This window comes from Salmo salar, chromosome 27 (genome assembly GCF_965601325.2).
Source record: "Salmo salar chromosome 27, fSalSal1, whole genome shotgun sequence".
Lineage (NCBI taxonomy): Eukaryota > Metazoa > Chordata > Actinopteri > Salmoniformes > Salmonidae > Salmo > Salmo salar.
The window spans coordinates 48,312,292-48,384,380 of record NC_138317.1 but is presented as its reverse complement, the minus strand read 5'-3'; the positions used below and the strand labels follow the sequence as shown (position 1 = coordinate 48,384,380).

Sequence of the window (72,089 nt, the reverse complement as noted above, 5' to 3'; positions counted from 1 at the left end):
GCCGGTGACGTCGACCTCCGAACGCCGCCCGAACAAGGAGACGGACCGACTTCGGCGGAAGTCGTGACAACTGTAACAGGATTCTAATTAACCCATGTCCAGTTGAAGTGGGAAGTTTACATACACCTTAGCCAAATACATTTAAACTCCGTTTTTCACAATTCCTGTCATTTAATCCAAGTGAAAATATCCTGTTTTAGGTCAGTTAGGATCACCACTTCATTTTAAGAATGTGAAATGTCAGAATAATAGTAGAGAATGATTTATTTCAGGGTTTATTTCTTTCATCACATTCCCAGTGTCAGAAGTTTACATACACTTAATTCATATTTGGTAGCATTGACTTTAAGATGTTTAACTTGGGTCAAACGTTTTGGGTAGCCTTACACAAGCTTCCCACAATAAGTTGCGTGAATCTTGGCCCATTCCTCCTGACAGAGCGGGTGTAACTGAGACAGGTTTGTAGGCCTCCTTGCTCGCAAACACTTTTTCAGTTCTGCCCACAAATTGTCTATAGGATTGAGGTCAGGGCTTTGTGCTGGCCACTCCAATACCTTGACTTTGTTGTCCTTAAGCCATTTTGCCACAACTTTGGAAGTATGCTTGGGTCATTGTCCAATTGGAAGACCCATTTAACTTCCTGACTGAGGTCTTGAGATGTTGCTTCAATATATCCACATAATTTTCCTGCCTCATGATGCCATCTATTTTGTGAAGTTCACCAGTCCCTCCTGCAGCAAAGCACCCCCACGACATGATGCTGCCACCACCGTGCTTCACGTTTGGGATGGTGTTCTTTGGATTGCATGCCTCCCCCTTTTTCCTCCAAACATAACAATAGTCATTATGGCCAAACAGTTCTATTTTTGTTTCATCAGACAAGAGGACATTTCCAAAAAGTACTATCTTTGTCCCCATGTGCAGTTGCAAACCGTTGTCTGGCTTTTTTATGGTGTTTTGGAGCAGTGGTTTCTTCCTTGCTGAGCGGCCTTTCAGGTTATATCGATATAGGACTCGTTTTTACTGTGGATATAGATACTTTTGTACCTGTTTCCTCCAGCATCTTCACAAGGTCTTCACAAGGTCCTTTGTTGTTGTTCTGGGATTGATTTTCACTTTTCACACCTAAGTACATTCATCTCTAGGAGACAGAACGCATCTCCTTCCTGAGCGGTATAACGGTATAACGGCTGGGTGGTCCCATGGTGTTAATACTTGTGTGGTATTGTTTGTACAGATGAATGTGGTACCTTCAGGCGTTTGGAAATTACTCCCAAAGATGAACCAAACTTGTGGAGGTCTATAATTTTTTGTACCAACTGATAACCCGTACTGCCCTAACAGAGGTACTCAGCCCTGAACACAGAGGCAGCACAGGTTATAAAGGAGGCAGAAGGGGGGTGAACCGCAATGAAAGAGAGACAGTAGTTTAAGGGATGCTCCAATCACAGGAAGAGGGTGGTTAAAGTGAATACAGCTAATAAAGGCGATTCACCAAGTCACATCACACACATGCAATCAATAAAGGGCAATCAGCAATCAATTAATAGGTCTCTCTGTATGTTTATTTTATTTTAAGCTAAAGCAAAGCAGTGCGACAAAAACAACAACAGAGTTACACATGGGATAAACAAATGTACAGTCAATAACACAATAGAAAAATCTGTATGCAGTGTGTGCAAATGAAGTAAGGAGGTAAGGCAATAAATAGGCCATAGTGGCGAAGTAATTACAATTTAGCAATTTACACTGGAGTGATAGATGTGCAGATGAGGATGTGCAAGTAGAAAAACTGGTGTGCAAAAGAACAGAAAAACAAAAACTAATTTGGGGATGAGATAGGTAGTTGGATGGGCTATTTACAGATGGGCTGTGTACAGCTGCAGCGATCGGTAAGCCGCTCTGACAGCTGACGCTTAAAGTTAGTGAGGGAGATATGAGTCTCCAACTTCAGTGATTTTTGCAATTCGTTCCAGTCATTGGCAGCAGAGAACTGGAAGGAAATGTGGCCAAAGCAGGTGGGTGGGTGTTGTGACCAGTGAACTGAGATAAGGCAGACCTTTACCTAACAAAGACCTATAGATGACCTGGAGCCAGTGGGTTTGGCGACGAATATCTAGCGAGGACCAGCCAACGAGATAATACAGATCGCAGTGGTGGGTAGTATATGGGGCTTTGGTGACAAAACGGAATGCACTGTGATAGACTGCATCCAATTTCCTGAGCAGAGTGTTTGAGTCTATTTTGTAAATGACATCGCCGAAGTCAAGGATTGGTATGATAGTCAGTTTTACGAGGGTATGTTTGGCAGCACGAGTGAAGGAGACTTTGTTGCAAAATCGGAAGCCAATTCTAGATTTAATTTTGGATTGGAGATGTTTAACGTGAGTCTGGAAGGAGAGCACTTCGCAGTGTTTTTGTCACAGCACACACATTAATAGGTCTCTCTTGTCGAGATGTGTGTTTTGTCGTAAATTTTTATAACATTTATTTATATTTTTTAATCCCAGCCCCCCGTCCCCGTAGGAGGCCTTTTGCCTTTTTGTAGGCCGCCATTGTAAATAAGAATTTGTTCTTAACTGACTTTCCTAGTTAAATAAAGGTTAAATAAAAATGAATGTCAATCATTGGTGAAAGCATGCATAGTTCAGTGAAAATTCAGTTAAATCTATAGTCCACCCTACGACATATGCTACCTCCTGACCTTAGGCCTTATAGTCCACCCTACCTCATATCTCCTGACCTTAGGCCTTATAGTCCACCCTACGTCTTATCTCCTAACCTTAGACCTTATAGTCCACCCTACGTCATATCTCCTGACCTTAGGCCTTATAGTCCACCCTACCTCATATCTCCTGACCTTAGGCCTTATAGTCCACCCTACGTCATATCTCCTGACCTTAGGCCTTATAGTCCACCCTACGTCATATCTCCTAACGTTAGACCGTATAGTCCACCCTACGTCATATCTCCTAACCTTAGACCGTATAGTCCACCCTACCTCATATCTCCTAACCTTAGGCCTTTTAGTCCACCCTACGACGTATCTCCTGACCTTAGACCTTATAGTCCACCCTACGTCATATCTCCTGACCTTAGACCTTATAGTACACCCTACGTCATATCTCCTGACCTTAGGCCTTATAGTCCACCCTACCTCATATCTCCTGACCTTAGGCCTTATAGTCCACCCTACCTCATATTTCCTGACCTTAGGCCTTATAGTCCACCCTACGTCATAGCTCCTGACCTTAGGCCTTATAGTCCACCCTACCTCATATCTCCTGACCTTAGGCCTTATAGTCCACCCTACGTCATATCTCCTGAACCTTGGCCTTATAGTCCACCCTACCTCATAACTCCTGACCTTAGACCTTATAGTCCACCCTACGTCATATCTCCTGACCTTAGACCTTATAGTCCACCCTACGTCATATCTCCTGATCTTAGGCCTTATAGTCCACCCTACCTCATATCTCCTGACCTTAGGCCTTATAGTCCACCCTATGTCATATCTCCTGACCTTAGACCTTATAGTCCACCCTACGTCATATCTCCTGACCTTAGACCTTATAGTCCACCCTACGTCATATCTCCTGACCTTAGGCCTTATAGTCCACCCTACGTCATATCTCCTGACCTTAGACCTTATAGTCCACCCTACCTCATATCTCCTGACCTTAGGCCTTATAGTCCACCCTACGTCATATCTCCTGACCTTAGACCTTATAGTCCACCCTACCTCATATCTCCTGACCTTAGGCCTTATAGTCCACCCTACGTCATATCTCCTGACCTTAGACCTTATAGTCCACCCTACGACATATCTCCTGACCTTAGACCTTATAGTCCACCCTACCTCATATCTCCTGACCTTAGGCCTTATAGTCCACCCTACGTCATATCTCCTGACCTTAGACCTTATAGTCCACCCTACGTCATATCTCCTGACCTTAGACCTTATAGTCCACCCTACGTCATATCTCCTGACCTTAGGCCTTATAGTCCACCCTACGTCATATCTCCTGACCTTAGACCTTATAGTCCACCCTACGTCATATCTCCTGACCTTAGGCCTTATAGTCCACCCTACGTCATATCTCCTGACCTTAGACCTTATAGTCCACCCTACGTCATATCTCCTGACCTTAGACCTTATAGTCCACCCTACCTCATATGCTATCTCCTGACCTTAGACCTTATAGTCCACCCTACGTCATATCTCCTGACCTTAGACCTTATAGTCCACCCTACGTCATATCTCCTGACCTTAGACCTTATAGTCCACCCTACGTCATATCTCCTGACCTTAGGCCTTATAGTCCACCCTACGTCATATCTCCTGACCTTAGACCTTATAGTCCACCCTACCTCATATGCTATCTCCTGACCTTAGACCTTATAGTCCACCCTACGTCATATCTCCTGACCTTAGACCTTATAGTCCACCCTACGTCATATCTCCTGACCTTAGACCTTATAGTCCACCCTACCTCATATCTCCTGACCTTAGGCCTTATAGTCCACCCTACGTCATATCTCCTGACCTTAGACCTTATAGTCCACCCTACCTCATATCTCCTGACCTTAGGCCTTATAGTCCACCCTACGTCATATCTCCTGACCTTAGACCGTATAGTCCACCCTACGTCATATCTCCTGACCTTAGACCGTATAGTCCACCCTACGTCATATCTCCTGACCTTAGACCTTATAGTCCACCCTACGTCATATCTCCTGACCTTAGGCCTTATAGTCCACCCTACGTCATATCTCCTGACCTTAGGCCTTATAGTCCACCCTACGTCATATCTCCTGACCTTAGGCCTTATAGTCCACCCTACCTCATATCTCCTGACCTTAGACCGTATAGTCCACCCTACGTCATATCTCCTGACCTTAGATGGCCAAACTCTCCTCCCACTCCTGTTTCCTTTTCCCATTCCAGCTTGACCACGTCACATGACCTATTATTTCTTCTTCTCTGATGGCGCCTCCTCCGTCTTGACATTACAGAGGTTCTGAATGGAGGCTGTGTTGGTGGGGTCCTCCCTGACAGACGACTTGGATCTCGACCTCCGCGCCGTCATCTCATGACTCTCTACCACCTTCTTCCTGATGGTCTTCTGGATCCTCTTGCAGATGAGGTAGACCATCTCACAGATACACATGAAGATGCAGATGGATGAGGAGACCACCATGAAGATGGTGAAAATCTTCTTCTCGGTGGGACGGGAGATGTAGCAGTCGACGGTGTTGGGGCAGGGCTCCAGGGAGCACTTGGAGAGACGAGGCATGTCATAACCCTCGTAGACGTAGTAGAGGATGTAGAGGAAGCCGGCGTCGAAGCCCGCCTTGAAGATCAGACTCACCTACAAGGAGGAGAGAAGATGGAGGATTAGAGATAACATCATAAAAACATATTTAAAGAGACCACGCAGGAAATATGGGTGTCCAGTTGACTATTTCAAATGGTTTCATTCAGATCTAATAATTGAGAGGCGTTACGTTCCATTCCATTCATGTTGTAATAACCAGAGGTAGAGATTGAGTAGAATTAGATAGAGATTACAATATAGAAGAGACCAGAAAGGAAATACAGGTTACAGCAAAAAAAAATGTTTCATTTAGTTGTATTCACAAGCATTTCGCTACACCCAAAATAACATCTGCTAAATATGTTTATGTGACCAATACAATTTGATTTGAGTTGCCATTTGACTCCTAAAATACTGTAGGCAGTGAAATGGCCTAGGATTTTTTTTTTGCCTGTCATTTTGATCATTTGTGCTCTATTTAAAAAGATTGTGCTAAAGTCTCCAGTCATGTAAAATATGTGCTTGTCCTCTCCTTGTTCCCTCTTTACTACATGTGAGGCCTGACAGTGCACTGGTCATAGGCTACCATTGAGCTTTAAATGGAACCTATACATTGACTCATATTGTAGTTACATAATCTCTGTCCCTCTTTCTCTTTCATTCTCATTCTCTGCCTCTCTTTCTGTCTCTTTCTCTTTTTCCTCTCTCTCTCTTTCGATCTCTGCCTCTCTCTTTCTCTTTCTCTTTTTCCTCTCTCTCTCTCTCTCTTTCTCTTTCATTCTCTGCCTCACTCTTTCTCTGTCTCTCTTTCTCTCTCTCTTTTACCTCTCTCTCTTTCTCTCTCTCTCTCTTACTCTCTCTCTCTCTCTTTCATTCTCTGTCTCTGTCTCTTTCTCTCTTTTTTTAAAAAGGACATTCTACTCCTAAATTAATGGAAATTAAATTATGTTGACACCTTCTGAAATATAATTTTCCCTTTTAAAAGCATTATAACCTATAGCTCAACTCATGCAGCATTGCGGCTTTAAATAAATAGGCTGAAGCATAGGGTTTCTCATCTGCGTTTACCTCATAGAAAACATGTCAGTTTTAAAGCTAATTACCGACAAATCTACACATTTTGCCATGGCTTATGCTGTGTTCTTATGCTATCTGAGTGACTCTAACATCATAACAAACTCAAAAGGCTATGACATTTATGGAATTTTAAAGCTCAGACACACCGGTCGGACTGTCAAAGGTTTGCCTGCCGGCAGTCAATATCTTTAGTGTTCACACAGCAAAGACCTTGAAGTAGTCAGCCACTCAGCATTGCTAAAATACTCATAGCCAAATATTTAGCTAGCTAACATTAGCAATTTCACTAGCTAGTACATCATAGCTAGCTAACTAAGGACATGGCACAGACTCGGCAGCCAACTCACAGGTAGCTGTTTCATGGAAAAGTATCTAATCCATTGTGATTTAATTATATATATAGATTACTAGCTACTATATACTATATATATATACTATATAAAATACTAGTGGTTAGCTAGAATAGAGGAAGTATTTAGTGTTGTATGCATTGCGTCTGTGCACTCAGCTAGCTACCATCCCATAGCCTACATTACATATGAAGTGTGACTGTTTCATTTAGTTGTATTCACAAGCATTACGCTACACCCACAATAACATCTGCTAAATATGTGTATGTGACCAATACAATTTGATTTGATTTGGCAGGAGTTGCTATTTGACTCCTGAAATACTGTAGGCAGTGAAACGCCCTAGGATTTTTATTCTCAGTGTCAAAGTAGCCTGTAATTTTGATCATTTGTGCTTTATTAACCTCTTACATCTAGACGTTCCGCTAGCGGAACACTGCTCCAATATCCAATGATAGGCGTGGCGCGAATTACAAACTCCTCAAAAATCCCAAAACTTCAATTTTTCAAACATATGACTATTTTACACCATTTTAAAGACAAGACTCTAATTTATCTAACCACATTGTCCGATTTCAAAAATGCTTTACAACGAAAGCAAAACATTAGATTATGTCAGCAGAGTACCCAGCCAGAAATAATCACACACCCATTTTTCAAGCTAGCATATAATGTCACAAAAAACAAAACCACAGCTAAATGCAGCACTAACCTTTGATGATCTTCATCAGATGACACTCCTAGGACATTATGTTATACACTACATGCATGTTTTGTTCAATCAAGTTCATATTTATATCAAAAACCAGCTTTTTACATTAGCATGTGACGTTTTTTATCCGGTAGTGAAAATACTGCCCCCTATCCTAAACAGTTTAACCTGTTTAGGATAGGGGGCAGTATTTTCATGGCCAGATAAAAAACGTACCCGATTTAATCTGGTTATTACTCCTGCCCAGTAACTAGAATATGCATATAATTGTTTGATTTGGATAGAAAACACCCTAAAGTTTCTAAAACTGTTTGAATGGTGTCTGTGAGTATAACAGAACTCATATGGCAGGCCAAAATCTGAGAAGATTCTATACAGGAAGTGCCCTCTCTGACCATTTCTTGGCCTTCTATAGCCTCTTTATCGAAAACAGAGGATCTCTGCTGTAACGTGACATTTTCTAAGGCTCCCATAGGCTCTCAGAAGGCGCCAGAATGGGGAATGATGACTCTGCAGTCCCTGGGTGAAAAACAGTAGCGCATTTGGATAGTGGTCGATCTCAGAACAATGAAACGGGCGTGCGCATGCACGTGAAGAGTCCATTTTACATTTTCAGTCTTTGAACGAAAACAACATCTCCTGGTCAGAATATTATTGCTATTTTACGAGAAAAATCGCATAAAAATTTATTTTAAACAGCGTTTGACATGCTTCGAAGTACGGTAATGGAATATTTTGAATTTTTTTGTCACGATATGCGCCAGCGCGTCACCCTTCGGATAGTATCTTGAACGCAAGAACAAAACGCCGCTATTTGGATATTACTATGGATTATTTGGAACCAAAACAACATTGGGTGTAAAGTACAAGACCTGGGAGTGCATTCTGATGAAGAACAGCAAAGGTAATCCAATTTTTCTTATAGTAAATCTGAGTTTGGTGAGTGCCAAACTTGGTGGGTGTCAAAATAGCTAGCCATGATGGCCGGGCTATCTACTCAGAATATTGCAAAATGTGCTTTCACCGAAAAGCTATTTTAAAATCTGACATAGCGATTGCATAGAGGAGTTCTGTATCTATAATTCTTAAAATAATTGTTACTAAAATGTTATGTTTTTTGTGAACATTTATCGTGAGTAATTTAGTAAATTCACCGGAAGTTTCGGTGGGTATGCTAGTTCTGAACGTCACATGCTAATGTAAAAAGCTGGTTTTTGATATAAATATGAACTTGATTGAACAAAACATGCATGTATTGTATAACATAATGTCTTAGGAGTGTCATCTGATGAAGATCATCAAAGGGTAGTGCTGCATTTAGCTGTGGTTTTGGTTTTTGTGACATTATATGCTAGCTTGAAAAATGGGTGTGATTATTTCTGGCTGGGTACTCTCCTGACATAATCTAATGTTTTGCTTTCATTGTAAAGCCTTTTTGAAATCGGACAATGTGGTTAGATAAAGGAGAGTCTTGTCTTTAAAATGGTGTAAAATAGTCATATGTTTGAAAAATTGAAGTTTTGGGATTTTTGAGGACTTTGTAATTCGCGCCACGCCTTATCATTGGATATTGGAGCGTTGTTCCGCTAGCGGAACATCTAGATGTAAGAGGCTAAAAAAGATTGTGCTAAAGTCTCCAGTCATGTAAAATATGTGCTTGTCCTCTCCTTGTTCCCTCTTTACTACATGTGAGGCCTGACAGTGCACTGGTCATAGGCTACCATTGAGCTTTAAATGGAACCTATACATTGACTCATATTGAAGTTACATAATCTCTGTCCCTCTTTCTCTTTCTCTGTCTCTCTTTCTCTCCCTTTCTCTTTTTCTCTCTTTCTTTTCCTTTCTCTTTCTTTCTTTCTGTCTCTGTCACGCCCTGACCATAGAGAGCCTTTCTATTTCTCTATTTGGTCAGGTCAGGGTGTGATTTGGGTGGGCAATCTAGTTTTCTTATTTCGTTGTTTTGCCGGGTATGGTCCAATCAGAGGCAGCTGTCTATCGTTGTCTCTGATTGGGGATCATACTTAGGCAGCCCTTTTCCCACCTGTGATTGTGGGATCTTGTTTTGTGTAGCTGCCTGTGAGCGGCCCAGAACGTCACGTTTCCCTTCTGTTTTGTTTTTTGTTTTCACTTCATTAAAGGATGTGGAATTCCATGCACGCTGCGCCTAGGCTTATTTACGATAGGGAGTTTGAAGACAGTGATCGTGACAGTCTCTCTCTCTCTTTCTTTCTATATTTTTTTTTAGAAAGGACATTCTACTCCAAAATAAATTGAAATTAAATTATGTTGACACCTGAAATAGAATTGTACCTTTTAAAAGAATTATAACCTATAGCCCAATGCATGCAGCATTGCGGCTTTAAATAAATAGGCTGAAGCATGGGGTTTCTCATCTGTGTTTACCTCATAGAAAACATGTCAGTTTTAAAGCTAATTACCGACAATTCTACACATTTTGCCATGGCTTATGCTGTGTTCTTATGCTGTCTGAGTGACTCTAACATGATAACAAACTCAAAAGGCTATGACATTTATGGAATTTTAAAGCTCAGACACACCGGTCGGACTGCCAAAGGTTTGCCTGCCGGCAGTCAATATCTTTAGTGGCCACTCAGCATTGCTAAAATACTCCAAACCAGAAGATGGCAGTAGCGTTGTTTGGCAATACATATCCATGCCTATTGCTTATGGTCTAGATTCCAATGTTAGCTAGCTAGATAGTTAGCTGCACTAATGTTGCTATTATGTAGAATGTCCTTGTTGTTACTAGCCAGATGACCACAGTTAGATGAAGAAATATTTGATTCACTCTCCACAATCCCATACTGCCTGTGCCAGCCCATAGCCAACTATTTAGCTAGCTAACATTAGCAATTTCACTAGCTAGTACATCAAAGCTAGCTAACTAAGGACATGGCACAGACTCGTCAGCCAACTCACAGGTAGCTGTTTCATGGAAAACTAGCTAATCCATTGTGATTTAATTATAATATAAAATACTAGCTGCAGTGGTTAGCTAGAATATAGGAAGTATTTGGTGTTGTATGCATTGAGTCTGTGCACTCAGATAGCTACCATTCCATAGCCTACATTACATATGAAGTGTGACTGGCACATCTGTGGATGTACGGAGAAAATGCCCTATTGTTTTCCCTTTTTGTTGTTGATGTTGTGGGGGTTCGTGCTCTCTGATAGGTTCGTCGCTACCAGATAAGGCATGCAGCGAGTCCCGCTTTTGCTTTAGCATGAGAAGGAACGGCCTCCTACTGCGATAAGTACCTATCAGCGGTCTATTGGCAGTGAGATTCTCGGTGAGTTTCATGCTTAAGAATCTCCCTGACTGTCTAGTTTTTACTTTGGTCATTGTTAGTTTTCAAAGATGATCTTATTTAAAAAGATATATACAGGTCCATTATATTTTCTACATACTTTATATATGGCTTAAGTTGTTTAAGTTTACACTGAAAACATTTTACCTTAATTTTTTGCATGGCGACCCACCGCTCCTTAGTGAATATAGGGGAAACACTGGTAGGTGGGATTTGAAGAATATTAACTAGACTGGAGCATCAACAAATAGGTAAAACATGAGTCATTTTTATAATGTAATGTATCATTCCCAATATAGCGTAGACAGACATTGTTGTGGTGTTGTGTACAGTATGTTAGTGTTGTCTGGTGTTGTGGTGTTCTGTACAGTACATGTTAGTATCTCACCAGATAGGTCCACCACAGGCCTCCTCTCTTCTTCCCTGGATGAGCATACAAATGCGACCCTTCATGCATTGCGGTGTACTTGGAATCCTTCCCCTCACGCAACTTGACGTGCGCCACAACCATCAGAGATGGACAGGTGACGAAGATGAGCTGTAGGGCCCACAGGCGGATGTGTGAGATGGGGAAGATGTGGTCGTAACAGACGTTGACGCAGCCTGGCTGGGCCGTGTTACAGACAAAGTCCCTACTATCGTCTCCCCAGACGCGCTGAGCGGCCACCACAAACACCAAGATGCGGAACACGAAGACCATGGAGAGCCAGACGCGACCGAACACCGTGGAGTATTTATTCACCCCGCTGAGGAGGGACTGCAACCCACCCCAGTTCATCTTGGAAGAGGAGGAGGAGGAGGTGGAGGAGGTGGAGGGATGGGGGTCGACAACCAGTCACTGAAAAACAGAAAACAGAATGGACAGGGTTTCATGGTTTATTGTCAAGCTGCAAAGTATTTTCTTCTTCTTTAAAACCTGTTGGGGCTAGGGGGCAGTATTTGCACGGCCGGATAAAAAACGTACCCGATTTAATGTGGTTACTACTCCTGCCCAGTAACTAGAATATGCATATAATTAGTAGATTTGGATAGAAAACACTCTAAAGTTTCTGAAACTGTTTGAATGGTGTCTGTGAGTATAACAAAACTCATATGGCAGGTCAAAACCTGAGAAGATTCCATGCAGGAAGTGGAAATCTGATTTGTGGAATCACCTTTAACACTTTGCCTATGAAACACACCGTGAGTTAGGATTCATTGAGCACTTCCTAAGGCTTCCACTAGATGTCAACAGTCTTTACAAAGTAGTTTGAGTCTTCTCCGGTAAAAACTGACCGAATGAGACGCCTGGAAAGTTGGTCATAGGGGGATGGCCATGTCTACTATGACGCGGGCGCCCGTGGGTACCCTTTCGTTACGAAACGTTTAGTAAGACAATGCGTCAGCCTTGAATATTATTGAAGCTCTGATTGAAAAAGGCCCTAAAGATTTACGTTATACAACGTTTGACATGTTTGAACGAACGTAAATATATATTTTTTGCACATTCGTGATGACAAGCCTCGTACATTATGAGTAGCCTTTGGAACGTGCTAACAAGAAGGAGCTATTGGGACATAAATTATAAACTTTTTCGAGCAGAACTACATTTGTTGTGGACCTGGGATTCCTGGAAGTGCCTTCTGATGAAGATAATCAAAGGTAAGGGAATATTTACAATAGTATATTTGATTTTAGATGGTTCCAAGATGGCGCTAACCTGTATCGCCTAGCTTATTTTTCTGAGCATAGCACCTCGTTTATTGCAAAGTGTGATTTCCCAGTAAAGTTATTTTTATATCTGCCAATGTGGTTGCATTCACGAGATGTTAATCTACAATTCTTTGAATGACATTTTAACAATGTTTTCGAATAGTAATTTGTAAATTGTAGCGCTGATTCACCAGAAGCATTTGAGGGAAAATATTTTCTGAACGTCACGCGTCGATGTAAAATTCAGTTTTTATATATAAATATGAACTTTATCGAACAAAAAATGCATGTATTGTGTAACATGATGTCCTAGGAGTGTCATCTGATGAAGATTGTCAAAGGTTAGTGCTGCATTTAGCTGTGTGTTGGGTATTTGTGATGCATGCTAGTTGCTTAGAAAATGGCAGTGTGATTATTTTTGGCAGGGTACTCTCCTAACATAATCTAATGTTTTGCTTTTGCTGTAAAGCCTTTTTGAAATCGGACAACGTGGTTCGATTCAGGAGAGGTGTATCTATAAAATGGTGTAAAATAGTCATATGTTTGAGAAATTGAAGTTATAGCATTTATGAGGTATTTGTATTTCGCGCGACGCGATTCCACGGGCTGTTGACTAGGGTGGGACGCAAGCGTCCCACGTTGCCCAGAAAGGTTAAATCTCACAGAAATAACAGTAAACACTCAGCGGACTAGAGTGTCTGATGCAAGACCCTCACTAACACTGTCTCTGATGTCATCATTAGGCGCACACAGCACAGCCCGCCAAACAGCATGGGAGCATCATTTAACCCCAACCCAGTCAAGTGCCTCCCCCCTCCCCCCAGCTGATCAGTATTCTCTCTGATTTAGTTTTTATTATTCCCTTATTTTACCCTCATGACAACCAGAGGAAAACATATTATATTTAACATAAATCCGTGCCACTCCATTTAGTAGAATATTTGACTCTACGTTAGCTTATATTACAATGGCCTATCATCGTACAATATAATTTGAATTGTAGGACGTATAGTATTCTACGTTTTTATTGTTTAGTATGATATATTACATTCAACTGCTTTAGTATTATATGCTACGTTAGGTTAAGGGTTAGGGCTAGGTTTAGGGGAAGGGTTAGGTTTAGGGGAAGGATTAGCTAACATGCTAAGTAGTTGCAAAGTAGCTAAAAAGTAGTAAGTACAGTGGGGGAAAAAAGTATTTGAACCCCTGCTGATTTTGTACGTTTGCCCACTGATAAAGAAAGGATCAGTCTATAATTTTAATGGTAGGTTTATTTGAACAGTGAGAGCCAGAATAACAACAAAACAATCCAGAAAAACGCATGTCAAAAATGTATAAATTGATTTGCATTTTAACTTCTCTAGGGCCAGTGGGACGATTTCGTCCCACCTACGTAACAGCCAGTGGAATCCCGTGGCGCATTATTCAAATACCTTAGAAATGCTATTACTTCAATTTCTCAAACATATTACTATTTAACACCATTTTAAAGACAAGACTCTCGTTAACCTGTTAGGGCTAGGGGGCAGTATTTGCACGGCTGGATAAAAAAAATGTACCCGATTTAACCTCTATGGGCTAGGTGGGACGCTTGCGTCCCACCTACGTAACAGCCACTGGCAGCCTGTGGCGCGATTTTCAAAACGTTAAAAATCCTATTACTTCAATTTCTCAAACATATGACTATTTTACAGCTATTTAAAGACAAGACTCTCGTTAATCTAACCACACTGTCCGATTTCAAAAAGGCTTTACAACGAAAGCAAAACATTAGATTATGTCAGCAGAGTACCAAGCCAGAAATAATCAGACACCCATTTTTCAAGCCAGCATATAATGTCACCAAAACCCAGAAGACAGCTAAATGCAGCACTCACCTTTGATGATCTTCATCAGATGACAACCCTAGGACATTATGTTATACAATACATGCATGTTTTGTTCAATCAAGTTCATATTTATATCAAAAACCAGCTTTTTACATTAGCATGTGACGTTCAGAACTAGCATACCCCCCGCAAACTTCCGGGGAATTCGCTAACATTTTACTAAATTACTCACGATAAACGTTCACAAAAAGCACAACAATTATTTTAAGAATTATAGATACAGACCTCCTCTATGCACTCGATATGTCCGATTTTAAAATAGCTTTTTGGTGAAAGCACATTTTGCAATATTCTAAGTACATAGCCCAGGCATCACGGGCTCGCTATTTAGACACCCGGCAAGTTTAGCACTCACCATAATCATATTTACTATTATAAAAGTTTGATTACCTTTTGTTGTCTTCGTCAGAATGCACACCCAGGACTGCTACTTCAATAACAAATGTTGGTTTGGTCCAAAATAATCCATCGTTATATCCGAATAGCGGCGTTTTGTTCGTGCGTTCCAGACACTATGAGAAAGGCGATAATGTGTTTCAGCCTGGGGCTGGAATGACGACATTCTGTTTTTTCCCGGGCTCTGAGCGCCTATGGACGACGTGGGAAGTGTCACGTTAGAGCAGAGATCCTTAGTAAATGATAGAGATGGAAAAGAAGTTCAAGAAATGGTCAGACAGGCCACTTCCTGTAAAGGAATCTCTCAGGTTTTGACCTGCCATTTGAGTTCTGTTATACTCACAGACACCATTCAAACAGTTTTAGAAAATGTAGGGTGTTTTCTATCCATATGTAATAAGTATATGCATATTCTAGTTACTGGGTAGGAGTGGTAACCAGATTAAATCGGGTATGTTTTTTTATCCAGCCGTGTCAATACTGCCCCCTAGCCCTAAAAGGTTAATCTGGTTACTAATCCTACCCAGTAACTAGAATATGCATATACTTATTATATATGGATAGAAAACACTCTAAAGTTTCTAAAACTGTTTGAATGGTGTCTGTGAGTATAACAGAACTCATTTGGCAGGCAAAACCCTGAGACATTTTCTGACAGGAAGTGGATACCTGATGTGTTGTATTACCTTTAAACCTATGCCATTGAAAAACACAGGGGCTGAGGAATATTTTGGCACTTCCTATTGCTTCCACTAGATGTCACCAGCCTTTACAAAGTGTTTTCAGTCTTCTGGAGGGAGATCTGACCGAACAAGAGCCATGGAACGATGATGGCCCATTAGACACCTGGCGCGCGAGTTCATGTTGGGTACCCTCGTTCCAATACGTTATAAAAGAGAATGCATTCGTCCACCTTGAATATTATTCATGTTCTGGTTAAAAAAGGCCCTAATGATTTATGCTATACAACGTTTGACATGTTTGAACGAACGTAAATATATTTTTTCCCCTCGTTCATGACGAGAAGTCCGGCTGGCTTAGATCATGTGCTAACAAGACGGAGATTTTTGGACATAAATGATGAGCTTTTTTGAACAAAACTACATTCGTTATGGACCTGTGATACCTGGAAGTGACATCTGATGAAGAGAATCAAAGGTAATGGATTGTTTACATAGTATTTTCGATTTTAGATCTCCCCAACATGACGGTTAGTCTGTATCGCAACGCGTATTTTTCTGAGCGCAGTGCTCAGATTATTGCAAAGTGTGATTTCCCAGTAAGGTTATTTTTAAATCTGGCAAGTTGATTGCGTTCAAGAGATGTAAATCTATAATTCTTTAAATGACAATATAATATTTTACCAATGTTTTCTAATTTTAATTATTTAATTTGTTGTGCTGACTTGACTGCCGGTTATTGGAGGGAAACGATTTCCTCAACATCAATGCCATAGTAAAACGCTGTTTTTGGATATAAATATGAACTTGATAGAACTAAAAATGCATGCATTGTCTAACATAATGTCCTAGGAGTGTCATCTGATGGAGATTGTAAAAGGTTAGTGCATCATTTTAGCTGGTTTTATGGTTTTGGTGACCCTGTCTTTGAATTGACAAAACATTACACACAACTCTTGTAAATGTACTGTCCTAACATACTCTAAATTTATGCTTTCGCCGTAAAACCTTTTTGAAATCGTAAAACGTGGTTAGATTAAGGAGATGTTTATCTTTCAAAGGGTGTAAAATAGTTGTATGTTTGAAAAATGTGAATTTTGACATTTATTTGGATTCAAATTTGCCGCTCTTGAAATGCACCTGCTGTTGATGGAGTGCACCACGGGTGGGACGCTTGCGTCCCACCTAGCCCATAGAGGTTAATCTAACCACACTGTCCGATTTCAAAAAGGCTTTACAACGAAAGCAAAACATTAGATTATGTCAGCAGAGTACCCAGCCAGAAATAATCAGGCACCCATTTTTCAAGCTAGCATATAATGTCACATAAACCCAAACCACAGCTAAATGCAGCACTAACCTTTGATGATCTTAGGACATTATGTTATACAATACATGCATGTTTTGTTCAATCAAGTTCATATTTATATCAAAAACCAGCTTTTTTACATTAGCATGTGACGTTCAGAACTAGCATACCCCCCTCAAACTTCCGGTGAATTTACTAAATTACTCACGATAAACGTTCACAAAAAACATAACAATTATTTTAAGAATTATAGATACAGAACTCCTCTATGCACTCGCTATGTCCGATTTTAAAATAGCTTTTCGGTGAAAGCACATTTTGCTATATTCTAAGTAGATAGCCCGGCATCACAGGGCTAGCTATTTAGAGACCCACCAAGTTTAGCCCTCACCAAAGTCAGATTTACTATAAGAAAAATGTTATTACCTTTGCTGTTCTTCGTCAGAATGCACTCCCAGGACTTCTACTTCAATAGCAAATGTTGGTTTGGTTCAAAATAATCCATAGTTATGTTCAAATATCCTCTGTTTTGTTCGTGCGTTCAAGACACTATCCGAAGTGTAAAGAAGAGTGACGCGCACGATGCGTTTCGTGACAAAAAAAATCTAAATATTCCATTACCGTACTTCGAAGCATGTCAACCGCTGTTTAAAATCAATTTTTATGCCATTTTTCTCGTAAAAAAGTGATAATATTTCGACCGGGAAATCGTGTTTTAGTACAGAGAGAAAATAAAAACATGGGATCCCCTCGTGCACGAGCCTCAGTCAGATGGTCCTCTGATCGGCCACTTACCAAAGGCGCTAATGTGTTTCAGCCTGGAGCTGGAATTACATCATTCAGCTTTTTCCCGGGTTCTGAGAGCCTATGGGAGCCGTAGGAAGTGTCACGTTACAGCAAAGATCCTAAGTTTTCAATAAACAGAGCCAAGAAGCCCAAGGAATGGTCAGAGAGGGCACTTCCTGTACAGAATCTTCTCAGGTTTTTGCCTGCCATATGAGTTCTGTTATACTCACAGACACCATTCAAACAGTTTTAGAAACTTTAGGGTGTTTTCTATCCAAAGCCAATAATTATATGCATATTCTAGTTACTGGGCAGGAGTAGTAACCAGATTAAATCGGGTACGTTTTTTATCCGGCCGTGCAAATACTGCCCCCTATCCCCAACAGGTTAATGAGGGAAATAAGTATTTGACCCCCTCTCAATCAGAAAGATTTCTGGCTCCCAGGTGTCTTTTATACAGGTAACGAGCTGAGATTAGGAGCACACTCTTAAAGGGAGTGCTCCTAACCGCAGCTTGTTAACTGTAAAAAAGACACCTGTCCACAGAAGCAATCAATCAATCAGATTCCAATCTCTCCACCATGGCCAAGACCAAAGAGCTCTCCAAGGATGTCAGGGACAAGATTGTAGACCTACACAAGGCTGGAATGGGCTACAAGACCATCGCCAAGCTACTTGGTGAGAAGGTGACAACAGTTGGTGCGATTATTCGCAAATAGAAGAAACACAAAAGAACTGTCAATATCCCTCGTCCTGGGGCTCCATGCAAGATCTCACCTCGTGGAGTTGCAATGATCATGAGAACGGTGAGGAATCAGCCCAGAACTACACGGGAGGATCTTGTCAATGATCTCAAGGCAGCTGGGACCATAGTCACCAAGAAAACAATTGGTAACACACTACGCCGTGAAGGACTGAAATCCTGCAGCGCCCGCAAGGTCCCCCTGCTCAAGAATACATATACATGCCCGTCTGAAGTTTGCCAATGAACATCTGAATGATTCAGAGGACAACTGGTGAAAGTGTTGTGGTCAGATGAGACCAAAATGGAGCTCTTTGGCATCAACTCATCTCGCCGTGTTTGGAGGAGGAATGCTGCCTATGACCCCAAGAACACCATCTCCACCGTCAAACATGGAGGTGGAAACATTATGCTTTGGGGGTGTTTTTCTGCTAAGGGGACAGGACAACTTCACTGCATCAAAGGGACGATGGACGGGGCCATGTACCGTCAAATCTTGGGTGAGAACTTCCTTCCCTCTGCCAGGCTCATTGAAAATGGGTCGTGGATGGGTATTCCAGCATGACAATGACCCAAAACACACGGCCAAGGCAACCAAGGAGTGGCTCAAGAAGAAGCACATTAAGGTCCTGGAGTGGCCTAGCCAGTCTCCAGACCTTAATCCCATAGAAAATCTGTGGAGGGAGCTGAAGGTTCGAGGTGCCAAACGTCAGCCTCGGAACCTTAATGACTTGGAGAAGATCTGCAAAGAGGAGTGGGACAAAATCCCTCCTGAGATGTGTGCAAACCTGGTGGCTAACTACAAGAAACCTCTGACCTCTGTGATTGCCACCAAGTACTTAGTCATGTTTTGCAGAGGGGTCAAATACTTATTTCCCTCATTAAAATGCGAATCATTTTTGACATGCGTTTTTCTGGATTTTTTGTTGTTATTCTGTCTCTCACTGTTCAAATAAACCTACCATTAAAATTATAGACTGATAATTTTTTTGTAAGTGGGCAAAAGTACAAAATCAGCAGGGGATCAAATACTTTTTTTTCCCCCACTGTAGTTTACAAATTTGCTGATTAGCAAAATGCTTAAGTTACTTGTGATGAGATTCAAACATGCAACTTTTGTGTTGCTAGACATTTATGTTTTTGCCTTAGAGGGATGCCCTTTATCTACTTCCCCATAGTCAGATGAACTTGTGGATATGATTGTTATGTGTCTGTGTCCAGTATGAAGGAAGTTAGAGGTAGTTTTGTGAGCCAATGCTAACTAACGTTAGCACAATGGCTGCAAGCCTATGTGTATCTACTAGCATGTTAACAGGTACCCATAGACTTAGTAGATACCTATAAACTGTGTTCGAATACCCACACTAATATACTGTATACTACATACAGTGGCAAGAAAAAGTATGTGAACCTTTTGGAATTACCTGGATTTCTGCATAAATTGGTCTTAAAAATTTGACTGATGACTGATCTTCATCTAAGTCACAACAAAAGACAAACACGGTCTGCTTAAACTAATAACACACAAACAATTATACGTTTTCATGTCTTTATTGAACACACCATGTAAACATTCACAGTGTAGGGTGGGAAAAGTATGTGAACCCTTGGATTTAGTAACCAGTTAACCTCAACCAAATGTTTTCTGTAGTTGCGGATCAGACCTGCACAACGTTCAGGAGGAATTTTGGACCATTCCTCTTTACAAAACTGTTTCAGTTCAGCAATATTCTTAGGATGTCTGGTGTGACCTGCTCTCGAGATCATGCCACAGCATTTTAAATCGGGTTGAGTTCAGGACTCTGACTGGGCCACTCCAGAAGGCGTATTTTCTTCTGTTCAAGCCATTCTGTTGTTGATTTACTTCTGTGTTCTGGGTCGTTGTCCTGTTGCATCACCTAACTGCTGTTGAGCTTCAATTAGCAGACAGATAGCCTTACATTCTCCTGCAATACAATATGTCTTGATAAACTTGGGAATTAATTTTTCCGTCGACGATAGCGAGCTGTCCAACGATGAAATGTGTAGTACTGTACGTAGATCTAATTACCTGGGGTTTTTTTATCGACAGGTGGTTATTAACCAGAAGAAGGGTGTGTGAATTTCAGTCAGGGTAATTACAATGGCAGACAAACATTATTTTAATTGAGGGTATCACCATTTTTTTTACCAGTTAGGCAAGCTTCCCTGAGGCAGCAAAGCAGCCCCAAACCATGACGCTCCTTCCACCATACTTTACGGTTGTGTTGAGGTTTTGATGTTGGTGTGCTGTGCCTTTTTTCTCCACACATAGTGTTGTGTGTTCCTTCCAAGCACTTAACTTTAGTTTCATCTGTCCACAGAATATTTTACCAGAAGTGCTGTGAAACATCCAGGTGCTCTTTTGTGAACTTCAGACGTGCAAAATTCTTTTGGGGGACATCAGTGGCTTCTTCCACGGTGTCCTCCCATGAACACCATTCTTGTTTAATGTTTTACGTATCGTAGACTCATCAACAGAGATGTTAGCATGTTCCAGAGATTTCTGTAAGTCTTTAGCTGACACTCTAGGATTCTTCTTTTAAAACCTCTTACATCTAGACGTTCCGCTAGCGGAACACCTGCTCCAATATCCAATGATAGGCGTGGCGCGAATTACGAATTCCTCAAAAATACAAAAACTTAAATTTTTCAAACATATGACTATTTCACAGCATTTTAAAGACAAGACTCTCCTTTATCTAAGCACACTGTCCGATTTCAAAAAGGCTTTACAGCGAAAGCAAAACATTAGATTATGTCAGCAGAGTACCAAGCCAGAAATAATAAGACACCCATTTTTCAAGCTGGCATATAATGTCACAAAAACCCAGAAGACAGCTAAATGCAGCACTAACCTTTGATGATCTTCATCAGATGACACACCTAGGACATTATGTTATACAATACATCCATGTTTTGTTAAATCAAGTTCATATTTATATCAAAAAACAGCTTTTTACATTAGCATGTGACGTTCAAAACTAGCATAACAATTATTTTAAGAATTATAGATACAGAACTCCTCTATGCACTCGATATGTCCGTTTTTAAAATAGCTTTTTGGTGAAAGCACATTTTGCAATACTCTAAGTACATAGCCCAGCCATCATGGGCTAGCTATTTAGACACCCGGCAAGTTTAGCCTTCACCAATATCAGATTTACTATTATAAAAGTTTGATTACCTTTTGTTGTCTTCGTCAGAATGCACTCCCAGGACTGCTACTTCAATAACAAATGTTGGTTTGGTCCAAAATAATCCATCGTTATATCCGAATAGCGACGTTTTGTTCGTGCGTCCCAGACACTATCCGAAATGGTAAATCAGGGTCGTGCGCATGGCGCAATTCTTGACAAAAAATGTCTAAATATTCCATTACCGTACTTCGAAGCATGTCAACCGCTGTTTAAAATCAATTTTTATGCAATTTATCTCATAAAAAAGCGATAATATTCTGACCGGGAATCTCCTTTTCGGCAAACAGAGGAAAAATCACAAAGACGGGGCGGCCAGGGCACGCGCCGAAGCCCACAGTCCCTTGATCGGCCACTTGAGAAAGGCGATAATGTGTTTCAGCCTGGGGCTGGGATGACGACATTCAGGTTTTTCCGGGGCTCTGAGCGCCCATGGAAGACGTAGGAAGTGTCACGTTAGAGCAGAGATCCTTTGAAAAAGATAGAGATGGCAAAGAAGTTCAAGAAATGGTCAGACAGGCCACTTCCTGTAAAGGAATCTCTCAGGTTTTGACCTGCCATTTGAGTTCTGTTATACTCACAGACACCATTCAAACAGTTTTAGAAACTTTGGAGTGTTTTCTATCCAAAGCCAATAATTATATGCATATTCTATTTACTGGGCAGGAGTAGTAACCAGATTAAATCGGGTACGTTTTTTATCCAGCCGTGAAAATACTGCCCCCTAGCCATAACAGGTTAAAACCTGTTTAGGATAGGGGGCAGTACTTTCACGGCCGGATGAAAAACGTACCCGATTTAATCTGGTTATTACTCCTGCCCAGAAACTAGAATATGCATATAATTATTTTTTTGGGATAGAAAAACCCTAAAGTTTCTAAAACTGTTTGAATGGTGTCTGTGAGTATAACAGAACTCATATGGCAGGCCAAAACCTGAGAAGATTCTTTATGGGAAGTGCCCTGTCTAACCATTTCTTGGCCTTCTGTAGCCTCTTTATCGAAAATAGAGGATCTCTGCTGTAACGTGACATTTTCTAAGGCTCCCATAGGCTCTCAGAAGGCGCCAGAATGGGGAATGATAACTCTGCAGTCCCTGGGCAAAAAACAGTAGGGGTTTTGGAAAGTGGTTGTTCTGAGAACCATGGCACTGGTGCGGGCGTGCATGTGAAGACTCCATTTTCTATTTTCAGTGTTTGAATGAAAACAAGGTCTCCCGGTTGGAATATTATCGCTATTTTATGAGAAAAATCACATAAAAATGTATTTTATACAGCGTTTGACATGCTTAGAAGTACGGTAATGGAATATTTTGAATTTTTTTGTCACGATATGCGCCGGCACGTCACCGTTCGGATAGTGTCTTGAACGCAAGAACAAAACGCAGCTATTTAGATATAACTATGTTTTTTTTTTAACCAAAACAACATTGGGTGTTGAAGTAGAAGTCCTGGGAGTGCCTCTGACGAAGAACAGCAAAGGTAATCCAATTTTTCTTGTAGTAAATCTGAGTTTGGTGAGTGCCAAACTTGGTGGGTGTCAAATTAGCTAGCCCGTGATGGCGAGCTATTTACTCAGAATATTGCAAAATGTGCTTTTGCTGAAAAGCTATTTTAAAATCTGACACCGCGATTGCATATAGGAGTTCTGTATCTATAATTCTTAAAATAATTGTTATGTTTTTTGTGAACGTTTATCGTGAGTAATTTAGTAAATTCACCGGAAGTTTTCGGTATGTTTGCTAGTTCTGAACATCACATGCTAATGTAAAAAGCTGTTTTTTGATACAAATATGAACTTGATTGAACAAAACATGCATGTATTGTATAACATAATGTCCTAGGAGTGTCATCTGATGAAGATCATCAAAGGTTAATGCTGCATTTAGCTGTGGTTTTGGTTTTTGTGACATTATATGCTAGCTTGAAAAATGGGTGTCTGGCTAGGTACTCTGCTGACATAATCTAATGTTTTGCTTTCGTTGTAAACCCTTTTTGAAATCGGATAATGTGGTTAGATTAACGAGAGTCTTGTCTTTAAAATGGTGTAAAATAGTCATATGTTTGAGAAATTGAAGTAATAGCATTTCTAAGGTATTTGAATATCGCGCCACTCGATTTCACTGGCTGTTGACTAGGTGGGACGATTTCGTCCCACATACCCTAGAGAGGTTAACCAGGGACTGATTTAGACCTGGGACGTCATGTCATTATTCCCTTCTAATCAGGGGCTGATTTAGACCCGGGACATCAGGTCATTATTCCCCTTTAACCAGGGACTGATTTAGACCTGGGACATCAGGTCGTTATTCCCCTTTAACCAGGGGCTGATTTAGACCTGGGACATCAGGTCATTGTTCTCCCCTAATCAGGGACTGATTTTAGACCTGGGACATCAGGTCATTATTCCCCTTTAACCAGGGACTGGTTTAGACTTGGGACATCAGGTCATTATTCCCCTCTAATCAGGGACTGATTTAGACCTGGGACATCAGGTCATTGTTCCCCTTTAACCATGGACTGATTTAGACCTGGGACATCAGGTCATTATTCCCCTTTAACCAGGGACTGGTTTAGACTTGGGACATCAGGTCATTATTCCCCTCTAATCAGGGACTGATTTAGACCTGGGACATCAGGTCATTGTTCCCCTCTAAACTGATTTAGACCTGGGACATCAGGTCATTATTCCCCTTTAACCATGGACTGATTTAGACCTGGGACATCAGGTCATTATTCCCCTTTAACCATGGACTGATTTAGACCTGGGACATCAGGTCATTATTCCCCTTTAACCAGGGACTGATTTAGACCTGGGACGTCATGTCATTATTCCCCTCTAATCAGGGGCTGATTTAGACCAGAGGTGTGTGTGTGTGTGTGTGTGTGTGTGTGTGTGTGTGTGTGTGTGTGTGTGTGTGTAACAGAGTCTGTCAGAGGAGTGTGTGTGTGTGTGTGTGTGTAACAGAGTCTGTCAGAGGAGTGTGTGTGTGACAGAGTCTGTCAGAGGAGTGTGTGTGTGTAACAGAGTCTGTCAGAGGTGTGTGTGTGTGTGTAACAGAGTCTGTCAGAGGAGTGTGTGTGTGTGTGTGTGTGTGTGTAACAGAGTCTGTCAGAGGAGTGTGTGTGTGACAGAGTCTGTCAGAGGAGTGTGTGTGTGTAACAGAGTCTGTCAGAGGAGTGTGTGTGTGTGTGTGTGTGTGTAACAGAGTCTGTCAGAGGAGTGTGTGTGTGACAGAGTCTGTCAGAGGAGTGTGTGTGTGTAACAGAGTCTGTCAGAGGAGTGTGTGTGTGTAACAGAGTCTGTCAGAGGTGTGTGTGCGTGTGTGTGTGTGTGTGTGAGTGTGTGTGTGTGCCCTTCTACTTGACAGTGAAAATGCAATGCTTCTTTCAGTCCGAGTATGAAAGCCATCCTGTTTTCTTGAACACCTTGTTTGTTTAAGGCCAAGAAAACTACAGGGAAACACTCAGGGTGGCATTCATACTCAGACTGAAAGAAGCATTTTATTTTCACTTTTATTTAACATCGATACTAACATAACAGGTTATAATACACTAGGTATGCATGCACACAAACATCTCAGCACTCCCTTCAGCAACTTGCCCAAGCCCCCCCCACCCCGCTTCTCCTTCACCCAAATCCAGACAGACCTGGCTACCCCAACCCCAGTCAGCAGCTCTGCACCCCCCACAGCAACTTGCCCAAGCCCCCCATTTCTCCTTCACCCAAATCCAGATAGCTGATGTTCTGAAAGAGCTGCAAAATCTGGACCCATACAAATCAGCCGGGCTAGACAATCTGGAACCTCTCTTTCTAAAATTATCTGCCGAAATTGTTGTAACTCCTATTACTAGCCTGTTCAACTTCTCTTTCGTATCGTCTGAGATTCCCAAAGATTGGAAAGCTGCCGCGGTCAAACTGCTACAGACCTATATCTATCCTACCCTGCCTTTCTAAAGTCTTCGAAAGCCAAGTTAACAAACAGATCACCGACCATTTCGAATCCCACCGTACCTTCTCCGCTGTGAAATCTGGTTTACGAGCTGGTCATTGGTGCACCTCAGCCACGCTCAAGGTCCTAAACAATAACATATCCACCATCGATAAAAGACAGTACTGTGCAGCCGTATTCATCGACCTGGCCAAGGCTTTCGACTCTGTCAATCACCGCATTCTAATCGTCATACTCAATAGCCTTGGTTTCTCAAATGACTGCCTCGCCTTGATCACCAACTATTTCTCTGATAGAGTTCAGTGTGTCGAATCGGAGGGCCTGTTATCTGGACCTCTGGCAGTCTCTGGGTGGGTGCCACAGGGTTCAATTCTCGGGCCAAGTCTCTTCTCTGTATACATCAATGATGTCGCTCTTGCTGCTGGTGAGTCTCTGATCCACCTCTATGCAGATGACACCATTCTGTATACTTCTGGCCCATCTTTGGACACTGTGTTAACCTGTTGGGGCTAGGGGGCAGTATTTGCATGGCCGGATAAAAAACGTACCCGATTTAATCTGGTTGCTACTCCTGCCCAGTAACTAGAATATGCATATAATTATGGCTTTGGATAGAAAACACCCTAAAGTTTCTAAAACTGTTTGAATGGTGTCTGTGAGTATAACAGAACTCATTTGGCAGGCCAAAACCTGAGAAGATTCCTTACAGGAAGTGGCCTGTCTGACCATTTCTTGCCCTCCTTGATCATCTCTAACAAATACAGGGGATCTCTGGCATGACGTGACACTTCCTACGGCTCCCATGGGCTCTCAGAAGGCGGGAAAAAGCTGAACGATGTAATTCCATCACCAGGCTGAAACACATTAGCGCGTTTGGCAAGTGCTCTATCAGAGGGCCATTAGACTGAGGCTCATGCATGAGGGGATAGCATGCTTTTACTTTCACTCTCTGTGTAATAAAAAACGATTTCCCAGTCGGAATATTATCGCTTTTTTACGAGAAAAATGGCATAAAAATTGATTTTAAACAGCGGTTGACATGCTTCGAACTACGGTAATGGAATATTTAGAATGTTTTTGTCACGAAATGCGCCGTGCTCGTAACCCTAATTTACCCTTTCGGATAGTGTCTTGAACGCACGAACAAAACGCCGCTATTTGGATATAACAATGGATTATTTGGGACCAAACCAACATTTGTTATTGAAGTAGAAGTCCTGGGAGTGCATTCTGATGAAGAACACCAAAGGTAATACAATTTTTCTTATAGTAAATCTGACTTTGGTGAGTGCTAAACTTGCTGGGTGTCTAAATAGCTAGCCCTGTGATGCCGGGCTATCTACTTAGAATATTGCAAAATGTGCTTTCACCGAAAAGCTATTTTAAAATCGGACATATCGAGTGCATAGAGGAGTTCTGTATCTATAATTCTTAAAATAATTGTTATGTTTTTTGTGAACGTTTATCGTGAGTAATTTAGTAAATTCATCGGCAGTGTTCGGTCGGAATGCTAGTCACATGATAGTCACATGCTAATGTAAAAAGCTGGTTTTTGATATAAATATGAACTTGATTGAGCAAAACATGCATGTATTGTATAACATAATGTCCTAGGGTTGTCATCTGATGAAGATCATCAAAGGTTAGTGCTGCATTTAGCTGTGGTTTGGGTTTATGTGACATTATATGCTAGCTTGAAAAATGGGTGTCTGATTATTTCTGGCTGGGTACTCTGCTGACATAATCTAATGTTTTGCTTTCGTTGTAAAGCCTTTTTGAAATCGGACAGTGTGGTTAGATTAACGAGAGTCTTGTCTTTAAAATGGTGTAAAATAGTCATATGTTTGAGAAATTGAAGTAATAGCATTTCTAAGGTATTTGAATAACGCGCCACAGGATTCCACTGGCTGTTACGTAGGTGGGACGATTTCGTCCCACTGGCCCTAGAGAAGTTAAAAAGACCCTAAGGATTGATTGTAAACATCGTCTGACATGTTTCTACGAACGGTAATGGAACTATTTGACTTTTCATCTCTGGTTTTGCGCTCGTGCGTTATGCCTTTGGATTAGTGATCTGAACGCGCAAACAAAACGGAGGTATTTGGATATAAATATGGAGTTTTTTTTAACAAAAGAACATTTCTTGTGGAAGTGGGAGTCCTTTGAGTGCATTCCAATGAAGATCAGCAAAGGTAAGTGAAGATTTATAATACTAATTCTGAGTTTAGTTGACTCCAGAACTTGGCGGGTAACTGTATAGCTTGCTTTGATGGCTGAGCTCTGTACTCAGAATATTGAAAAATGTGCTTTCGCCGTAAAGCTATTTTAAAATCTGACACAGCGGTTGCATTAAGGAGAAGTGTATCTATAATTCTTTCAATAACTGTTGTAAATTTTATCAACGTTTATGATGAGTATTTTTGTAAATTGATGTCCTCATTCACCGGCAGTTTTGGTGGGAATACATTTTCTGAACATCACGCGCCAATGTAAAATGGGGTTTATGGATATAAATATGAACTTTATCGAACAAAACATATATGTATTTTGTAACATTGAGTCCTGGGAGTGTCATCTGATGAAGATCATCAAAGGTTAGTGATTAATTTTAGCTGTATTTCTGGTTTTTGTGACGGCTCTCCTTGCTTGGAAAATGGCTGTGTGGTTTGTCTTGTTTAGGCGCTGTCCTAACATAATCTAATGTTATGCTTTCGCCGTAAAGCCTTTTTGAAATCGGACACTGTGGTTGAGTTAAGGAGCATCATATCTTTAAAATGGTGTATAATACGTGTATGTTTGAGAAATTTGAATTATGAGATTTTTGTTGTTTTGAATTTGCCGCCCTGCTATTTCACTGGCTGTTGATAGTGTGTACCGCGGGTGTTCTTATTTACCCTCCGATATAATGGTTATTATATCAATATTCACACATAAAGGCGTTTCCACCACAATTTATTGCATAATTAACACAAAAAGATCACACCATGTTGAACAAACAAATTATCTGTTGGCATTTATACAATTGTACCGAAACGACCTGTTTCCATCACAGCCGTCGTTACTTTTTTATACGGTATGACTTTACTACCATAACTGTGGATGGAAACGTGTTTGCCGTGGATGGAAACGTGTTTGCCGTGGATGGAAACGTGGTTGCCGTGGATGGAAACGTGGTTGCCGTGGATGGAAACGTGGTTGCCGTGGACGGAAACGTGGTTAATGTGGACGGAAACGTGGTTGCCGTGGACGGAAACGTGGTTACTGCGACTGATTTCAGTTACATGGATTCTTAAAAAAAAATATTTATAAAAAAATAAAAACAATTAAAAAAACATTGAAAAGGACTGAAATTGGTCAAACTCACTGTTTAATACATGTACTAAATTATTCTCTTTCCTTAAAAGCTGTTAATGACTTTTTCCAGGAAGTGGGAGGTTAACTTGGCTCCGCAGACAATCTCTCTGACATCGACTTAAGTTTCAGTCACGGCTTTAACCCCTGAGGCTGAAAGGTAACAACAACACATGGGTCTAGCTTGTCCCTATGGCTATACGTGTTATGCTGTACCTCTGGTCCTTGTTGTAGTGTCCTAATGTTGCTCAATAATGACAGGTAGAGTCCAATGGCTGTAAAACAGGCTGATTAGTTCAGTTGTATGTAGTAGCCTAGATCGGTTTCAGATTGATTGTAAATGTGTAATTTGACTTGGGATATTTAGGCAACGTGGTGATATTTGCATTTGGATCACACAGTAGGCTGCTTTACTGATAGAAAAATGAATCAATACCAACCTAGGTTACAATGTTATGATTGTGTTTGTAATGAACTTTGCTCCCTCTCCTTCCCTCTGTCCAGGGTTATCCAGGAGGAGAGAAGAGACAGTCCATTAGAGACAGACAGACAGACAGAAAGACAGTCCTGTAGAGGCAGACAGTCCAGGAGGACCAGGGCTGGGAGGGGGGAAGGTACGTTTCCCCATCAACATCCACTCCCGGGTACTCCATATGGGGGTAGAGCACCACCTGGTGGCCCCTCTCCTTCCCTCTGTCCAGGGTTATCCAGGAGGACCAGGGCTGGGGGGGTACATTTCCCCATCAACATCCACCCCCGGGTACTCCATAAGGGGGTAGAGCACCACCTGGTGGCCCCTCTCTCCACGGATCTCCATACGGGGCCACCGCTCCCCCCTCCGCACCCCCAGGACAGTATGGAGGCTCTGCCCCATCGGGGTACGGGGGAGCAGCCGCCTCTCCAGGTGGTCAGTATGCTGGAGGGCCCTACGGGGGGTATGGGGCCCCAGGACAGGCTGAAGAGTTTGGCCCAGGGCCTGGGGGAGCACAAGGGACCCCGTACGGAGGGCCCTACGGGGGGTATGGGGCCCCAGGACAGGCTGGACAGTTTGGCCCAGGGGCCCCTTATGGAGGGTCCTATGGTGGGGGGTATGGAGGACAGACACAGGGAGGGCCTCCAGCAGGTCAGTTACTGTGTTATAGTTTCACTAGTAAACAATATCAGTGTGTGCGTGCAGAGACAGATACAGTCCATTAGAGACAGACAGACAAAGAGACATCCAGTAGAGAGAGACAGACAGACAGTCCAGTAGAGACAGACAGACAGTCCTGTAGAGACAGACAGACAGTCCAGTCTTGCCTTGCCTTCTCTCTCTCTCTCACCTTCACTCTCTCTACTGCCCCTTCACTCTCTCTACTGCCCCTTCTCTCTCTCAATCTCTCTGTCTCTCTACTTCCCCTTCTCTCTCTCGCCTTCAGTCTCTCTCTCGCTCTCTCACCTTCAATCTCTCTACTTCCCCTTCTCTCTCTCACTCTTCTTCCTCTCTCTCCTTCCATCACTCTCACTCTTCTTCCTCTCTCTCTCTCTCTCCAGAGATGTCATGACACATGTTATGGTCTGTGTCAAGGCACCCAAACAGTAAACACAGCCAAGTTAATCTGTGTTATAACGTCTTCTCCTCTCTCCTCCCTAGGTAACATACCACCAGGGGTGAACACAGAAGCGTACCAGTGGTTCCAGACAGTAGACACCGACCACGGTTGTGTTAAGTGTTCAAATCTTCACTAATTTAAGTCACACGTATCAAATTTCATGTGAATGGTACATATTGAAGACAAACAATTACTCACAAACAAATATGGGGGAACAGAGGGTTAAATAATGAACAAGTAATTGGGGGATTGAAACCAGGTGTGTAACACAAAGACAAAACAAATGGAAAATGAAAAGTGGATCGGCGATGGCTAGAAGGCCGGTGACGTCGACCTCCGAACGCCGCCCGAACAAGGAGACGGACCGACTTCGGCGGAAGTCGTGACAACTGTAACAGGATTCTAATTAACCCATGTCCAGTTGAAGTGGGAAGTTTACATACACCTTAGCCAAATACATTTAAACTCCGTTTTTCACAATTCCTGTCATTTAATCCAAGTGAAAATATCCTGTTTTAGGTCAGTTAGGATCACCACTTCATTTTAAGAATGTGAAATGTCAGAATAATAGTAGAGAATGATTTATTTCAGGGTTTATTTCTTTCATCACATTCCCAGTGTGTCAGAAGTTTACATACACTTAATTCGTATTTGGTAGCATTGACTTTAAGATGTTTAACTTGGGTCAAACGTTTTGGGTAGCCTTACACAAGCTTCCCACAATAAGTTGCGTGAATCTTGGCCCATTCCTCCTGACAGAGCGGGTGTAACTGAGCCAGGTTTGTAGGCCTCCTTGCTCGCAAACACTTTTTCAGTTCTGCCCACAAATTGTCTATAGGATTGAGGTCAGGGCTTTGTGCTGGCCACTCCAATACCTTGACTTTGTTGTCCTTAAGCCATTTTGCCACAACTTTGGAAGTATGCTTGGGTCATTGTCCAATTGGAAGACCCATTTAACTTCCTGACTGAGGTCTTGAGATGTTGCTTCAATATATCCACATAATTTTCCTGCCTCATGATGCCATCTATTTTGTGAAGTTCACCAGTCCCTCCTGCAGCAAAGCACCCCCACGACATGATGCTGCCACCACCGTGCTTCACGTTTGGGATGGTGTTCTTTGGATTGCATGCCTCCCCCTTTTTCCTCCAAACATAACAATAGTCATTATGGCCAAACAGTTCTATTTTTGTTTCATCAGACAAGAGGACATTTCCAAAAAGTACGATCTTTGTCCCCATGTGCAGTTGCAAACCGTTGTCTGGCTTTTTTATGGTGTTTTGGAGCAGTGGTTTCTTCCTTGCTGAGCGGCCTTTCAGGTTATATTGATATAGGACTCGTTTTTACTGTGGATATAGATACTTTTGTACCTGTTTCCTCCAGCATCTTCACAAGGTCTTCACAAGGTCCTTTGTTGTTGTTCTGGGATTGATTTTCACTTTTCACACCTAAGTACATTCATCTCTAGGAGACAGAACGCATCTCCTTCCTGAGCGGTATAACGGTATAACGGCTGGGTGGTCCCATGGTGTTAATACTTGTGTGGTATTGTTTGTACAGATGAATGTGGTACCTTCAGGCGTTTGGAAATTACTCCCAAAGATGAACCAAACTTGTGGAGGTCTATAATTTTTTGTACCAACTGATAACCCGTACTGCCCTAACAGAGGTACTCAGCCCTGAACACAGAGGCAGCACAGGTTATAAAGGAGGCAGAAGGGGGGTGAACCGCAATGAAAGAGAGACAGTAGTTTAAGGGATGCTCCAATCACAGGAAGAGGGTGGTTAAAGTGAATACAGCTAATAAAGGCAATTCACCAAGTCACATCACACACATGCAATCAATAAAGGGCAATCAGCAATCAATTAATAGGTCTCTCTGTATGTTTATTTTATTTTAAGCTAAAGCAAAGCAGTGCGACAAAAACAACAACACAGAGTTACACATGGGATAAACAAATGTACAGTCAATAACACAATAGAAAAAGCTGTATGCAGTGTGTGCAAATGAAGTAAGGAGGTAAGGCAATAAATAGGCCATAGTGGCGAAGTAATTACAATTTAGCAATTTACACTGGAGTGATAGATGTGCAGATGAGGATGTGCAAGTAGAAAAACTGGTGTGCAAAAGAACAGAAAAACAAAAACTAATTTGGGGATGAGATAGGTAGTTGGATGGGCTATTTACAGATGGGCTGTGTACAGCTGCAGCGATCGGTAAGCCGCTCTGACAGCTGACGCTTAAAGTTAGTGAGGGAGATATGAGTCTCCAACTTCAGTGATTTTTGCAATTCGTTCCAGTCATTGGCAGCAGAGAACTGGAAGGAAATGTGGCCAAAGCAGGTGGGTGGGTGTTGTGACCAGTGAACTGAGATAAGGCAGACCTTTACCTAACAAAGACCTATAGATGACCTGGAGCCAGTGGGTTTGGCGACGAATATCTAGCGAGGACCAGCCAACGAGATCATACAGATCGCAGTGGTGGGTAGTATATGGGGCTTTGGTGACAAAACGGAAGACTGCATCCAATTTCCTGAGCAGAGTGTTTGAGTCTATTTTGTAAATGACATCGCCGAAGTCAAGGATTGGTATGATAGTCAGTTTTACGAGGGTATGTTTGGCAGCACGAGTGAAGGAGACTTTGTTGCAAAATCGGAAGCCAATTCTAGATTTAATTTTGGATTGGAGATGTTTAACGTGAGTCTGGAAGGAGAGCACTTCGCAGTGTTTTTGTCACAGCACACACATTAATAGGTCTCTCTTGTCGAGATGTGTGTTTTGTCGTAAATTTTTATAACATTTATTTATATTTTTTAATCCCAGCCCCCCGTCCCCGTAGGAGGCCTTTTGCCTTTTTGTAGGCCGCCATTGTAAATAAGAATTTGTTCTTAACTGACTTTCCTAGTTAAATAAAGGTTAAATAAAAATGAATGTCAATCATTGGTGAAAGCATGCATAGTTCAGTAAAAATTCAGTTAAATCTATAGTCCACCCTACGACATATGCTACCTCCTGACCTTAGGCCTTATAGTCCACCCTACCTCATATCTCCTGACCTTAGGCCTTATAGTCCACCCTACGTCTTATCTCCTAACCTTAGACCTTATAGTCCACCCTACGTCATATCTCCTGACCTTAGGCCTTATAGTCCACCCTACCTCATATCTCCTGACCTTAGGCCTTATAGTCCACCCTACGTCATATCTCCTGACCTTAGGCCTTATAGTCCACCCTACGTCATATCTCCTGACCTTAGGCCTTATAGTCCACCCTACGTCATATCTCCTAACGTTAGACCGTATAGTCCACCCTACGTCATATCTCCTAACCTTAGACCGTATAGTCCACCCTACCTCATATCTCCTAACCTTAGGCCTTTTAGTCCACCCTACGACATATCTCCTGACCTTAGACCTTATAGTCCACCCTACGTCATATCTCCTGACCTTAGACCTTATAGTACACCCTACGTCATATCTCCTGACCTTAGGCCTTATAGTCCACCCTACCTCATATCTCCTGACCTTAGGCCTTATAGTCCACCCTACCTCATATCTCCTGACCTTAGGCCTTATAGTCCACCCTACGTCATAGCTCCTGACCTTAGACCGTATAGTCCACCCTACGTCATATCTCCTGACCTTTGGCCTTATAGTCCACCCTACGATATAGCTCCTGACCTTAGGCCTTATAGTCCACCCTACCTCATAACTCCTGACCTTAGGCCTTATAGTCCACCCTACCTCATAGCTCCTGACCTTAGGCCTTATAGTCCACCCTACGTCATATCTCCTGACCTTAGGCCTTATAGTCTACCCTACCTCATGTCTCCTGACCTTAGCATATGTCGTAGGGTGGACTATAAGGCCTAAGGTCAGAAGATGGCATATGTCGTAGGGTGGACTATAAGGTCTATCTCCTGACCTTAGGCCTTATAGTCCACCCTACGACATATCTCCTAACCTTAGGCCTTATAGTCCACCCTACGACATATCTCCTAACCTTAGGCCTTATAGTCCACCCTACGTCATATCTCCTGACCTTAGACCGTATAGTCCACCCTATGACATATCTCCTGACCTTAGACCTTATAGTCCACCCTATGACATTTCTCCTGACCTTAGACCTTATAGTCCACCCTACCTCATAGCTCCTGACCTTAGGCCTTATAGTCCACCCTACGTCATATCTCCTGACCTTAGACCGTATAGTCCACCCTACGTCATATCTCCTGAACTGAGACCGTATAGTCCACCCTACCTCATATCTCCTGACCTTAGGCCTTATAGTCCACCCTACCTCATATCTCCTGACCTTAGGCCTTATAGTCCACCCTACCTCATATCTCCTGACCTTAGGCCTTATAGTCCACCCTTATTCATATCTCCTGACCTTAGGCCTTATAGTCTACCCTCCTTCATATCTCCTGACCTTAGGCCTTATAGTCCACCCTACCTCATATCTCCTGACCTTAGACCTTATAGTCCACCCTACGACATATGCTATCTCCTGACCTTAGACCTTATAGTCCACCCTACGTCATATCTCCTGACCTTAGACCTTATAGTCCACCCTACGACATATGCTATCTCCTGACCTTAGACCTTATAGTCCACCCTACGTCATATCTCCTGAACTTTGGCCTTATAGTCCACCCTACGTCATATCTCCTGACCTTAGGCCTTATAGTCCACCCTACGTCATATCTCCTGAACTTTGGCCTTATAGTCCACCCTACGTCATATCTCCTGAACTTTGGCCTTATAGTCCACCCTACGTCATATCTCCTGACCTTAGACCTTATAGTCCACCCTACCTCATATCTCCTGACCTTAGACCTTATAGTCCACCCTACCTCATATCTCCTGACCTTAGGCCTTATAGTCCACCCTACGTCATATCTCCTGAACCTTGGCCTTATTGTCCACCCTACCTCATAACTCCTGACCTTAGACCTTATAGTCCACCCTACGTCATATCTCCTGACCTTAGACCTTATAGTCCACCCTACGACATATGCTATCTCCTGACCTTAGACCTTATAGTCCACCCTACGTCATATCTCCTGACCTTAGACCTTATAGTCCACCCTACCTCATATCTCCTGACCTTAGGCCTTATAGTCCACCCTACGTCATATCTCCTGAACCTTGGCCTTATAGTCCACCCTACCTCATAACTCCTGACCTTAGACCTTATAGTCCACCCTACGTCATATCTCCTGACCTTAGACCTTATAGTCCACCCTACGTCATATCTCCTGACCTTAGGCCTTATAGTCCACCCTACGTCATATCTCCTGACCTTAGGCCTTATAGTCCACCCTACCTCATATCTCCTGACCTTAGGCCTTATAGTCCACCCTACGTCATATCTCCTGACCTTAGACCTTATAGTCCACCCTACGTCATATCTCCTGACCTTAGACCTTATAGTCCACCCTACGTCATATCTCCTGACCTTAGGCCTTATAGTCCACCCTACGTCATATCTCCTGACCTTAGACCTTATAGTCCACCCTACCTCATATCTCCTGACCTTAGGCCTTATAGTCCACCCTACGTCATATCTCCTGACCTTAGACCTTATAGTCCACCCTACCTCATATCTCCTGACCTTAGGCCTTATAGTCCACCCTACGTCATATCTCCTGACCTTAGACCTTATAGTCCACCCTACGACATATCTCCTGACCTTAGGCCTTATAGTACACCCTACCTCATATCTCCTGACATTAGGCCTTATAGTACACCCTATGTCATATCAAATGACCTTAGACCTTATAGTCCACCCTACGTCATATCTCCTGACCTTAGGCCTTATAGTCCACCCTACGTCATATCTCCTGACCTTAGACCTTATAGTCCACCCTACGTCATATCTCCTGACCTTAGACCTTATAGTCCACCCTACGTCATATCTCCTGACCTTAGACCTTATAGTCCACCCTACGACATATGCTATCTCCTGACCTTAGACCTTATAGTCCACCCTACGTCATATCTCCTGAACTTTGGCCTTATAGTCCACCCTACGTCATATCTCCTGACCTTAGCCCTTATAGTCCACCCTACGTCATATCTCCTGAACTTTGGCCTTATAGTCCACCCTACGTCATATCTCCTGAACTTTGGCCTTATAGTCCACCCTACGTCATATCTCCTGACCTTAGACCTTATAGTCCACCCTACCTCATATCTCCTGACCTTAGGCCTTATAGTCCACCCTACGTCATATCTCCTGACCTTAGACCGTATAGTCCACCCTACGTCATATCTCCTGACCTTAGACCGTATATTCCACCCTACGTCATATCTCCTGACCTTAGACCTTATAGTCCACCCTACGTCATATCTCCTGACCTTAGGCCTTATAGTCCACCCTACGTCATATCTCCTGACCTTAGGCCTTATAGTCCACCCTACCTCATATCTCCTGACCTTAGACCGTATAGTCCACCCTACGTCATATCTCCTGACCTTAGATGGCCAAACTCTCCTCCCACTCCTGTTTCCTTTTCCCATTCCAGCTTGACCACGTCACATGACCTATTATTTCTTCTTCTCTGATGGCGCCTCCTCCATCTTGACATTACAGAGGTTCTGAATGGAGGCTGTGTTGGTGGGGTCCTCCCTGACAGACGACTTGGATCTCGACCTCCGCGCCGTCATCTCATGACTCTCTACCACCTTCTTCCTGATGGTCTTCTGGATCCTCTTGCAGATGAGGTAGACCATCTCACAGATACACATGAAGATGCAGATGGATGAGGAGACCACCATGAAGATGGTGAAAATCTTCTTCTCGGTGGGACGGGAGATGTAGCAGTCGACGGTGTTGGGGCAGGGCTCCAGGGAGCACTTGGAGAGACGAGGCATGTCATAACCCTCGTAGACGTAGTAGAGGATGTAGAGGAAGCCGGCGTCGAAGCCCGCCTTGAAGATCAGACTCACCTACAAGGAGGAGAGAAGATGGAGGATTAGAGATAACATCATAAAAACATATTTAAAGAGACCACGCAGGAAATATGGGTGTCCAGTTGACTATTTCAAATGGTTTCATTCAGATCTAATAATTGAGAGGCGTTACGTTCCATTCCATTCATGTTGTAATAACCAGAGGTAGAGATTGAGTAGAATTAGATAGAGATTACAATATAGAAGAGACCAGAAAGGAAATACAGGTTACAGCAAAAAAAAATGTTTCATTTAGTTGTATTCACAAGCATTTCGCTACACCCAAAATAACATCTGCTAAATATGTTTATGTGACCAATACAATTTGATTTGAGTTGCCATTTGACTCCTAAAATACTGTAGGCAGTGAAATGGCCTAGGATTTTTTTTTTGCCTGTCATTTTGATCATTTGTGCTCTATTTAAAAAGATTGTGCTAAAGTCTCCAGTCATGTAAAATATGTGCTTGTCCTCTCCTTGTTCCCTCTTTACTACATGTGAGGCCTGACAGTGCACTGGTCATAGGCTACCATTGAGCTTTAAATGGAACCTATACATTGACTCATATTGTAGTTACATAATCTCTGTCCCTCTTTCTCTTTCATTCTCATTCTCTGCCTCTCTTTCTCTGTCTCTTTCTCTTTTTCCTCTCTCTCTCTTTCGATCTCTGCCTCTCTCTTTCTCTTTCTCTTTCTCTTTTTCCTCTCTCTCTCTCTTTCTCTTTCATTCTCTGCCTCACTCTTTCTCTCTCTCTTTCTCTCTCTCTTTTACCTCTCTCTCTTTCTCTCTCTCTCTCTTTCTCTCTCTCTCTTTCTCTTTCATGTCTCTGTCTCTTTCTCTCTTTTTTTAAAAAGGACATTCTACTCCTAAATTAATGGAAATTAAATTATGTTGACACCTTCTGAAATATAATTTTCCCTTTTAAAAGCATTATAACCTATAGCTCAACTCATGCAGCATTGCGGCTTTAAATAAATAGGCTGAAGCATAGGGTTTCTCATCTGCGTTTACCTCATAGAAAACATGTCAGTTTTAAAGCTAATTACCGACAAATCTACACATTTTGCCATGGCTTATGCTGTGTTCTTATGCTATCTGAGTGACTCTAACATCATAACAAACTCAAAAGGCTATGACATTTATGGAATTTTAAAGCTCAGACACACCGGTCGGACTGTCAAAGGTTTGCCTGCCGGCAGTCAATATCTTTAGTGTTCACACAGCAAAGACCTTGAAGTAGTCAGCCACTCAGCATTGCTAAAATACTCATAGCCAAATATTTAGCTAGCTAACATTAGCAATTTCACTAGCTAGTACATCATAGCTAGCTAACTAAGGACATGGCACAGACTCGGCAGCCAACTCACAGGTAGCTGTTTCATGGAAAAGTATCTAATCCATTGTGATTTAATTATATATATAGATTACTAGCTACTATATACTATATATATATACTATATAAAATACTAGTGGTTAGCTAGAATAGAGGAAGTATTTAGTGTTGTATGCATTGCGTCTGTGCACTCAGCTAGCTACCATCCCATAGCCTACATTACATATGAAGTGTGACTGTTTCATTTAGTTGTATTCACAAGCATTACGCTACACCCACAATAACATCAGCTAAATATGTGTATGTGACCAATACAATTTGATTTGATTTGGCAGGAGTTGCTATTTGACTCCTGAAATACTGTAGGCAGTGAAACGCCCTAGGATTTTTATTCTCAGTGTCAAAGTAGCCTGTAATTTTGATCATTTGTGCTTTATTAACCTCTTACATCTAGACGTTCCGCTAGCGGAACACTGCTCCAATATCCAATGATAGGCGTGGCGCGAATTACAAACTCCTCAAAAATCCCAAAACTTCAATTTTTCAAACATATGACTATTTTACACCATTTTAAAGACAAGACTCTAATTTATCTAACCACATTGTCCGATTTCAAAAATGCTTTACAACGAAAGCAAAACATTAGATTATGTCAGCAGAGTACCCAGCCAGAAATAATCACACACCCATTTTTCAAGCTAGCATATAATGTCACAAAAAACAAAACCACAGCTAAATGCAGCACTAACCTTTGATGATCTTCATCAGATGACACTCCTAGGACATTATGTTATACACTACATGCATGTTTTGTTCAATCAAGTTCATATTTATATCAAAAACCAGCTTTTTACATTAGCATGTGACGTTTTTTATCCGGTAGTGAAAATACTGCCCCCTATCCTAAACAGTTTAACCTGTTTAGGATAGGGGGCAGTATTTTCATGGCCAGATAAAAAACGTACCCGATTTAATCTGGTTATTACTCCTGCCCAGAAACTAGAATATGCATATAATTGTTTGATTTGGATAGAAAACACCCTAAAGTTTCTAAAACTGTTTGAATGGTGTCTGTGAGTATAACAGAACTCATATGGCAGGCCAAAATCTGAGAAGATTCTATACAGGAAGTGCCCTCTCTGACCATTTCTTGGCCTTCTATAGCCTCTTTATCGAAAACAGAGGATCTCTGCTGTAACGTGACATTTTCTAAGGCTCCCATAGGCTCTCAGAAGGCGCCAGAATGGGGAATGATGACTCTGCAGTCCCTGGGTGAAAAACAGTAGCGCATTTGGATAGTGGTCGATCTCAGAACAATGAAACGGGCGTGCGCATGCACGTGAAGAGTCCATTTTACATTTTCAGTCTTTGAACGAAAACAACATCTCCTGGTCAGAATATTATTGCTATTTTACGAGAAAAATCGCATAAAAATTGATTTTAAACAGCGTTTGACATGCTTCGAAGTACGGTAATGGAATATTTTGCATTTTTTTGTCACGATATGCGCCAGCGCGTCACCCTTCGGATAGTATCTTGAACGCAAGAACAAAACGCCGCTATTTGGATATTACTATGGATTATTTGGAACCAAAACAACATTGGGTGTAAAGTACAAGACCTGGGAGTGCATTCTGATGAAGAACAGCAAAGGTAATCCAATTTTTCTTATAGTAAATCTGAGTTTGGTGAGTGCCAAACTTGGTGGGTGTCAAAATAGCTAGCCATGATGGCCGGGCTATCTACTCAGAATATTGCAAAATGTGCTTTCACCGAAAAGCTATTTTAAAATCTGACATAGCGATTGCATAGAGGAGTTCTGTATCTATAATTCTTAAAATAATTGTTATTGTTACTAAAATGTTATGTTTTTTGTGAACATTTATCGTGAGTAATTTACTAAATTCACCGGAAGTTTCGGTGGGTATGCTAGTTCTGAACGTCACATGCTAATGTAAAAAGCTGGTTTTTGACATAAATATGAACTTGATTGAACAAAACATGCATGTATTGTATAACATAATGTCTTAGGAGTGTCATCTGATGAAGATCATCAAAGGGTAGTGCTGCATTTAGCTGTGGTTTTGGTTTTTGTGACATTATATGCTAGCTTGAAAAATGGGTGTGATTATTTCTGGCTGGGTACTCTCCTGACATAATCTAATGTTTTGCTTTCATTGTAAAGCCTTTTTGAAATCGGACAATGTGGTTAGATAAAGGAGAGTCTTGTCTTTAAAATGGTGTAAAATAGTCATATGTTTGAAAAATTGAAGTTTTGGGATTTTTGAGGACTTTGTAATTCGCGCCACGCCCTATCATTGGATATTGGAGCGTTGTTCCGCTAGCGGAACATCTAGATGTAAGAGGCTAAAAAAGATTGTGCTAAAGTCTCCAGTCATGTAAAATATGTGCTTGTCCTCTCCTTGTTCCCTCTTTACTACATGTGAGGCCTGACAGTGCACTGGTCATAGGCTACCATTGAGCTTTAAATGGAACCTATACATTGACTCATATTGAAGTTACATAATCTCTGTCCCTCTTTCTCTTTCTCTGTCTCTCTTTCTCTCCCTTTCTCTTTTTCTCTCTTTCTCTTCCTTTCTCTTTCTTTCTTTCTGTCTCTGTCACGCCCTGACCATAGAGAGCCTTTCTATTTCTCTATTTGGTCAGGTCAGGGTGTGATTTGGGTGGGCAATCTAGTTTTCTTATTTCGTTGTTTTTTTGCCGGGTATGGTCCAATCAGAGGCAGCTGTCTATCGTTGTCTCTGATTGGGGATCATACTTAGGCAGCCCTTTTCCCACCTGTGATTGTGGGATCTTGTTTTGTGTAGCTGCCTGTGAGCGGCCCAGAACGTCACGTTTCCCTTCTGTTTTGTTTTTTGTTTTCACTTCATTAAAGGATGTGGAATTCCATGCACGCTGCGCCTAGGCTTATTTACGATAGGGAGTTTGAAGACAGTGATCGTGACAGTCTCTCTCTCTCTTTCTTTCTATATATTTTTTTAGAAAGGACATTCTACTCCAAAATAAATTGAAATTAAATTATGTTGACACCTGAAATAGAATTGTACCTTTTAAAAGAATTATAACCTATAGCCCAATGCATGCAGCATTGCGGCTTTAAATAAATAGGCTGAAGCATGGGGTTTCTCATCTGTGTTTACCTCATAGAAAACATGTCAGTTTTAAAGCTAATTACCGACAATTCTACACATTTTGCCATGGCTTATGCTGTGTTCTTATGCTGTCTGAGTGACTCTAACATGATAACAAACTCAAAAGGCTATGACATTTATGGAATTTTAAAGCTCAGACACACCGGTCGGACTGCCAAAGGTTTGCCTGCCGGCAGTCAATATCTTTAGTGTTCACACAGCAAAGACCTTGAAGTAGTCAGCCACTCAGCATTGCTAAAATACTCCAAACCAGAAGATGGCAGTAGCGTTGTTTGGCAATACATATCCATGCCTATTGCTTATGGTCTAGATTCCAATGTTAGCTAGCTAGATAGTTAGCTTCACTAATGTTGCTATTATGTAGAATGTCCTTGTTGTTACTAGCCAGATGACCACAGTTAGATGAAGAAATATTTGATTCACTCTCCACAATCCCATACTGCCTGTGCCAGCCCATAGCCAACTATTTAGCTAGCTAACATTAGCAATTTCACTAGCTAGTACATCAAAGCTAGCTAACTAAGGACATGGCACAGACTCGTCAGCCAACTCACAGGTAGCTGTTTCATGGAAAACTAGCTAATCCATTGTGATTTAATTATAATATAAAATACTAGCTGCAGTGGTTAGCTAGAATATAGGAAGTATTTGGTGTTGTATGCATTGAGTCTGTGCACTCAGATAGCTACCATTCCATAGCCTACATTACATATGAAGTGTGACTGGCACATCTGTGGATGTACGGAGAAAATGCCCTATTGTTTTCCCTTTTTGTTGTTGTTGTTGTGGGGGTTCGTGCTCTCTGATAGGTTCGTCGCTACCAGATAAGGCATGCAGCGAGTCCCGCTTTTGCTTTAGCATGAGAAGGAACGGCCTCCTACTGCGATAAGTACCTATCAGCGGTCTATTGGCAGTGAGATTCTCGGTGAGTTTCATGCTTAAGAATCTCCCTGACTGTCTAGTTTTTACTTTGGTCATTGTTAGTTTTCAAAGATGATCTTATTTAAAAAGATATATACAGGTCCATTATATTTTCTACATACTTTATATATGGCTTAAGTTGTTTAAGTTTACACTGAAAACATTTTACCTTAATTTTTTGCATGGCGACCCACCGCTCCTTAGTGAATATAGGGGAAACACTGGTAGGTGGGATTTGAAGAATATTAACTAGACTGGAGCATCAACAAATAGGTAAAACATGAGTCATTTTTATAATGTAATGTATCATTCCCAATATAGCGTAGACAGACATTGTTGTGGTGTTGTGTACAGTATGTTAGTGTTGTCTGGTGTTGTGGTGTTCTGTACAGTACATGTTAGTATCTCACCAGATAGGTCCACCACAGGCCTCCTCTCTTCTTCCCTGGATGAGCATACAAATGCGACCCTTCATGCATTGCGGTGTACTTGGAATCCTTCCCCTCACGCAACTTGACGTGCGCCACAACCATCAGAGATGGACAGGTGACGAAGATGAGCTGTAGGGCCCACAGGCGGATGTGTGAGATGGGGAAGATGTGGTCGTAACAGACGTTGACGCAGCCTGGCTGGGCCGTGTTACAGACAAAGTCCCTACTATCGTCTCCCCAGACGCGCTGAGCGGCCACCACAAACACCAAGATGCGGAACACGAAGACCATGGAGAGCCAGACGCGACCGAACACCGTGGAGTATTTATTCACCCCGCTGAGGAGGGACTGCAACCCACCCCAGTTCATCTTGGAAGAGGAGGAGGAGGAGGTGGAGGAGGTGGAGGGATGGGGGTCGACAACCAGTCACTGAAAAACAGAAAACAGAATGGACAGGGTTTCATGGTTTATTGTCAAGCTGCAAAGTATTTTCTTCTTCTTTAAAACCTGTTGGGGCTAGGGGGCAGTATTTGCACGGCCGGATAAAAAACGTACCCGATTTAATGTGGTTACTACTCCTGCCCAGTAACTAGAATATGCATATAATTAGTAGATTTGGATAGAAAACACTCTAAAGTTTCTGAAACTGTTTGAATGGTGTCTGTGAGTATAACAAAACTCATATGGCAGGTCAAAACCTGAGAAGATTCCATGCAGGAAGTGGAAATCTGATTTGTGGAATCACCTTTAACACTTTGCCTATGAAACACACCGTGAGTTAGGATTCATTGAGCACTTCCTAAGGCTTCCACTAGATGTCAACAGTCTTTACAAAGTAGTTTGAGTCTTCTCCGGTAAAAACTGACCGAATGAGACGCCTGGAAAGTTGGTCATAGGGGGATGGCCATGTCTACTATGACGCGGGCGCCCGTGGGTACCCTTTCGTTACGAAACGTTTAGTAAGACAATGCGTCAGCCTTGAATATTATTGAAGCTCTGATTGAAAAAGGCCCTAAAGATTTACGTTATACAACGTTTGACATGTTTGAACGAACGTAAATATATATTTTTTGCACATTCGTGATGACAAGCCTCGTACATTATGAGTAGCCTTTGGAACGTGCTAACAAGAAGGAGCTATTGGGACATAAATTATAAACTTTTTCGAGCAGAACTACATTTGTTGTGGACCTGGGATTCCTGGAAGTGCCTTCTGATGAAGATAATCAAAGGTAAGGGAATATTTACAATAGTATATTTGATTTTAGATGGTTCCAAGATGGCGCTAACCTGTATCGCCTAGCTTATTTTTCTGAGCATAGCACCTCGTTTATTGCAAAGTGTGATTTCCCAGTAAAGTTATTTTTATATCTGCCAATGTGGTTGCATTCACGAGATGTTAATCTACAATTCTTTGAATGACATTTTAACAATGTTTTCGAATAGTAATTTGTAAATTGTAGCGCTGATTCACCAGAAGCATTTGAGGGAAAATATTTTCTGAACGTCACGCGTCGATGTAAAATTCAGTTTTTATATATAAATATGAACTTTATCGAACAAAAAATGCATGTATTGTGTAACATGATGTCCTAGGAGTGTCATCTGATGAAGATTGTCAAAGGTTAGTGCTGCATTTAGCTGTGTGTTGGGTATTTGTGATGCATGCTAGTTGCTTAGAAAATGGCAGTGTGATTATTTTTGGCAGGGTACTCTCCTAACATAATCTAATGTTTTGCTTTTGCTGTAAAGCCTTTTTGAAATCGGACAACGTGGTTCGATTCAGGAGAGGTGTATCTATAAAATGGTGTAAAATAGTCATATGTTTGAGAAATTGAAGTTATAGCATTTATGAGGTATTTGTATTTCGCGCGACGCGATTCCACGGGCTGTTGACTAGGGTGGGACGCAAGCGTCCCACGTTGCCCAGAAAGGTTAAATCTCACAGAAATAACAGTAAACACTCAGCGGACTAGAGTGTCTGATGCAAGACCCTCACTAACACTGTCTCTGATGTCATCATTAGGCGCACACAGCACAGCCCGCCAAACAGCATGGGAGCATCATTTAACCCCAACCCAGTCAAGTGCCTCCCCCCTCCCCCCAGCTGATCAGTATTCTCTCTGATTTAGTTTTTATTATTCCCTTATTTTACCCTCATGACAACCAGAGGAAAACATATTATATTTAACATAAATCCGTGCCACTCCATTTAGTAGAATATTTGACTCTACGTTAGCTTATATTACAATGGCCTATCATCGTACAATATAATTTGAATTGTAGGACGTATAGTATTCTACGTTTTTATTGTTTAGTATGATATATTACATTCAACTGCTTTAGTATTATATGCTACGTTAGGTTAAGGGTTAGGGCTAGGTTTAGGGGAAGGGTTAGGTTTAGGGGAAGGATTAGCTAACATGCTAAGTAGTTGCAAAGTAGCTAAAAAGTAGTAAGTACAGTGGGGGAAAAAAGTATTTGAACCCCTGCTGATTTTGTACGTTTGCCCACTGATAAAGAAAGGATCAGTCTATAATTTTAATGGTAGGTTTATTTGAACAGTGAGAGCCAGAATAACAACAAAACAATCCAGAAAAACGCATGTCAAAAATGTATAAATTGATTTGCATTTTAACTTCTCTAGGGCCAGTGGGACGATTTCGTCCCACCTACGTAACAGCCAGTGGAATCCCGTGGCGCATTATTCAAATACCTTAGAAATGCTATTACTTCAATTTCTCAAACATATTACTATTTAACACCATTTTAAAGACAAGACTCTCGTTAACCTGTTAGGGCTAGGGGGCAGTATTTGCACGGCTGGATAAAAAAAATGTACCCGATTTAACCTCTATGGGCTAGGTGGGACGCTTGCGTCCCACCTACGTAACAGCCACTGGCAGCCTGTGGCGCGATTTTCAAAACGTTAAAAATCCTATTACTTCAATTTCTCAAACATATGACTATTTTACAGCTATTTAAAGACAAGACTCTCGTTAATCTAACCACACTGTCCGATTTCAAAAAGGCTTTACAACGAAAGCAAAACATTAGATTATGTCAGCAGAGTACCAAGCCAGAAATAATCAGACACCCATTTTTCAAGCCAGCATATAATGTCACCAAAACCCAGAAGACAGCTAAATGCAGCACTCACCTTTGATGATCTTCATCAGATGACAACCCTAGGACATTATGTTATACAATACATGCATGTTTTGTTCAATCAAGTTCATATTTATATCAAAAACCAGCTTTTTACATTAGCATGTGACGTTCAGAACTAGCATACCCCCCGCAAACTTCCGGGGAATTCGCTAACATTTTACTAAATTACTCACGATAAACGTTCACAAAAAGCATAACAATTATTTTAAGAATTATAGATACAGACCTCCTCTATGCACTCGATATGTCCGATTTTAAAATAGCTTTTTGGTGAAAGCACATTTTGCAATATTCTAAGTACATAGCCCAGGCATCACGGGCTCGCTATTTAGACACCCGGCAAGTTTAGCACTCACCATAATCATATTTACTATTATAAAAGTTTGATTACCTTTTGTTGTCTTCGTCAGAATGCACACCCAGGACTGCTACTTCAATAACAAATGTTGGTTTGGTCCAAAATAATCCATCGTTATATCCGAATAGCGGCGTTTTGTTCGTGCGTTCCAGACACTATGAGAAAGGCGATAATGTGTTTCAGCCTGGGGCTGGAATGACGACATTCTGTTTTTTCCCGGGCTCTGAGCGCCTATGGACGACGTGGGAAGTGTCACGTTAGAGCAGAGATCCTTAGTAAATGATAGAGATGGAAAAGAAGTTCAACAAATGGTCAGACAGGCCACTTCCTGTAAAGGAATCTCTCAGGTTTTGACCTGCCATTTGAGTTCTGTTATACTCACAGACACCATTCAAACAGTTTTAGAAAATGTAGGGTGTTTTCTATCCATATGTAATAAGTATATGCATATTCTAGTTACTGGGTAGGAGTGGTAACCAGATTAAATCGGGTATGTTTTTTTATCCAGCCGTGTCAATACTGCCCCCTAGCCCTAAAAGGTTAATCTGGTTACTAATCCTACCCAGTAACTAGAATATGCATATACTTATTATATATGGATAGAAAACACTCTAAAGTTTCTAAAACTGTTTGAATGGTGTCTGTGAGTATAACAGAACTCATTTGGCAGGCAAAACCCTGAGACATTTTCTGACAGGAAGTGGATACCTGATGTGTTGTATTACCTTTAAACCTATGCCATTGAAAAACACAGGGGCTGAGGAATATTTTGGCACTTCCTATTGCTTCCACTAGATGTCACCAGCCTTTACAAAGTGTTTTCAGTCTTCTGGAGGGAGATCTGACCGAACAAGAGCCATGGAACGATGATGGCCCATTAGACACCTGGCGCGCGAGTTCATGTTGGGTACCCTCGTTCCAATACGTTATAAAAGAGAATGCATTCGTCCACCTTGAATATTATTCATGTTCTGGTTAAAAAAGGCCCTAATGATTTATGCTATACAACGTTTGACATGTTTGAACGAACGTAAATATATTTTTTCCCCTCGTTCATGACGAGAAGTCCGGCTGGCTTAGATCATGTGCTAACAAGACGGAGATTTTTGGACATAAATGATGAGCTTTTTTGAACAAAACTACATTCGTTATGGACCTGTGATACCTGGAAGTGACATCTGATGAAGAGAATCAAAGGTAATGGATTGTTTACATAGTATTTTCGATTTTAGATCTCCCCAACATGACGGTTAGTCTGTATCGCAACGCGTATTTTTCTGAGCGCAGTGCTCAGATTATTGCAAAGTGTGATTTCCCAGTAAGGTTATTTTTAAATCTGGCAAGTTGATTGCGTTCAAGAGATGTAAATCTATAATTCTTTAAATGACAATATAATATTTTACCAATGTTTTCTAATTTTAATTATTTAATTTGTTGTGCTGACTTGACTGCCGGTTATTGGAGGGAAACGATTTCCTCAACATCAATGCCATAGTAAAACGCTGTTTTTGGATATAAATATGAACTTGATAGAACTAAAAATGCATGCATTGTCTAACATAATGTCCTAGGAGTGTCATCTGATGGAGATTGTAAAAGGTTAGTGCATCATTTTAGCTGGTTTTATGGTTTTGGTGACCCTGTCTTTGAATTGACAAAACATTACACACAACTCTTGTAAATGTACTGTCCTAACATACTCTAAATTTATGCTTTCGCCGTAAAACCTTTTTGAAATCGTAAAACGTGGTTAGATTAAGGAGATGTTTATCTTTCAAAGGGTGTAAAATAGTTGTATGTTTGAAAAATGTGAATTTTGACATTTATTTGGATTCAAATTTGCCGCTCTTGAAATGCACCTGCTGTTGATGGAGTGCACCACGGGTGGGACGCTTGCGTCCCACCTAGCCCATAGAGGTTAATCTAACCACACTGTCCGATTTCAAAAAGGCTTTACAACGAAAGCAAAACATTAGATTATGTCAGCAGAGTACCCAGCCAGAAATAATCAGGCACCCATTTTTCAAGCTAGCATATAATGTCACATAAACCCAAACCACAGCTAAATGCAGCACTAACCTTTGATGATCTTAGGACATTATGTTATACAATACATGCATGTTTTGTTCAATCAAGTTCATATTTATATCAAAAACCAGCTTTTTTACATTAGCATGTGACGTTCAGAACTAGCATACCCCCCTCAAACTTCCGGTGAATTTACTAAATTACTCACGATAAACGTTCACAAAAAACATAACAATTATTTTAAGAATTATAGATACAGAACTCCTCTATGCACTCGCTATGTCCGATTTTAAAATAGCTTTTCGGTGAAAGCACATTTTGCTATATTCTAAGTAGATAGCCCGGCATCACAGGGCTAGCTATTTAGAGACCCACCAAGTTTAGCCCTCACCAAAGTCAGATTTACTATAAGAAAAATGTTATTACCTTTGCTGTTCTTCGTCAGAATGCACTCCCAGGACTTCTACTTCAATAGCAAATGTTGGTTTGGTTCAAAATAATCCATAGTTATGTTCAAATATCCTCTGTTTTGTTCGTGCGTTCAAGACACTATCCGAAGTGTAAAGAAGAGTGACGCGCACGATGCGTTTCGTGACAAAAAAAATCTAAATATTCCATTACCGTACTTCGAAGCATGTCAACCGCTGTTTAAAATCAATTTTTATGCCATTTTTCTCGTAAAAAAGTGATAATATTTCGACCGGGAAATCGTGTTTTAGTACAGAGAGAAAATAAAAACATGGGATCCCCTCGTGCACGAGCCTCAGTCAGATGGTCCTCTGATCGGCCACTTACCAAAGGCGCTAATGTGTTTCAGCCTGGAGCTGGAATTACATCATTCAGCTTTTTCCCGGGTTCTGAGAGCCTATGGGAGCCGTAGGAAGTGTCACGTTACAGCAAAGATCCTAAGTTTTCAATAAACAGAGCCAAGAAGCCCAAGGAATGGTCAGAGAGGGCACTTCCTGTACAGAATCTTCTCAGGTTTTTGCCTGCCATATGAGTTCTGTTATACTCACAGACACCATTCAAACAGTTTTAGAAACTTTAGGGTGTTTTCTATCCAAAGCCAATAATTATATGCATATTCTAGTTACTGGGCAGGAGTAGTAACCAGATTAAATCGGGTACGTTTTTTATCCGGCCGTGCAAATACTGCCCCCTATCCCCAACAGGTTAATGAGGGAAATAAGTATTTGACCCCCTCTCAATCAGAAAGATTTCTGGCTCCCAGGTGTCTTTTATACAGGTAACGAGCTGAGATTAGGAGCACACTCTTAAAGGGAGTGCTCCTAACCGCAGCTTGTTAACTGTAAAAAAGACACCTGTCCACAGAAGCAATCAATCAATCAGATTCCAATCTCTCCACCATGGCCAAGACCAAAGAGCTCTCCAAGGATGTCAGGGACAAGATTGTAGACCTACACAAGGCTGGAATGGGCTACAAGACCATCGCCAAGCTACTTGGTGAGAAGGTGACAACAGTTGGTGCGATTATTCGCAAATAGAAGAAACACAAAAGAACTGTCAATATCCCTCGTCCTGGGGCTCCATGCAAGATCTCACCTCGTGGAGTTGCAATGATCATGAGAACGGTGAGGAATCAGCCCAGAACTACACGGGAGGATCTTGTCAATGATCTCAAGGCAGCTGGGACCATAGTCACCAAGAAAACAATTGGTAACACACTACGCCGTGAAGGACTGAAATCCTGCAGCGCCCGCAAGGTCCCCCTGCTCAAGAATACATATACATGCCCGTCTGAAGTTTGCCAATGAACATCTGAATGATTCAGAGGACAACTGGTGAAAGTGTTGTGGTCAGATGAGACCAAAATGGAGCTCTTTGGCATCAACTCATCTCGCCGTGTTTGGAGGAGGAATGCTGCCTATGACCCCAAGAACACCATCTCCACCGTCAAACATGGAGGTGGAAACATTATGCTTTGGGGGTGTTTTTCTGCTAAGGGGACAGGACAACTTCACTGCATCAAAGGGACGATGGACGGGGCCATGTACCGTCAAATCTTGGGTGAGAACTTCCTTCTCTCTGCCAGGCTCATTGAAAATGGGTCGTGGATGGGTATTCCAGCATGACAATGACCCAAAACACACGGCCAAGGCAACCAAGGAGTGGCTCAAGAAGAAGCACATTAAGGTCCTGGAGTGGCCTAGCCAGTCTCCAGACCTTAATCCCATAGAAAATCTGTGGAGGGAGCTGAAGGTTCGAGGTGCCAAACGTCAGCCTCGGAACCTTAATGACTTGGAGAAGATCTGCAAAGAGGAGTGGGACAAAATCCCTCCTGAGATGTGTGCAAACCTGGTGGCTAACTACAAGAAACCTCTGACCTCTGTGATTGCCACCAAGTACTTAGTCATGTTTTGCAGAGGGGTCAAATACTTATTTCCCTCATTAAAATGCGAATCATTTTTGACATGCGTTTTTCTGGATTTTTTGTTGTTATTCTGTCTCTCACTGTTCAAATAAACCTACCATTAAAATTATAGACTGATAATTTTTTTGTAAGTGGGCAAAAGTACAAAATCAGCAGGGGATCAAATACTTTTTTTTCCCCCACTGTAGTTTACAAATTTGCTGATTAGCAAAATGCTTAAGTTACTTGTGATGAGATTCAAACATGCAACTTTTGTGTTGCTAGACATTTATGTTTTTGCCTTAGAGGGATGCCCTTTATCTACTTCCCCATAGTCAGATGAACTTGTGGATATGATTGTTATGTGTCTGTGTCCAGTATGAAGGAAGTTAGAGGTAGTTTTGTGAGCCAATGCTAACTAACGTTAGCACAATGGCTGCAAGCCTATGTGTATCTACTAGCATGTTAACAGGTACCCATAGACTTAGTAGATACCTATAAACTGTGTTCGAATACCCACACTAATATACTGTATACTACATACAGTGGCAAGAAAAAGTATGTGAACCTTTTGGAATTACCTGGATTTCTGCATAAATTGGTCTTAAAAATTTGACTGATGACTGATCTTCATCTAAGTCACAACAAAAGACAAACACGGTCTGCTTAAACTAATAACACACAAACAATTATACGTTTTCATGTCTTTATTGAACACACCATGTAAACATTCACAGTGTAGGGTGGGAAAAGTATGTGAACCCTTGGATTTAGTAACCAGTTAACCTCAACCAAATGTTTTCTGTAGTTGCGGATCAGACCTGCACAACGTTCAGGAGGAATTTTGGACCATTCCTCTTTACAAAACTGTTTCAGTTCAGCAATATTCTTAGGATGTCTGGTGTGACCTGCTCTCGAGATCATGCCACAGCATTTTAAATCGGGTTGAGTTCAGGACTCTGACTGGGCCACTCCAGAAGGCGTATTTTCTTCTGTTCAAGCCATTCTGTTGTTGATTTACTTCTGTGTTCTGGGTCGTTGTCCTGTTGCATCACCTAACTGCTGTTGAGCTTCAATTAGCAGACAGATAGCCTTACATTCTCCTGCAATACAATATGTCTTGATAAACTTGGGAATTAATTTTTCCGTCGACGATAGCGAGCTGTCCAACGATGAAATGTGTAGTACTGTACGTAGATCTAATTACCTGGGGTTTTTTTATCGACAGGTGGTTATTAACCAGAAGAAGGGTGTGTGAATTTCAGTCAGGGTAATTACAATGGCAGACAAACATTATTTTAATTGAGGGTATCACCATTTTTTTTACCAGTTAGGCAAGCTTCCCTGAGGCAGCAAAGCAGCCCCAAACCATGACGCTCCTTCCACCATACTTTACGGTTGTGTTGAGGTTTTGATGTTGGTGTGCTGTGCCTTTTTTCTCCACACATAGTGTTGTGTGTTCCTTCCAAGCACTTAACTTTAGTTTCATCTGTCCACAGAATATTTTACCAGAAGTGCTGTGAAACATCCAGGTGCTCTTTTGTGAACTTCAGACGTGCAAAATTCTTTTGGGGGACATCAGTGGCTTCTTCCACGGTGTCCTCCCATGAACACCATTCTTGTTTAATGTTTTACGTATCGTAGACTCATCAACAGAGATGTTAGCATGTTCCAGAGATTTCTGTAAGTCTTTAGCTGACACTCTAGGATTCTTCTTTTAAAACCTCTTACATCTAGACGTTCCGCTAGCGGAACACCTGCTCCAATATCCAATGATAGGCGTGGCGCGAATTACGAATTCCTCAAAAATACAAAAACTTAAATTTTTCAAACATATGACTATTTCACAGCATTTTAAAGACAAGACTCTCCTTTATCTAAGCACACTGTCCGATTTCAAAAAGGCTTTACAGCGAAAGCAAAACATTAGATTATGTCAGCAGAGTACCAAGCCAGAAATAATAAGACACCCATTTTTCAAGCTGGCATATAATGTCACAAAAACCCAGAAGACAGCTAAATGCAGCACTAACCTTTGATGATCTTCATCAGATGACACACCTAGGACATTATGTTATACAATACATCCATGTTTTGTTAAATCAAGTTCATATTTATATCAAAAAACAGCTTTTTACATTAGCATGTGACGTTCAAAACTAGCATAACAATTATTTTAAGAATTATAGATACAGAACTCCTCTATGCACTCGATATGTCCGTTTTTAAAATAGCTTTTTGGTGAAAGCACATTTTGCAATACTCTAAGTACATAGCCCAGCCATCATGGGCTAGCTATTTAGACACCCGGCAAGTTTAGCCTTCACCAATATCAGATTTACTATTATAAAAGTTTGATTACCTTTTGTTGTCTTCGTCAGAATGCACTCCCAGGACTGCTACTTCAATAACAAATGTTGGTTTGGTCCAAAATAATCCATCGTTATATCCGAATAGCGACGTTTTGTTCGTGCGTCCCAGACACTATCCGAAATGGTAAATCAGGGTCGTGCGCATGGCGCAATTCTTGACAAAAAATGTCTAAATATTCCATTACCGTACTTCGAAGCATGTCAACCGCTGTTTAAAATCAATTTTTATGCAATTTATCTCATAAAAAAGCGATAATATTCTGACCGGGAATCTCCTTTTCGGCAAACAGAGGAAAAATCACAAAGACGGGGCGGCCAGGGCACGCGCCGAAGCCCACAGTCCCTTGATCGGCCACTTGAGAAAGGCGATAATGTGTTTCAGCCTGGGGCTGGGATGACGACATTCAGGTTTTTCCGGGGCTCTGAGCGCCCATGGAAGACGTAGGAAGTGTCACGTTAGAGCAGAGATCCTTTGAAAAAGATAGAGATGGCAAAGAAGTTCAAGAAATGGTCAGACAGGCCACTTCCTGTAAAGGAATCTCTCAGGTTTTGACCTGCCATTTGAGTTCTGTTATACTCACAGACACCATTCAAACAGTTTTAGAAACTTTGGAGTGTTTTCTATCCAAAGCCAATAATTATATGCATATTCTATTTACTGGGCAGGAGTAGTAACCAGATTAAATCGGGTACGTTTTTTATCCAGCCGTGAAAATACTGCCCCCTAGCCATAACAGGTTAAAACCTGTTTAGGATAGGGGGCAGTACTTTCACGGCCGGATGAAAAACGTACCCGATTTAATCTGGTTATTACTCCTGCCCAGAAACTAGAATATGCATATAATTATTTTTTGGGGATAGAAAAACCCTAAAGTTTCTAAAACTGTTTGAATGGTGTCTGTGAGTATAACAGAACTCATATGGCAGGCCAAAACCTGAGAAGATTCTTTATGGGAAGTGCCCTGTCTAACCATTTCTTGGCCTTCTGTAGCCTCTTTATCGAAAATAGAGGATCTCTGCTGTAACGTGACATTTTCTAAGGCTCCCATAGGCTCTCAGAAGGCGCCAGAATGGGGAATGATAACTCTGCAGTCCCTGGGCAAAAAACAGTAGGGGTTTTGGAAAGTGGTTGTTCTGAGAACCATGGCACTGGTGCGGGCGTGCATGTGAAGACTCCATTTTCTATTTTCAGTGTTTGAATGAAAACAAGGTCTCCCGGTTGGAATATTATCGCTATTTTATGAGAAAAATCACATAAAAATGTATTTTATACAGCGTTTGACATGCTTAGAAGTACGGTAATGGAATATTTTGAATTTTTTTGTCACGATATGCGCCGGCACGTCACCGTTCGGATAGTGTCTTGAACGCAAGAACAAAACGCAGCTATTTAGATATAACTATGTTTTTTTTTTAACCAAAACAACATTGGGTGTTGAAGTAGAAGTCCTGGGAGTGCCTCTGACGAAGAACAGCAAAGGTAATCCAATTTTTCTTGTAGTAAATCTGAGTTTGGTGAGTGCCAAACTTGGTGGGTGTCAAATTAGCTAGCCCGTGATGGCGAGCTATTTACTCAGAATATTGCAAAATGTGCTTTTGCTGAAAAGCTATTTTAAAATCTGACACCGCGATTGCATATAGGAGTTCTGTATCTATAATTCTTAAAATAATTGTTATGTTTTTTGTGAACGTTTATCGTGAGTAATTTAGTAAATTCACCGGAAGTTTTCGGTATGTTTGCTAGTTCTGAACATCACATGCTAATGTAAAAAGCTGGTTTTTGATATAAATATGAACTTGATTGAACAAAACATGCATGTATTGTATAACATAATGTCCTAGGAGTGTCATCTGATGAAGATCATCAAAGGTTAATGCTGCATTTAGCTGTGGTTTTGGTTTTTGTGACATTATATGCTAGCTTGAAAAATGGGTGTCTGGCTAGGTACTCTGCTGACATAATCTAATGTTTTGCTTTCGTTGTAAACCCTTTTTGAAATCGGATAATGTGGTTAGATTAACGAGAGTCTTGTCTTTAAAATGGTGTAAAATAGTCATATGTTTGAGAAATTGAAGTAATAGCATTTCTAAGGTATTTGAATATCGCGCCACTCGATTTCACTGGCTGTTGACTAGGTGGGACGATTTCGTCCCACATACCCTAGAGAGGTTAACCAGGGACTGATTTAGACCTGGGACGTCATGTCATTATTCCCTTCTAATCAGGGGCTGATTTAGACCCGGGACATCAGGTCATTATTCCCCTTTAACCAGGGACTGATTTAGACCTGGGACATCAGGTCGTTATTCCCCTTTAACCAGGGGCTGATTTAGACCTGGGACATCAGGTCATTGTTCTCCCCTAATCAGGGACTGATTTTAGACCTGGGACATCAGGTCATTATTCCCCTTTAACCAGGGACTGGTTTAGACTTGGGACATCAGGTCATTATTCCCCTCTAATCAGGGACTGATTTAGACCTGGGACATCAGGTCATTGTTCCCCTTTAACCATGGACTGATTTAGACCTGGGACATCAGGTCATTATTCCCCTTTAACCAGGGACTGGTTTAGACTTGGGACATCAGGTCATTATTCCCCTCTAATCAGGGACTGATTTAGACCTGGGACATCAGGTCATTGTTCCCCTCTAAACTGATTTAGACCTGGGACATCAGGTCATTATTCCCCTTTAACCATGGACTGATTTAGACCTGGGACATCAGGTCATTATTCCCCTTTAACCATGGACTGATTTAGACCTGGGACATCAGGTCATTATTCCCCTTTAACCAGGGACTGATTTAGACCTGGGACGTCATGTCATTATTCCCCTCTAATCAGGGGCTGATTTAGACCAGAGGTGTGTGTGTGTGTGTGTGTGTGTGTGTGTGTGTGTGTGTGTGTGTGTGTGTGTGTAACAGAGTCTGTCAGAGGAGTGTGTGTGTGTGTGTGTGTGTAACAGAGTCTGTCAGAGGAGTGTGTGTGTGACAGAGTCTGTCAGAGGAGTGTGTGTGTGTAACAGAGTCTGTCAGAGGTGTGTGTGTGTGTGTAACAGAGTCTGTCAGAGGAGTGTGTGTGTGTGTGTGTGTGTGTAACAGAGTCTGTCAGAGGAGTGTGTGTGTGACAGAGTCTGTCAGAGGAGTGTGTGTGTGTAACAGAGTCTGTCAGAGGAGTGTGTGTGTGTAACAGAGTCTGTCAGAGGTGTGTGTGTGTGTGTGTGTGTGTGTGTGTGTGTGTGAGTGTGTGTGTGTGCCCTTCTACTTGACAGTGAAAATGCAATGCTTCTTTCAGTCCGAGTATGAAAGCCATCCTGTTTTCTTGAACACCTTGTTTGTTTAAGGCCAAGAAAACTACAGGGAAACACTCAGGGTGGCATTCATACTCAGACTGAAAGAAGCATTTTATTTTCACTTTTATTTAACATCGATACTAACATAACAGGTTATAATACACTAGGTATGCATGCACACAAACATCTCAGCACTCCCTTCAGCAACTTGCCCAAGCCCCCCCCACCCCGCTTCTCCTTCACCCAAATCCAGACAGACCTGGCTACCCCAACCCCAGTCAGCAGCTCTGCACCCCCCACAGCAACTTGCCCAAGCCCCCCATTTCTCCTTCACCCAAATCCAGATAGCTGATGTTCTGAAAGAGCTGCAAAATCTGGGACATCAGGTCATTGTTCCCCTTTAACCAGGGACTGGTTTAGACCTGGGACATCAGGTCATTGTTCCCCTCTAAACTGATTTAGACCTGGGACATCAGGTCATTATTCCCCTTTAACCAGGGACTGGTTTAGACCTGGGACATCAGGTCATTGTTCCCCTCTAATCAGGGACTGGTTTAGACCTGGGACATCAGGTCATTATTCCCCTCTAATCAGGGACTGATTTAGACCTGGGACATCAGGTCATTGTTCCCCTCTAAACTGATTTAGACCTGGGACATCAGGTCATTATTCCCCTTTAACCATGGACTGATTTAGACCTGGGACATCAGGTCATTATTCCCCTTTAACCAGGGACTGGTTTAGACCTGGGACGTCATGTCATTATTCCCCTCTAATCAGGGGCTGATTTAGACCAGAGGTGTGTGTGTGTGTGTGTGTGTGTGTGTGTGTGTGTGTGTGTGTGTGTGTGTGTGTGTAACAGAGTCTGCCAGAGGAGTGTGTGTGTGACAGAGTCTGTCAGAGGAGTGTGTGTGTGTAACAGAGTCTGTCAGAGGTGTGTGTGTGTGTGTGTGTGAGTGTGTGTGTGTGTGTGTGCCCTTCTACTTGACAGTGAAAATGCAATGCTTCTTTCAGTCCGAGTATGAAAGCCATCCTGTTTTCTTGAACACCTTGTTTGTTTAAGGCCAAGAAAACTACAGGGAAACACTCAGGGTGGCATTCATACTCAGACTGAAAGAAGCATTTTATTTTCACTTTTATTTAACATCGATACTAACATAACAGGTTATAATACACTAGGTATGCATGCACACAAACATCTCAGCACTCCCTTCAGCAACTTGCCCAAGCCCCCCCCACCCCGCTTCTCCTTCACCCAAATCCAGACAGACCTGGCTACCCCAACCCCAGTCAGCAGCTCTGCACCCCCCACAGCAACTTGCCCAAGCCCCCCATTTCTCCTTCACCCAAATCCAGATAGCTGATGTTCTGAAAGAGCTGCAAAATCTGGACCCATACAAATCAGCCGGGCTAGACAATCTGGAACCTCTCTTTCTAAAATTATCTGCCGAAATTGTTGTAACTCCTATTACTAGCCTGTTCAACTTCTCTTTCGTATCGTCTGAGATTCCCAAAGATTGGAAAGCTGCCGCGGTCAAACTGCTACAGACCTATATCTATCCTACCCTGCCTTTCTAAAGTCTTCGAAAGCCAAGTTAACAAACAGATCACCGACCATTTCGAATCCCACCGTACCTTCTCCGCTGTGAAATCTGGTTTACGAGCTGGTCATTGGTGCACCTCAGCCACGCTCAAGGTCCTAAACAATAACATATCCACCATCGATAAAAGACAGTACTGTGCAGCCGTATTCATCGACCTGGCCAAGGCTTTCGACTCTGTCAATCACCGCATTCTAATCGTCATACTCAATAGCCTTGGTTTCTCAAATGACTGCCTCGCCTTGATCACCAACTATTTCTCTGATAGAGTTCAGTGTGTCGAATCGGAGGGCCTGTTATCTGGACCTCTGGCAGTCTCTGGGTGGGTGCCACAGGGTTCAATTCTCGGGCCAAGTCTCTTCTCTGTATACATCAATGATGTCGCTCTTGCTGCTGGTGAGTCTCTGATCCACCTCTATGCAGATGACACCATTCTGTATACTTCTGGCCCATCTTTGGACACTGTGTTAACCTGTTGGGGCTAGGGGGAAGTATTTGCATGGCCGGATAAAAAACGTACCCGATTTAATCTGGTTGCTACTCCTGCCCAGTAACTAGAATATGCATATAATTATGGCTTTGGATAGAAAATACCCTAAAGTTTCTAAAACTGTTTGAATGGTGTCTGTGAGTATAACAGAACTCATTTGGCAGGCCAAAACCTGAGAAGATTCCTTACAGGAAGTGGCCTGTCTGACCATTTCTTGCCCTCCTTGATCATCTCTAACAAATACAGGGGATCTCTGGCATGACGTGACACTTCCTACGGCTCCCATGGGCTCTCAGAAGGCGGGAAAAAGCTGAACGATGTAATTCCATCACCAGGCTGAAACACATTAGCGCGTTTGGCAAGTGCTCTATCAGAGGGCCATTAGACTGAGGCTCATGCATGAGGGGATAGCATGCTTTTACTTTCACTCTCTGTGTAATAAAAAACGATTTCCCAGTCGGAATATTATCGCTTTTTTACGAGAAAAATGCCATAAAAATTGATTTTAAACAGCGGTTGACATGCTTCGAAGTACGGTAATGGAATATTTAGAATGTTTTTGTCACGAAATGCGCCGTGCTCGTAACCCTAATTTACCCTTTCGGATAGTGTCTTGAACGCACGAACAAAACGCCGCTATTTGGATATAACAATGGATTATTTGGGACCAAACCAACATTTGTTATTGAAGTAGAAGTCCTGGGAGTGCATTCTGACGAAGAACACCAAAGGTAATACAATTTTTCTTATAGTAAATCTGACTTTGGTGAGTGCTAAACTTGCTGGGTGTCTAAATAGCTAGCCCTGTGATGCCGGGCTATCTACTTAGAATATTGCAAAATGTGCTTTCACCGAAAAGCTATTTTAAAATCGGACATATCGAGTGCATAGAGGAGTTCTGTATCTATAATTCTTAAAATAATTGTTATGTTTTTTGTGAACGTTTATCGTGAGTAATTTAGTAAATTCATCGGCAGTGTTCGGTCGGAATGCTAGTCACATGATAGTCACATGCTAATGTAAAAAGCTGGTTCTTGATATAAATATGAACTTGATTGAGCAAAACATGCATGTATTGTATAACATAATGTCCTAGGGTTGTCATCTGATGAAGATCATCAAAGGTTAGTGCTGCATTTAGCTGTGGTTTGGGTTTATGTGACATTATATGCTAGCTTGAAAAATGGGTGTCTGATTATTTCTGGCTGGGTACTCTGCTGACATAATCTAATGTTTTGCTTTCCTTGTAAAGCCTTTTTGAAATCGGACAGTGTGGTTAGATTAACGAGAGTCTTGTCTTTTAAAATGGTGTAAAATAGTCATATGTTTGAAAAATTGAAGTTTTTGCATTTTTGAGGTATTTGAATATCGCGCCACGGGATTACACAAGCGTCCCACCTAGCCCATAGAGGTTAACAAACTTCCAGAAGAGCTTCAATACCATACAACACTCCTTCCGTGGCCTTCAACTGCTCTTAAATGCATGCTCTTCAACCGATCGCTGCCCACACCTACCCGCCCGTCCAGCATCTATACTCTGGATGGATTTGACTTAGAATATTTTGAAAACTACAAATACCTAGGTGTCTGATTAGACTGTAAACTCTCCTTCCAGACTCACATTATGCATCTCCAATCCAAAATTAAATCTAGAATCGGCTTCCTATTTTGTAAACAAAGCCTCCTTCATTCATGCTGCTAAACATACCCTCGTAAAACTGACCATCCTACCGATCCTTGACTTCGGCGATGTCATTTACAAAATAGCCTCCAACACTCTACTCAGCAAATTGGAGGTAGTCTATCACAGTGCCATCCGTTTTGTCACCAAAGCCCCATATACTACCCACCACTACGACCTGTTTGCTGGCCCTCGCTACATATTCATCGCCAAACCCACTGGCTCCAGGTCATCTATAAGTCTTTGTTAGGTAAAGCCCCACCTTATCTCAGCTCACTGGTCACCATTGCAACACCCACCCGTAGCACGCACTCCAGCGGGTATATTTCACTGGTCATTCCCAAAGCCAACACCTCCTTTGGCCGCCTTTCCTTCCAGTTGTCTGCTGCCAATGACTGGAACAAATTCCAAAAATCACTGAAGCTGGAGACTCATATCTCCCTCACTAATTTTAAGTATCAGCTGTCAGAGCAGCTTACCGATCACTGCACCTGTACACAGCCCATCTGTAAATAGCCCATCCAACTACCTCATCCCCATACTGTATTTATTTATTTATCTTGCTCCTTTGCACACCAGTATCTCTATTTGCACATTCATCTTCTGCATCTTCTGCTCCTTCCTGAGCGGTATGACGGCTGCGTGGTCCCATGGTGTTTATACTTGCGTACTATTATTTGTACAGACGAACATGGTACCTTCAGGCATTTGGAAATTGCACCCAAGGATGAACCAGACTTGTGTATGTCCACATTTTTTTTCTGAGGCCTTGGCTAATTTCTTTTGATTTTCCCATGATGTCAAGCAAAGAGGCACTGAGTTTGAAGGTAGGCCTTGAAATACATTCACAGGTACACCTACAATTGACTCAAAAAATATAATTTAGCCTATCAGAAGCTTCTAAAGCCATGACATCATTATCTGGAATTTTACAAGGTGTTTAAAGGCACAATCAACTTAGTGTATGTAAACGTCTGACCCACTGGAAATGTGATCCAGTGAATTATAAGTGAAATAATCTCTCTGTAAACAATTGTTGGAAAAATTACTTGTGTCATGCACAAAGTAGATGTCCTAACCGACTTGCCAAAACTATAGTTTGTTAACAAGAAATTTGTGGAGTGGTTGAAAAACAAGTTTTAATGACTCCAACCTAAGTGTATGTAAACCTCTGACTTCAACTATGTATATATCAATACAGTTATGTACTAACATCTAGTCCAATTGTATAATCCTGAATGCTGACTGGTTAAAACCACATTCCAAGTTATCACCGGCTTGTGGAATAGACACCGGAATAGACATTTGACTGCTCAATCCACTGTCTCATCAGCCCAGCCAGGCAATTTATAAACTCCACTATAAAAAGCATCTAGACATTATCTCACATTTCTTTTAGACTAACATTTTGTTTTTGGAGATTTGTTTCAACTTTGCTGTCTATCTCTCTGACATTTGCAAATTCGTTCTCCAACTGTCCCATAGTGATGATTGAGTCGAGACGAGACAGGCAGACAGGCAGACAGACAGACAGGCAAACAGGCAGGCAGGCAGCTTTTCTCAGCCAGTCGAAATCATGAATCAGCAGGCATCATTTTTATGGATATATACAAAGAAATGTCAATTGAAAAAAGGTAAAATGAAACGATGTGTTAGCTAGTTTGCAGTCTTTCCAGCTTCAGTTTGAAGTGATTGTGTTAGCTGTGTTGTTGGCTAGTTCCTCTGAACAACAGTGTCCTGACGAGAGAGCACATTTTCTACGCCGGGAGAAATCACACCTCATTAGCTCATTGTTATGGATGTATCCAAATAAATGTCACTAGAAAACAGCTTAAACAAATACAAATCGTTCTACTTTGTTGTTATTCTGGTTGCACTTTTTGATGTGACAGTAAGTTAGCCGTAGTTGGCTAGCTAGCAAGTGTAACCGATGGGAAATGGCTAGCTAGTTAGCGGTGGTGCGCGCTAATAGCGTTTCAATCGCTGACGTCACTCGCTCTGAGACCTTGAAGTAGTTGTTCCCCTTTGCTCTGCAAGGGCTTTTGTGGAGCGATGGGTAACGATGCTTCAAGGGTGACTGTTGTCGATGTGTGCAGAGGGTCCCTGGTTCGAGCCCAGGTAGGGGCGAGGAGTGGGACGGAAGCAAGACTGTTACACAAGCAAGGGATTAAAACGTTGCCAGCCAGTATGTCAATGGAACATTTAGAACGAACAAATGTGTCGTGTCCATAGATACAGAACTAAAACACTGAACGACTGTGTTGCGTCCATAGATACAGAACTAAAACACTGAACGACTGTGTCGTGTCCATAGATACAGAACTAAAACACTGAACGACTGTGTCGTGTCCATAGATACAGAACTAAAACACTGAACGACTGTGTCGTGTCCATAGATACAGAACTAAAACACTGAACGACTGTGTCGCGTCCATAGATACAGAACTAAAACACTGAACGACTGTGTCGCGTCCATAGATACAGAACAAAAACACTGAACGACTGTGTCGTGTCCATAGATACAGAACTAAAACACTGAACGACTGTGTTGCATCTCTAGCAACCGAACCAAATATAATGAAGGACCAGCCGGCTTGGGTAGCAAACTTAGATTTGTGTCGGATCTTGTGGAAGGATGAAACAGTGTGAATAAATTCATAATTGTAAGGAAAGTGTGTCAATCATTATTGGTAACCCGTTGTATAAAAATGATAATGCCCTCAAAGCTCACATATTGCCAATATATCCTCCAAACATCGTCTTAACGAACATTATAACTTAACTATATAATTTGATGGAGTTACACTTGCTTTTAAACTCAACAGGTTGTGTAGATAATGTTACAGTACAGACCAACCAAGTGACTAGAGATACTGCCTCAGCTGTGACTCTCAAAAGAGTTCAACTGAAGCTAGTGGAGAGTGTTAGCTATGACTCTCAAATGGTTCATTCATTCTAAACAAATGGCTTCCCAGACTATTTGCATTGCTCCACATCCCCCCTCCTTCTTTTACACCGCTGCTACTCTCTGTTGTTATCATCTGTGCATAGTCATTTTATTTAACTCTACCTACATGTACATATTACCTCAACTAACCGGTGACCCCGCTCATTGACTCTGTACCGGTACCCCCCCTGTAAATAGCCTCCACATTGACTCTGTACCGTAATACCCTGTATATAGCCTCCACATTGACTCTGTACCGGTACCCCCTGTATATAGCCTCCACATTGACTCTGTACCGGTACCCCCTGTATATAGCCTCCACATTGACTCTGTACCGGTACCCCCCCTGTATATAGCCTCCACATTGACTCTGTACCGTAATACCCTGTATATAGCCTCCACATTGACTCTGTACCGTAATACCCTGTATATAGCCTCACATTGACTCTGTACCGGTACGCCCCCTGTATATAGCCTCCACATTGACTCTGTACCGGTATCCCCTGTATATAGCCTCCACATTGACTCTGTACCTGTACCCCCTGTATATAGCCTCCACATTGACTCTGTACCGGTACCCCCCTGTATATAGCCTCCACATTGACTCTGTACCGGTACCCCCTGTATATAGCCTCCACATTGACTCTGTACTGGTACCCCCTGTATATAGCCTCCACATTGACTCTGTACCGGTACCCCCTGTATATAGCCTCCACATTGACTCTGTACCGGTACCCCCTGTATATAGCCTCCACATTGACTCTGTACCGGTACCCCCCTGTATATAGCCTCCACATTGACTCTTTACCGGCACCCCCCTGTATATAGCCTCCACATTGACTCTGTACCGTAACACCCTGTATATAGCCTCCACATTGACTCTGTACCGGTACCCCCTGTATATAGCCTCCACATTGACTCTGTACCAGTACCCCCCTGTATGTAGCCTCCACATTGACTCTGTACCGGTACCCCCTGTATATAGCCTCCACATTGACTCTGTACCGGTACCCCCTGTATATAGCCTCCACATTGACTCTGTACCGGTACCCCTTGTATATAGCATCCACATTGACTCTGTACCGGTACCCCCTGTATATAGCCTCCACATTGACTCTGTACCGGTACCCCCTGTATATAGCCTCCACATTGACTCTGTACCGGTACCCCCCCTGTATATAGCCTCCACATTGACTCTGTACCGTAATACCCTGTATATAGCCTCCACATTGACTCTGTGCCGTAATACCCTGTATATAGCCTCACATTGACTCTGTACCGGTACGCCCCCTGTATATAGCCTCCACATTGACTCTGTACCGGTATCCCCTGTATATAGCCTCCACATTGACTCTGTACCTGTACCCCCTGTATATAGCCTCCACATTGACTCTGTACCGGTACCCCCCCTGTATATAGCCTCCACATTGACTCTGTACTGGTACACCCTGTATATAGCCTCCACATTGACTCTGTACCGTAATACCCTGTATATAGCCTCCACATTGGCTCTGTACCGTAACACCCTGTATATAGCCTCACATTGACTCTGTACCGGTACCCCCTGTATATAGCCTCCACATTGACTCTGTACCGGTACCCCCTGTATATAGACTCCACATTGACTCTGTACCGGTACCCCCTGTATATAGCCTCCACATTGACTCTGTACCAGTACCCCCTGTATATAGCCTCCACATTGACTCTGTACCGGTACCCCCTGTATATAGCCTCCACATTGACTCTGTACCGGTACCCCCTGTATATAGCCTCCACATTGACTCTGTACCGGTACCCCCTGTATATAGCCTCCACATTGACTCTGTACCGGTACCCCCTGTATATAGCCTCCACATTGACTCTGTACCGGTACCCCCTGTATATAGCCTCCACATTGACTCTGTACCGGTACCCCCTGTATATAGCCTCCACATTGACTCTGTACCGGTACCCCCTGTATATAGTCTCGCTATTGATCATTTACTGCTCTTTAATTACTTATTACTTTTATCTCTTATTTTTATCCGTCATTTTTAAAACTGCATTGTTGGTTAGGGGCTTGTAAGTTAGCATTTCACAGTAAGGTCTACACCTGTTGTATTCGGCGCATGTGACTAATAAAATGTGATTAAATTTGAAACTGAATCTAGTGGGAGAATGTCAGCTATGTGTGTGTCATGATTCCAGTTACACGTCAGGTATTTAACTGAGTTCTGATTGTCATTAAAATGACTAATGGACCAGACACCCTTCCAATATGTCTGACTTCCTCATCAGATAATGGACCAGACACCCTTCCAATATGCCTGACTTCCTCATCAGATAATAGAACAGACATCCTTCCAATATGCCTGACTTCCTCATCAGATAGTGGACCAGACATCCTTCCAATATGCCTGACTTCCTCATCAGATAGTGGACCAGACATCCTTCCAATATGTCTGACTTCCTCATCAGATAATGGACCAGACATCCTTCCAATATGTCTGACTTCCTCATCAGATAATGGACCAGACACCCCTCCAATATGCCTGACTTCCTCATGAGATAGTGGACCAGACACCCCTCCAATATGCCTGCGTGTAGGTGTGTTTAAGCCGCCACATGTCATCATTAGCTTTGTCACGGAAGATCAGGATGCTGGCTATCTGCAGATGTCTGTCATGAACAAACCATCCCTAATGTTGTGGGAATTAATGACAAACGCAAACTGACCTTCAACCCACACAGATCAGTTAGCATGGGGTGTTTCCCAATACCCATCATTAGCTGCCTCCAACCCACACAGATCAGTTAGCATGGGGTGTTTCCCAATACCCATCATTAGCTGCCTCCAACCCACACAGATCAGTTAGCATGGGGTGTTTCCCAATACCCATCATTTAGCTGCCTCCAACCCACACAGATCATTTAGCATGGGATGTGTCACAGTAGTCTTTCTTCACTGGTTTCGATTCTTATATCTTATCTCACACAGCTCACTATTCTGCTGAGACTAGTAAAGACCAGAGCCATATATGTATAGATAGTGAGGCCAGGTGTCACGTCCTGACCATAGTAAGATGTGATTTTCTATGGTAGAGTAGGTCAGGGCGTGACAGGAGGTGTTTTGTGTTTTTCTATGTTTTCTAGTTCTATGTTTAAGTTCTAGTTTTTCTATTTCTATGTTTTTTTTTGTGGGGGGAGTTGATCTCCAATTGGAGGCAGCTGGTCCTCGTTGTCTCTTATTGGAGATCATATTTAAGTAGGGGTTTTTCTTCCTGGGTTTTGTGGGTTATTATCTTTTGAGTAGTGTTTGTTTCTCTCTGAGTGACGGTTTGTTGTTTTGTCAAATTCAGTTATTTATGTTTTGCAAAGTTTCACGGATTTAATAAAATGTGGAACTGGAACCACGCTGCCGTGACACCAGGTTCTAGAACGCCCACCCATATAGAACTTGGTTGTTGATGCAACAATACGACATCACTTCCTACAGCTCCCTATGAAATGACCTGCTGTAAACCAGCTAAACAGATCAGTATAATTTAACACTTCCTACGGTTCCCTATGAAATGACATTCAGGATAATATGTAAAAAAAAAATGTACTGTGTTTTTTTGTTGTTTTTGTTGATGGTTTTGGGACAGGTTTCCTGTCCAACAGACAATTTGGGATGTCTGAAGCTCCACATGCTCCCCTTGGTTCCCATCTTGTCTGTCTGCATGGAAGGATGTCCTTATTGTTCCCACATAGCCCTTACAGTATATCCTTGTGTGTGTGTGTGTGTGTGTGTCATTGCAACGCGAGCCAGATACAGTCAGAGAGTTATGTGTTGTAATTGTCTATCGTTTCCTACATGTATGACCCCGCCCTACCTTCACCCTGAGACAGTGGATGCTTCCTAAATGACTCCCTATTCCCCTATGGACCCTGGTCTAAAGTAGTGCACTACTACCCTATAGACCCTGGTCTAAAGTAGTGCACTACTACCCTATAGACCCTGGTCTAAAGTAGTGCACTACTACCCTATAGACCCTGGTCTAAAGTAGTGCACAACTACCCTATAGGCCCTGGTCTAAAGTAGTGCACTACTACCCTATAGACCCTGGTCTAAAGTAGTTGTAATGAAAATGTTATGATTAAAGGTTTGACTAAATGATTTCACCCTGAAAATGTATAACCGAGTGATTATAAGATGAAGGTACTAATGTGTGTGTGTGTGTAGGAAAAGTTTAAGCTTAAGGATTTAGCAATGTAAGCAAGACATTCAAGGAAAAGGGGAACTGTTAACAGACAGCAGACAACTTGTGACCACTGTGAAACTGATAACAGGAAGAAGGTCTCCCCACCCAGGGAGCGGAGAAACCTTTAGGCTTACAGTAGATTATGTAACATGGGACAGGATATGATAAGCAATGTATGTGATGGAGAAGACTTGTAAAGAAGCATTGACAGTGTTAAAGAAGAGGGGCATTTGTAAGGGGTATGACATATGATATGACCAAATGTCAGGTATAAAAGGCTGTGTACATTGTATGATATTCAGAGCTCTCGTGAATAAACTTGGTTGACTATTGTAGGCTGGGCCTCCGTCTGTGGCATTTAACCAGAACCTTACAAACTCTGGGGTGCAGACTGACTCGTTTAATTGAAGTTCAGTTTATGAACATTGGGAACAAAATTCTCATAACAGTAGTGCACTACTACCCTATAGACCCTGGTCTAAAGTAGTGCACTACTACCCTATAGACCCTGGTCTAAAGTAGTGCACTACTACCCTATAGACCCTGGTCTAAAGTAGTGCACTACTACCCTATAGACCCTGGTCTAAAGTAGTGCACTACTACCCTATAGACCCTGGTCTAAAGTAGTGCACTACTACCCTATAGACACTGGTCTAAAGTAGTGCACTACTACCCTATAGACACTGGTCTAAAGTAGTGCACTACTACCCTATAGACCCTGGTCTAAAGTAGTGCACTACTACCCTATAGACCCTGGTCTAAAGTAGTGCACTACTACCCTATAGACCCTGGTCTAAAGTAGTGCACTACTACCCTATAGACCCTGGTCTAAAGTAGTGCACTACTACCCTATAGACCCTGGTCTAAAGTAGAGCACTACTACCCTATAGACCCTGGTCTAAAGTAGTGCACTACTACCCTATAGACCCTGGTCTAAAGTAGAGCACTATGTAGAGGATAGGGTGCCGTTTGGGATGTAGCCAGTGTCCTGATCTAACCTTCAGTAGGTCGTGTTCTGTCTTGTTTTTTGTGGACCGCTGGTGTCTTTTCTATTGTTTTCTGTGGAAACTTCCCCTCCCCCTCGCTAGCTCGTAGCTCCTCACTCTGGTTCAACGACTCATCCTTCCAAACGATAAAAATCAAAGACACAAATAAACTAAAATAAAAATAATAAAAAGTCTTACCTGTTTGAGACGAACGGGTCAAATAGATGTTTTTAATGCGAAGAGTAGAAGCTCACTAAGTGGTTATCAGCCCTCACTGATTGGATGTAAGTATAGTTCCACCTGGCTGGATGGGGGGAGGGGCTAGGATGTACAGACGAATAGAAGTGGGAAGAGAGGTAAGGTGTCACACACACACACACACACACACACACACACACACGCACACATGCAAACACACCTCAGCCCTCCCACCCCACCAGACCGGTTTGTCAACCGGCAGACATATTACAAGGCATTTAGAGGGAGAGGGATATGGAGGAAAAGGGTGTAGCATACCATCAGAGAGAGAGAGGAGGAGGGAGTAGCATACCATCAGAGAGAGAGAGGAGGAGGGAGTAGCATACCATCAGAGAGAGAGGAGGAGGAGGAGGGAGTAGCATACCATCAGAGAGAGAGAGAGGAGGAGGGAGTAGCATACCATCAGAGAGGAGGAGGAGGAGGGAGTAGCATACCATCAGAGAGAGAGGAGGAAGAGGGAGTAGCATACCATCAGAGAGAGGAGGAGGAGGGAGTAGCATACCATCAGAGAGAGAGAGAGAGGAGGAGGGAGTAGCATACCATCAGAGAGAGAGGAGGAGGAGGAGGGAGTAGCATACCATCAGAGAGAGAGGAGGAGGAAGAGGGAGTAGCATACCATCAGAGAGAGGAGGAGGAGGGAGTAGCATACCATCAGAGAGAGAGAGGAGGAGGGAGTAGCATACCATCAGAGAGAGGAGGAGGGAGTAGCATACCATCAGAGAGAGAGGAGGGAGTAGCATACCATCAGAGAGAGGAGGAGGAGGACGTAGCATACCATCAGAGAGAGGAGGAGGAGGAAGTAGCATACCATCAGAGAGAGGAGGAGGAGGGAGTAGCATACCATCAGAGAGAGGAGGAGGAGGAAGTAGCATACCATCAGAGAGAGGAGGAGGAAGTAGCATACCATCAGAGAGAGGAGGAGGAGGGAGTAGCATACCATCAGAGAGAGAGGAGGAGGAGGGAGTAGCATACCATCAGAGAGAGAGGAGGAGGAGGGAGTAGCATACCATCAGAGAGAGGAGGAGGAGGGAGTAGCATACCATCAGAGAGAGGAGGAGGAGGGAGTAGCATACCATCAGAGAGAGGAGGAGGAGGGAGTAGCATACCATCAGAGAGAGAGGAGGAGGGAGTAGCATACCATCAGAGAGAAGAGGAGGAGGGAGTAGCATACCATCAGAGAGAAGAGGAGGAGGGAGTAGCATACCATCAGAGAGAGAGAGGAGGAGGGAGTAGCATACCATCAGAGAGAGGAGGAGGTGGGAGTAGCATACCATCAGAGAGAGAGGGGCGAGGAGCATACCATCAGAGAGAGGAGGGAGTAGCATACCATCAGAGAGAGAGAGGAGGGAGTAGCATACCATCAGAGAGAGAGAGGAGGAGGGAGTAGCATACCATCAGAGAGAGAGGAGGGAGTAGCATACCATCAGAGAGAGGAGGAGGAGGACGTAGCATACCATCAGAGAGAGGAGGAGGAGGGAGTAGCATACCATCAGAGAGAGGAGGAGGAGGGAGTAGCATACCATCAGAGAGAGGAGGAGGAGGGAGTAGCATACCATCAGAGAGAAAGCAGGAGGAGGGAGTAGCATATCAGAGAGAGAGGAGGAGGAGGGAGTAGCATACCATCAGAGAGAGAGGAGGAGGAGGGAGTAGCATACCATCAGAGAGAGGAGGAGGAGGGAGTAGCATACCATTAGAGAGAGGAGGAGGAGGGAGTAGCATACCATCAGAGAGAGAGGAGGAGGAGGGAGTAGCATACCATTAGAGAGAGAGGAGGAGAGAGTAGCATACCATCAGAGAGAGAGGAGGAGGGAGTAGCATACCATCAGAGAGAAGAGGAGGAGGGAGTAGCATACCATCAGAGAGAGAGAGGAGGAGGGAGTAGCATACCATCAGAGAGAGGAGGAGGTGGGAGTAGCATACCATCAGAGAGAGAGGGGCGAGGAGCATACCATCAGAGAGAGGAGGAGGGAGTAGCATACCATCAGAGAGAGAGAGGAGGAGGGAGTAGCATACCATCAGAGAGAGGAGGAGGAGGAGGGAGTAGCATACCATCAGAGAGAGGAGGAGGAGGGAGTAGCATACCATCAGAGAGAGAGAGGAGGAGGGAGTAGCATACCATCAGAGAGAGGAGGAGGAGGGAGTAGCATACCATCAGAGAGAGGAGGAGGGAGTAGCATACCATCAGAGAGAGGAGGAGGGAGTAGCATACCATCAGAGAGAGGAGGAGGGAGTAGCATACCATCAGAGAGAGAGAGGAGGAGGGAGTAGCATACCATCAAAGAGAGAGGAGGGAGGAGCATACCATCAGAGAGAGGAGGAGGGAGTAGCATACCATCCGAGAGAGAAGAGAGGAGGGAGTAGCATACCATCAGAGAGAGAGAGAAGAGAGGAGGGAGTAGCATACCATCAGAGAGAGAGGAGGAGGAGGGAGTAGCATACCATCAGAGAGAGAGAGGAGGAGGAGGGAGTAGCATACCATCAGAGAGAGAGGAGGAGGGAGTAGCATACCATCAGAGAGAGAGGAGGAGGGAGTAGCATACCATCAGAGAGACAGAGGAGGAGGAGGGAGTAGCATACCATCAGAGAGAGAGAGGAGTGGGAGGGAGTAGCATACCATCAGAGAGAGGAGGAGGAAGAGGGAGTAGCATACCATCAGAGAGAGATGAGGGAGTAGCATACCATCAGAGAGAGAGAGGAGGAGGGAGTAGCATACCATCAGAGAGAGAGAGGAGGAGGGAGTAGCATACCATCAGAGAGAGGAGGAGGAGGGAGTAGCATACCATCAGAGAGGAGGAGGAGGAGGGAGTAGCATACCATCAGAGAGAGAGAGAGAGGAGGAGGGAGTAGCATACCATCAGAGAGAGGAGGAGGAGGGAGTAGCATACCATCAGAGAGAGAAGGAGGGAGTAGCATACCATCAGAGAGAGAGAGGAGGAGGGAGTAGCATACCATCAAAGAGAGAGGAGGGAGGAGCATACCATCAGAGAGAGGAGGAGGGAGTAGCATACAATCAGAGAGAGAAGAGAGGAGGGAGTAGCATACCATCAGAGAGAGAGAGAAGAGAGGAGGGAGTAGCATACCATCAGAGAGAGAGGAGGAGGAGGGAGTAG

At 42.4% G+C, this 72,089-nt stretch overlaps 2 protein-coding genes across 2 annotated transcripts; both read right to left on the bottom strand.

Annotated features, from left to right (window-relative positions):
- Positions 1-4,181: 4,181 nt before the first annotated feature.
- LOC123735835 (gap junction beta-4 protein) lies at positions 4,182-11,648 on the bottom strand. Its single transcript, XM_045713038.2, has 2 exons — positions 11,175-11,648; positions 4,182-5,372 (listed from the first exon to the last, which is right to left on the bottom strand). The coding sequence occupies exons 1-2, from the start codon at positions 11,562-11,564 to the stop codon at positions 4,971-4,973; spliced, it is 792 nt and encodes a 263-aa protein (XP_045568994.1). The 5' UTR covers positions 11,565-11,648; the 3' UTR covers positions 4,182-4,970.
- A 20,609-nt stretch (positions 11,649-32,257) lies between these two features.
- Positions 32,258-69,039, bottom strand: LOC123735833 (gap junction beta-4 protein-like). The gene is made up of 3 exons (XM_082970269.1): positions 68,920-69,039; positions 43,180-43,629; positions 32,258-37,340 (listed from the first exon to the last, which is right to left on the bottom strand). Exons 2-3 carry the CDS (start codon positions 43,567-43,569, stop codon positions 36,939-36,941), a joined length of 792 nt encoding a protein of 263 aa, XP_082826395.1. The 5' UTR covers positions 43,570-43,629; positions 68,920-69,039; the 3' UTR covers positions 32,258-36,938.
- Between the last annotated feature and the right edge of the window lie 3,050 nt (positions 69,040-72,089).

Excerpts from the sequence above, each read along its gene's own strand:
- LOC123735835 (XM_045713038.2), bottom strand. The coding sequence starts at position 11,564 with ATGAACTGGGGTGGGTTGCAGTCCCTCCTCAGCGGGGTGAATAAATAC. Across the intron at positions 5,373-11,174 it reads GCCTGTGGTGGACCTATCTG|GTGAGTCTGATCTTCAAGGC; the intron begins GTGAGATACTAA and ends TCCTCCTTGTAG.
- LOC123735833 (XM_082970269.1), bottom strand. The coding sequence starts at position 43,569 with ATGAACTGGGGTGGGTTGCAGTCCCTCCTCAGCGGGGTGAATAAATAC. Across the intron at positions 37,341-43,179 it reads GCCTGTGGTGGACCTATCTG|GTGAGTCTGATCTTCAAGGC; the intron begins GTGAGATACTAA and ends TCCTCCTTGTAG.